This window comes from Aphelocoma coerulescens, chromosome 2, assembly GCF_041296385.1.
Source record: "Aphelocoma coerulescens isolate FSJ_1873_10779 chromosome 2, UR_Acoe_1.0, whole genome shotgun sequence".
NCBI lineage: Eukaryota > Metazoa > Chordata > Aves > Passeriformes > Corvidae > Aphelocoma > Aphelocoma coerulescens.
Genome location: NC_091015.1, coordinates 155,616,168 through 155,688,256, shown reverse-complemented (window position 1 = coordinate 155,688,256; position 72,089 = coordinate 155,616,168). Strand labels below are relative to the sequence as shown.

The window sequence follows — 72,089 nt, the reverse complement described above, 5'->3', positions numbered from 1 at the left end:
TAGGAGACAAATATATTGTCTACTTATACCATTTTTGGGGGGTTATTTGGTTTTTGTTCTTTTTTCTCAGGGCTCTTCCGTTACTGGATGTCTCCTGTCCAGTTCCCATTCCTGTTTTGGGAATCTCCCAGAAGGACAAAAAGAGATGCTGGTATATTCAAAAAGACTGCAGCCATTCCAGGTGGAGCAATAAGTGCAGGAAGGTGAAGTCTCTTTTCCAAGGACAAAACAGAATTCAGGTCTCGTCTGTTGTATGGTTGTGATCACCAAAGATATTTCACCCATCAAGAAAAAATGAGATGTACTTGACAGATAGATGTGGATCACTGATAAAATCCTTAAAATTTTATGTATATGGATAATCTAACATAAATCAAATAAATTCCTTACAACATGTAGCAACATAAATAAGGGCTTTTCCTTTCCTTAAAGCCAACTATTTTTTTCTTCCAAGATATGATACTGATGCTGCTGTTATGAACAATTAACATGAGAGATTTTGTCAACAAAGATTTATAAAAATGAGGTAGAAGTGGGAAACCTAAAACCTCTTGCAGTCCAAGTGATTTGATGTCTGAGTAGTGAATATATATTTATAGTGCTAGAGGATTATCGAGGGAAAATAGCCCTGCTTGTTAACACCTGATCAGAGGGATTCACATCAGACTGATAAAATAAAAAGGGGGAGTTTGTTAAAGTGCTGGAAGTTGATGGAGTGTTTTGTTACTGATAGTCTCTCTCTCAGCAAGGCTAACAGTGTGTGTAAAATATAATTATAGGGGAAATTGGATACAAAACGTTATCATATCTTTAAATGGCGGACTCAGGACGAGTTAGTGGAAGTTTTAACAGGCTGGGCAGGAAAATGGTGATTAGTAGCACTCACGTGACTTGGAGTGTTTGAGTTCTTATATTTAGGAAATAAAAACTTCAGTTTAACAAAGGTGTGGGGCTCACTGGAGCCATTATTGCTCCCTTTTCTTATATAAAATGCTTAGAAAGAGCACTGAGTGAGAATGGGCAGAGGAAGTGGCACGAGCAGACCCAGGGAGCAGCCCAAAGCACTGGCAGCTCTGGTTCCCACCCAGACCTTGGAGAAGACACCTTGCACCTGCTTGCCTCACTCCTGGAGCCTCACTGGGACCCCAGGCACTGTCCTGGATGTCAGAGTTGGAAAGCTCAGTGGCGACAGTGATCACTCCCACAGCGAACCCCCAGCTAAAGAATAGCAGCTGCAGAAAGCCAGACCTTTGGTGATACCTCAGCCATCCAGGCAGTTCAAGGAGACATGTTTTAGGTGACACTTCACTCACAGGAAGGGAAAACCAGACAAATGGCTACCAGCTCAGACTCCAAGTGGTACAGCTTCATTTACAGCACTGTGGCCTCCCTGGGGGCTTCTGTGTCCCATCCAGCTGGTTAGATCCACCTGGGACACACTGAGCACTTGCACAGTGCATCTTGGTTGGGGTGTGGGAGCTGGGAGTAGGACAGAGTGCCATGTTGATGCCAGGGAGAGCCCTCCTTGGAGGGAGAGCTGCCTGCATGCTGCCCAGCCCTGACCTCGTCACGGGCTTTATAGATTTCCCACAGCCAAGCAGAGGAATCCTTGTCATCTGGGAGGGCAGAAATTTGGGAGGTGTGAGGAAGAACAGAAGATCCGGTGCTGGGCTTGGAAGGTAACTTTGGGGGCTCCACATCTTCCCGGAAAATGTTGCCTGTGCACCGGAGAGGGGCAGGGCTGTCTCCTCTGGTCTCTGGTGGCATGGTGTGGTTCATGTCCTCCATAGAGCTGGACCCACCCCATGAGTCCCAGAGAGCATCATCCAGCCAGGGGGAAACATTTCAATGTTCCAGTGCAGCAGACCTCTAGGTCTGGAAAGTCTGCTTGACATGTGGATCTATAGCAATGGGACTCAGCATCTTTCACTGGGCAAACTCTCCTCTGGGTGTGTTTAATCAGCCCCTCAGTCATCCTGGAGCAGCACTGATAATGTCATTGTTGACCAACCACAGGAACAGAGATTGCTGTGTCAATCTAAGACTTTGCAGATGAGATCAAGATACTATGATATTAAAATCACTTGAGGTTGTGGAAGGATATATATATATATATATATATATATATATATATATATATATATATATATATAGACGTGTGTTGATTTCAAAGATCATCTAAGTCAGTGGGGAGTTTCCTATTTATCACCATTAGCTTTAGCTTAAATCCTGTGGGACTGACATTTAAAGGAGCAAGCAACTGGGCAGGGACTCCAGAGACAAGTTTACACAACGTTTTTTTCCATTTGCTTCTTAATGACCTCAGACACCTCTCCCTATGACTCAGTTTCCCCATCTGCAAAGGGGGTAAGCCTGACCTTCCTTGAAAAAGGAGGAAAATGTACAGACAGAAAAGGTGAGATGAGCTGGCTATTTTTATTTTGCACAGAGTAATAAGAGAAGAAATTAAAAATAATAGATGAGAAATGTAATTCACTTGAGTAAATATGTTTCCTTCTGGTGGGGAAGATGATCTTTCAGAAGAATTTGTTAGCTATTACCAGAAAATTTCTCAGCAGCAGCTGCAGAGATTAGTAATCTGCAGCTACCCAGAACTCAAATCTATACTGTCTGTATTCAGTGTGCCATTATCAAATTCCTGTTAATCACTCTGTTAGTGCACTGGTGGTAGCTAAGGCTGATTCCCAGCCTCAGAGCCTGCCCTTGGTGAACATAAAAAGCACAACTCTCCTTGCCACTCCTTCAGGAAGCAGCCTGAGACAGGGCACAGCTAGAAATCAAGCTGGAAAAAGAAGTCTGGGCTCTAATCTAATCAATGGAAACTCTCCTCACCTTTACAAAGCCAGGGTTTAGCCCTGTATCCAAAAATAAATATCAAGGATTTTCCAGTGCATATCTGTGACTTTTTAAGAACGAGCCTGGATGGGTTTCCTGCAAGCAGCCGCAGCCAGCAGCACCCTCGGCAGCGGCGCTTCTGAGCCTTGTATGAAATGTGCTCTGCAAGGCTCGCAGCTATTGCACTCCTTCAGCTGTATCACAGCACTGCTGACCTCAGAAGCGAATTTTAGAACATTTTTTAGCTATGGCCAAGCTAAGGGTTGCTTGGCTGGAGGGCGTTTTGGAAGATAGTGAAGCCACATGCTTTGAATAACTGAATCAAGTGAATCTCACATGTTCAATTATACTTCCATTGGTTTCTACAGCTACTGGGACAGTGCAGCACAGGACATGAGCTCCAGTCACATAGCTGGAAATGTGGACAAAGATGCAGAATTCAGTAATACCTCAGCTCTGCACAATCCAGTAACAGGAGTCCTTTGGCACATGAATCTTCCATTAAGCACATTTTTGGAACCAGGCTGAAGATCAGGGAGGGGTTTGTGTTTGCTTGATAGATTTACAACAGGATTTCATTGGCCTTCTGCTCTGTGTTTATCTGGCTCTTGCTTCTAGTTAAGCATTCAAAGCAATACCCTTGAGCTTTGACTGCATGAGAACCAAACCTGCTGAACTGAAATGGCTAAAATTTGAACATCTTTCCTAGGAGTCCATGAATCCTTGGAGATAAGTAAGGAATTCTTGTCACTGAGACAGTATGGACACTCACGCTTGCCAAAGCATCAAAGCGAGTCTCCACACGCTGCCACTAAATGCTGGAATTTGGGGTGATTTTTTCTGTCATGGAGAGATGCAAAACACAGCTGTTTGTGTAAATCAGGATGCACCTTAAAATACCCACAGCCCTCTGTTACCAGCACAGACAAGGTCCAGTGAAGGACACATATCACTAAAGGTCAGTGAGCAGAAAAATGCAAATGGAAATTAAAAGCATCAGAAGAAAGGTGACAGTAGGGTTCAGGGAATCTGAGAGGAAGGGTGGGCATCCAAGATGCAAGTCACCAAGGCTGACCTCAGACCATGAAAGGAAAGATCACCACAGATGCCAGTAATGAAAGCAGATGGGGATGTGACATAACATTGGCTTCCCAATACATCATTGACTAATTAAATGACCAATACCATGAAGATGATTTTTACCACAAAAATCTACAAGTGTCTAAAGATTTCAATGACAGTAAATTCATTTTGTAGATGACAAATATTAATGAATAACTCAATTAAGACCCCCATAACCCTCCACTCAAATTTAAAGGTGCTTGCCCCAAGTTACACAATAAATTGCCATGGTGTTTTGTGAAACTTACTCCTTACTTCAATCAGGAGATATTTTCCTCTCCAGTTACTGTAGTAATAATCATGGCTTTGTTTTCTTTATGGTGGTGTTAATCACAAACAGTGGAGTACAAAGGAAACCCAACATATGTCAGCAAAAATAATAGTAAGATTTAGCCATTTTGTATTTGTTCTTGAAACAAATAAACACAATTGTAAAGATAAGTGGTTCGGGGTCATTTTTTTGTAAATGGCTTTTACACTGCTTTGTATCTTAAAAATGAAAAGCAATGACTTTAAAAAAAAAAAAAATTAGTTTTTCCTGCCTTCTAGCCACATATGTAAGCCACATTACACACTATAAAACTGACTAATGTTGATGCAATTTCTGATCCCAGATGTGTTGGTCATTTTAAGGAACCAGACCCACAACTTTGATTTGGAGTCACTGAATCCACCAATTCTAAACACAAATTCAGCCTTTGTCACATTATGCTCAGGAAGCCACCTCAATAACCCTGCCTATTCACTCATTTGGCTTTTTTGAATGAAAATCAGAGACCTGGGGTATGGGTTATCGTGGGGTGGTTTGGCTGTGGTTTGGTTTTATTCTGAACAGAATACTGCTTTTTCTACTGTGGGTGTTTATGTGATTTTATAGAACCTGAGTTAGTTCAGATTAGGTCAGGGCATCCTGAATTCATCTGTAAACTGACCAACATAAAATTACAGAGAGATTCAAGAACCACACTTTGGTATCCTTCCATGTGTATTTTGTGCAGATAAACATCACCTAAGAGAAGGACAACCAGCTTCCACAGAACTGCAATATATTTTACTAAATACAGAAGCTGTGATTCTAACAGTCTCGCTTAATTTACAGAAAATTATGAATTTCCATGTTATTGTTCATTTATTTCCCTGTTGTCAAGCATTTTATTTTTTTATTGTTGACATCTGAAATTGAAGCCACAGCTGTTTAGCAAAAGACAGCCACTTTCTTTCAAACTGTCTGTTTATGAGAGTTTCACCCCATTGTGCATGTTATGGTGTATTTCACAAAAAAAGATAAGCTTTATCTGTTTGTTGGAAAAAAGAGCTATTCAGCTATATGAAGGGGTTTATCTAAAAAAATACAAATATGAATCCCTAACTAGACTGCTGCAAAATCTGCTTTCCTTCACATCATCTCCTTGTGTATTTGAATACACATTTACAGAGGGAGGCATCTTTCAGGTGATCTTCTCTTCCCTTCTTGTTGCTCTAACTCAAAACCAGACAGTGTTCAGCCTGGCCATTTTCACGTGGGAAGGAGGAAACAAAGCAGAGATTTATCAGCTGTGCCCCACTGGCATTTGGGAATATCAGATGTTTTATATAATAATTATGCAGCATTTTAGCTAAACTGGTTCAATTCTTAATGAAGCAGATTTGGTTGCTGTGAAAGTCAAGGCTGAGGGTATGAAGCATAAGCTCTTTCTCATCTAGCTGCCTAAGAATTAGGCACTTTAAAAATGATCCCTCAAGATTCCTCATGAAGCAGTCATCCAAACAACCTCAGGAAGGGACGAACAGCCATTGTCAGTGCCTATGTTTCTTTGTTGAAAAGTGAGAGAATTTGAGTGACCATCTTGGGCTCAATATCTAATACTTAGATATACAAAGTTAGCAGAGATGAACTCAAGAATGAGAAGTATATGCAAAAACTGCTTAGCAGCTTTTAAAGTGATAATTATATAAGCAGCACAAAAGAGATTTGACCAGACATAGATTAAAAGAAACTATCACTCTGCTGTAAATCTGTATCTAAAAATTGTTAGAACCAAAAATCTAAGACAAGATGTTTAAAATAAGTGTGACAGGTGTATATTTAGATATCTAAAGAACTGGTAAGGATTTTTTTTAAAGTGTGTCTACTGAGCAGAGCCATATGGGCTCAAGGGGAGCTACTAGCATTTGGTGTTTTTGAAATGAAGCTATGTGTTGAAAGCTTTAAACTGACAGAGAAATCTACTTTATGTCATTACTTTTCTTATTATTGATTTTTTCCTGAAGTTTTTTTATTGTCCACAACAAAATGATCTTTTTTTTTTTTACCTTTTTTATATTAGAATCAAAGGGCAGCATTCGGATGTCCTGAAATCTTGCCTCAGGCAAGACAAACAGCCCAGGTGTTTGTGCTTACGATTGGACAGGCAATTCCTCAGCATCATTACACTGCTAAGGAGCCAAAATTCACCATGCAATCACTTGCATGTGCTCAGACACACCCCAGCCTGCAATGACCGCATCTTAATTTTGCCTTTATTTCTTTATTCTTGCAGACTCTGAACTCTGCAAGAATCTGCAGGAGCACCTTGAACAAGCATTTGTGCCCTGAACAGACCTAATAAATTCTGACAGCAAGGGTGGACAGTACCTGGAGGGCAGTTGGTAGAAGTGGGAATAGGCCCTATCTCACCGATCCCTTGAGTAATACTGGAGCTTTCACTTGAAAATCTCAGAAATCATAATGGATAATTTTTATCTGCTTCGAGTCACTGAAGCAGAGCAGCCCTCTCAAGGAAGAACACAAAGCATGTTAAATCTCAGAGAATCAGAGAATCAGAGAATCATATAATGAATAACCTTGTAAAGGAAAAGACCACTAAGATCATCGTGTCCTACTTTCTGTGTGTGGGCATATACCTGTGTGTCAGTGGCAGCACTTACAGTCTGTGTGGAAAAGGACTGATGTTTAGAGATGTTTTGCTGGGCTTCTCCAGAGTAAACAGGGCAAGAAGAGGATAAAGAAACACATTCAGTGCTCTTTAGTGGCCAAGTGATTAAAAATGGTAGATCTATTCCAGCAGATGGTAGATGCCTGTCCCAAGAAGCACCACTTATATCAAAGCTGCTTCTGATAGCATGAATCTGGAAACACCTTGAAAGATGGAGACTCCTGGAGAGCCTTTCGGTCATATCATGCATACAGAGAATTGTCTGTAATTACAGAGAAGAATATTTTTCTGCTCTTGAGACTGCTAAAGGCTTAGATCTCTTAAACCATAGCCAGTGAGAGAAATCAGCCTAACTTGGGTGATAAAATCCTGCACTATAAGAAAAATGCCAAAACAACAAGCACCACATTCTTAAGACTAAAAATTAAAAGTAAAATATAAAAGGGTAGACAGGGAGAGATATTTGCCACTTCCTAAGAAGATTTTTAAATCAAAGGGGGACACCGTGATTAGATTATGGCCCCAGAATGACAACAACTCAACTTTCTCTTTAAACTCGGAGAGGCTCCCGGGATGAAGTGGTGTTCAAAGACAATTCCTTTGCATGAATAATATGGGGGAGGGTTTAATTACCACCTCCTCTCATTCTTCATCTTCTCTAGCTAGAAAGCTCAGGTTTCAGCAGTTTTGTTTCTCACTGACACTGTGGCAGACTGGGGGAAGGGAGAGGAGGGTGGAAATACTACAAGGCTGGGAAAAAAGGGAAGCAGCCAGTGAGCTGTAGCAAAAAGAACAGAAAAGAAAAGAAAAGAAAAGGGCACTGCTTCATTCATATATAAACGAGTTTAAAAAAAAAAAGAAAAGAAAAGAAAGAAAGCACTATCCCACTGATATTATAAATCTCTGGAAAGGATAGTGTCAGAAATCACAGCTCTAGTGTGAAACAATCCTGTGCCTCAAAACTCATCTCACTCAAAAGTGTTATATTTTAGCTGTAAGGGAACCACGGTGCATCTGAGCAGAGCTGTTTCAAACCTGGTTTCACTCTGGTTGTCAGCTTAAGTAGGGCTACAACAAATGCAGACCAAGAATGAGTAAATCCTAGTGTTCGCCTGTGTGAACAAAGACTGAATTCATGTTGCCTTTATATTTATGTTGTCACTTATCCCCTCTTTAATGGATACAATTATGGCACTGCTAATGTTGTTGGCCAGTAACACCAAACAAGGAGAGAAGTGTGAGTCTGTTTTTAGCAAATTTCGAATATATTCAAATACAGTTGATTTGAGCTCATACAATGTTTACAGCTTAGATCAAAGGTAAGAAAACCTCTTAGTTAATATTAGTATTAGTTTACAATCAGCCACGCTATCACTTGCCTCTGCAGATCTCTTAAAATATCTGCAATAAGAGTGCCCTCTCTGGACAGAGGAGTAAGCCCCCCCACACACAATGCAGAGAAAGGGACCTGCTGTGTTTCCTTACTCGGAACAGTAAGGATCTGGCTCTGTCTCCTTACTCAAAGGAGAATCACCCCTTGCTGCTCTCTGCCCAGCTCCTTTGCCAGCTGAGGACCTCTACAATGCCGTGTCCCCGACGCAGCAGCCGCACGCCCTTCCTGACGTGAAACTCTGCTGTGAGTCAGTTGGAACCAATTACTGTGTTGTGCAAAGCTCACGTTAGGCAATAGCAGCTGTGTGAGTGAGCAGATTCCTCCCAGGTTGCTCCGTTTCCAGTGGTTTCTGACTAACTCTCCCTGTCCATGCCAGGTCTCGCTAGGACACCCCACCACGAGGGAAAGGCTTCATTTTCTCTCCTCCAGCCTCTGTCTTTGGTGGAGGTGAAAGTGAGCAGAGCAGGCAGAGAGCACTTGACTGGATCCACCCAACCCAAGGGCACCCAAGGACACCTGGGACCAGGAGGAAAGGATCATCCCATGCCTAATGTCTGAATTAGCAAATATATTCACCCTAGAGTGTGAACACCACTCTCAGGACCTTGGTCTGAGCTCAGGTTTTCACATTCCATCTTCTGAGCTAAACAGCAATGGGCTTTCCTAGAAAAGTGCTCCAGCAGCTCTGCCTGCTCAGCAGAGGTCATGTGAAGACTCAGCATATGGACATAGAAGGTTTTGGCCAGGCATAAAGTACTGGCCCATCTACCCTGTAGAGATGGCCTGTGAGCCCCTTTTGCGGCGTGTGCAATAAGACAAGCCTAACCCTGCACCACACAAGGTGCTGCTCGGGTGATTATCCCCATCAAGAGGGTGAGAGGGAAGTGAGGAATATTCAGTGGGGCTCCTGGTTTCTGTAGGAACAGAGGAAGACAGAAAGTAAGAAAAAATATTTTAAAAAATCCTTTTAGATTTTGCTTAAATGAATGATTCCCCTCTGTTTCCGAGAAAGAACCAGAGATGTTACCAAGTGTAACACGTCACCATGAACTAGCTCTACACATCTCCACACCTTGGGGAATTTGGCTCCTGACTTCATTTACCGAAACAATACCCAGTTGCTGTGGGGTTTGATCAGCCACCCAGACGACAAAACAACTTACACCAGAGGAGATGGGGGTTCCCAGTAGCAGGCACATGATAAGGATTCAGAGCACTGTGCAGCCCTGCCCTCCCTGCTGCAGCCAGCTCGAGCAGCCCACACAACAGCTGAGCTACTTTGGGGAAGACCAGCTCCTGGAAAAGAAAAGATAAAGAAAGAGACATGGACAGATCATCCAAGATTAACGATGGAAAAAAGTGAAAATACTTGTAAGAGGAAGTTTTCACTATGCCAGAATCATTATTAATCGCCTGCAACTCCCTGTGACTAAGAGTTGCTAAACTTCATTGGCATTTAAAAATGTAGATATTCCATTACACAGGCAAAAAACAGCTAAGATATTGGGATATGAAAGGGGAATTAACTGCAATGGGCACTTTTAATTAATTTTTAAGAGTATTTTTTCAAAAGTGTTTTTTACCTTGTCTGTTAAACTTCTGGCAAGTTGTTTTTACCTCCTCTATTTTAACCTTTTTTTTTCTAATTTGTCAGTGTTTTTTATCTCCCATGCCAGTTTCTATGAAATTAATAGAGTGATAGAGAAATTTCCAGAATATTAAGGTATGTCTAGCACTGGCTGAAACAGTGTCCAAAAGATGACTAAAATCAATTTCCTAACTGAGATCAGCATAGCCACAACCCTTAGTAGAAATCACAGAAGCAAAACTTGACAGAAAGCAAGTCTTGATGGTCACAGCATCACTTGCTTTGATAAGAAATTGTATTTACAGAATTATCTTTTTCACTTTTTGTAACCTTTTCTCTTCAGGGTCTTCTTCACAAGTAAATCTAATGTAGCATCTTTGTCTTTCATTGCTTTGCACAGCACACCATTTTTGAACAACATGAGACTGAAATATTTGTGCAAAGAAAGTCTAGCATTCAGGTTTCCCATCTGTTCAGCTATAAAGGGAGACTATGGAGACAAGTATTTTGCCTAACACGGATGATATACACCCCATATTCCAAACTCTGTCAGGCATTCCTGACAGATCTCTGCTGAAAGACCACACTGCTTTTGAGGGCAGAGCTGGCACTGGAACTGTGACAAAGCTGACAAAGCACCAGCACATGGAAAACCATTGGCAACCCTTTGTTGGGTTGGCAATGGACAAAAAACTCAGAGGGGTGAAGGGCTGAAACCTCCCTCTGAGGCCACAGACACCACACGAGTTACCATCACTCTGAGCCTCCTCAATTCTCATGTGCACCTGTAAACTCTCTTTGAATGGGCAGGTGGGGGTTTCTGACATCTTTGCTCTGATAGGGAACATGTGATTGTGCCTCCTGAATCTTTCAGCTTGCCTTAAGCTTGCGCTGTTTGTCTGAAATGGAGTAAAGGGGCATAAATTCACCTCACACAAGGCCAACAGTGACAGTTCATTGAAACACATGGCCCTTTACTTCCTCTGTAAGAGAAGGGCTAGAGCAGCTAAGCAAACTCAAAGGCAGGATGCAAGATAAAGGCAGCTTTGAGAAGAAGGATTTGAGGTTTTGGTTTTCCATTGCTCCATTCTAAAAATAACAATCAAACCTCAGGAAGGGGTAAGGTGGCACCCTGTTTTTATGGACTGTAAGTGTTGGTGCACAGATGCTATGGAAGTATCCCTAGCTGAGGCCTGGGCTTGAGCTCAAGTCCCTCGGGAATGGCTTTGTAGTTCTGAGGAAGCAGTAAAAATGTTACAGGTCTCTTCAATGACTGGTGTTTGCCTGCCTTCACAAATCATCTCAATATTTTCACCCACATTTCTTGAATAAAAGAAACAACTAACATGCCTATTTTTTCCTCTGTTATGAGGAACTGTAACTAAAGGATGGACACAAATTCCTGCTGTCCTGGGTACCAGAAGAGAGAAAGTCTTGGTACGTCCATCAGCTGGGGACACCAGAGGGTGAATCTAGGGAAAAGCCACCAACTGCTGTTCCAGAGCACTAGGAGGAGGCGGGCTGTAGGTTCAAAGGACCCAGCAGATGTGTCTGGAAGGGAAGTGGGGAAAGAAGTGTCTGTTAGCTGTCACCGCCCTTGGACGAGAATGCAAAGGGCATTGGCAAAATTTTCTCTTGTTCTTTCAAGACCAAAGATTTATGAGAAGGTGTTCCCTAATTTAATTCTGCTTTTCCCATGATTTCTCTGTCCCACTCAGGATGGGTCTCCTTCCATCAAGGAGTACAACTCACAAAAATGGAGGAAACCCCTGATCTTCAAAGGGCTGCAGCACACTGCCATAATGCCGTCATAGCAAGGACACAGCCCCATCTATACAGGCAAGATCAAACAGCATCCTGCAGAGTCAGGATGCTATTGCATTACAACATGATTCTTCCCCATGACAGATTTGGCCAAAAGCCAGGCAATGAAATGGGTCTGCTCAGACTGAATGGACTTGGGGTCTTAGACAGCAGTTGGAGATTTATGCTGCTGCTCTTACAGAAATCAAATCAAGACGCTGTTCCCCAGCATTACAGGCTTACCCACCCATCTGCAGACCAATGGTGTGAAATTTGTGCCTTGTGTGTCATCACTGTAGCTAAACATCTTGTGTTTTTCTTTCAAAAAATGTGTTCATTGAGTTCATCATTAATAATAATTGATATCAGTTAATACTAATATTCAGAAAATGTGGGAAGGAAAATCCTTTGAGAATATCCATAGGTGAGCACATCAAGGGATCATGCTATGCTCTCATTTTCTAATGTAACTGCCCACTTGATAGCTTGATAGGAAGTGGCATAGATCTTTTTAGTAGCACTTTGCTGCCAAGGTGTTTTAATGAAAGGCAATCAGCAGAACATAGCAACCTGAAGTACTGAGCAATGCCACAAAATCCAGAGATTTTGTGAAGAGATTTTATCTGTCCTTAATACACCTGTAACCCTGATTTTCATCTTGAAGTCATGGATATACTTAATATTCCTTGCAATATGCAAGGAATATTGCAAAATTATGAATCCATCAATACTGTGGATTAGAGAGCAGAGAATGAGAGAAATTAGCCTGTTAGGGCTTGGTGACTCTTGCAGGGCTTGCAGAAGGACTGAAACCCTTAATACATCTACATTAAAGGGTCTTGTGTCTGCTGTAATCCGGAAATTGCCAAATGTTTGCTTCATGCATGTAAGATAGTACATGCTGGAATTTATGGGCATACTCATCTGAGATGAGTCACAGACTACGATAAGCTCAAACCCATTGCAAAAAACCAAACCAAACCAAAATTGCTGCAGTATTTGCACAAAAATATAGATTAGCATGGGCAGAATGAGTGTGTTTGATTGGGACAAGTGATAGTTTGCAAGATCTTAAGCTGCTGTAACGTAATTCCCAGCAATCATATGCCTAATATGTTATCATGTCTGTGTTTATTCTAGCAAATGAAATTAACTAGAGTCTATCCACTGGTTCTGAAGGGTTATGTTATCGTTTGGGTTCTCATTACCGGACTGGAGCCTGCAGCTCATCCTGCCTGGTTTGGGATAGTAGGAACCACCTGACCTGCTGTCAGATGAGCATATTCAAAAAGAAAAAAAAATTCTTTCTTGACCACAGCGAGCTAAAACCTCTGCAGGTGACATTGAATGTCATGGGAGGACACAGGCCTCTCTGGAAGCTACTTTCGGACAAAGGACTTTTTAAGTGTCAAGTCCAGAAGGACCTAGAGTTTCAGAGAGAGAGCTGATAGAGGATAGCATGTTTTACCACTGGTCACAGAACACGAGCGTTTGCAACATCACTGTTTAAATAATCGTTTAATGATGGACTTGGCAGTGCTGGGTTAACAGTTGGGCTTAGAGATCTTTTCCAACCTAAATCATTCTATTTATTTATTATGCTAAATTGTGTGTTTGCCTGCACAGTCCATTGTGTAATAAAATCAGTAGTGTAAGCTATGTTTAACATCTAGAAACAGGCACATGACAGGAGCACCAAAGTTACTTTAATAGTCAGATTAGTTTGTGTCCTCCAGCCAGAGTGAGGAAAATCCTCTCACTGAAACACAGGAAGATGCAACAGGGGAACATCTCTTTAGCCAGGATACTCCTTTAAGCGTCAGTCCACATCACAACACAACAGCTCTTAATTACTTTAGGAAGATGCTGACTTTCTGGAAAGGTCTTGGAAAAATCATCCAGCTTTTGCACCACTCCCCTCCTGCCTCGGGGTGCTGTTCCCTGTGTGGGGGGTCAGAGGCACAGTGGCTGCCTGTAGCCCCCAGTGGGGAAAGGGGGTAGCAAGGCTCACAGCTCTCCCTGATAGATGTACATGGAAGTTCACATTTCTTCTCTTGGCATTGCTTCCATGTTGGTATCTACCTGGACAATTTCCACTTCCCAGCAGCAGAAAGGCTTTCCCCCACAAAGGCCAGAGAGTGGATGTCACTTCAGAGCACAGCGAGCAGCAGCAGGAAAAGCTGAACTCTACATCAGGGCACATTGATGCTGCCAGATCTCTGTCAATTCACTGGTAGCTCTGATGTGTCGCCTGCTCCTGTGGCTTTGGTCAGGAAAAGACCTCATCATCAAGGCTTCAGTCTGACAACAGGCATGAAAGAGCTGGGTCTTTGAAATCTGCCCTCGTAACGTGAACAGAAAACAGCATTTTCAGTGAAAGATCAGAAAAGCCAGTGGAATCAGCAGGCTCTGCAGATTGTCACTGCTGAAATGTTTGCTTTGTTATCAGCATATACATTCAAATGTACATTTGTCAAAGGGCTGTGGCACAGTTGCCTGTGAAAATCAAATCGTAGCAGAAAGCAAGAAAACTGTTTGCCTGTGATGAGATCTCACCTGCTTTGTGTGCAAGCTGCTGGAGATCATTAGTACTCTCTGATACTTGTTATTTGTAAGCAGCCCTGCTCTCTTCAGGGTCATTGGGGGCTCCACAATGCAACACTGCCAGACATTTTCACACATTCTGGATGCATTGTGTAACATGGGGGAAAAATCTTCAGCTACTGACTGCCTGACCATCTAATGACCCTTACAGCTCAGCTGCTGTATGTTGCAACCCAGGATTCAACCCAGACCACATGCAAGAAAATCCATGAAGGACAGAGAGCTCCACAAAATGGAACCTGCACCCTTCCCAAAGCCTAAGACAGGCAAGAAAGAATTTGGACTGGAAAAAAATCCAGACTCCTAAGGCAGGAATTGGTTGCTAGTGTTGTCACAAAAGGTGCTGGGTCCCACCTTGAGATGCACTCTTCCTTGGTAAACTGTGTATGCCACAGCCATATTTCCACATAGCCACACTGCTCAGCAGCCAGCTATGAGGTACACAGCACCACACAAGTGTTAGTTTCACTCCTGATTTTTAGCTACTTTTGATGAAAAATGTGTCATTAACTGAGAGCTGATGCTCTGATGTGGGATTTCCAGAGAAAGGAATAAGAGATCTGATTTCTGATGAATTTTCATACAGCATGGGCAGAAAACGGGCCTTTGACTTGTGTGAATGCAGCTGCATCCCTTGAGGTCTCCTGGGGTAGTTGTACTCAAATGCCTGCAGGACGGTGACCCATCCCTCATGGAGCTGGTGGTGGTAAGGAGGGCCTATCAGTTTAGTAGTGTTCACTTTCCTAACACTGATCTGCAACACGTGTTCTTGGTAAGTAAGCAAGAGACCATGTCATTATTTAGGTAAAGTGGCAACTTTGATTGAACTGTTTGGTAAGTACCAGCAACAGACAAGAGCATCCTAAAAATGAATAAAAGGGGTGTCCTGTGCCCCTGCCTAAATCTCATACACTCTAGGAAAGCCTCACTCGCTATTTTTTTATTTCAGTTAATGAAAATTTCATTCCAAAGGAAATTTAAATTAAATGAAAATTTGTGTTTAATTTCAATTATTTTTAAATTATTATTATTATAATCATCATTATTATTGTTATATTTTTAGATTATATTATATATATTATTATATATTATCATTATTATTATGAATAAGCATCTTAGAGGTCCCCGTGTCTTTGTTCCCACACGGTGGCCAAGAACTGTACTGCCTCTATTGCCATCACTATTGGGAGGACAACTGCAACCACGAGGCTGTCAGAGGCCAGGGTAATGCTGCAAGCAGGCTGTGACTGGCTGCACCACTTCAGTGCCCTGCTCAGGAAGAAAGGAGATTAATAAAGGCAACTACCTCCAGCTAGTTGTGGAGGCTTCTAAAAGCCACTATGCTGGCATGTGTAAAACCCATTATTCATTCCAGTTTCCCTATCTGAAGGTGTCTGGGAATGCACAGGAATATTTCCCCATCCTGTTAGCAGCCTACTGGAGATGAGAGCCCAGGCATTCTTCCAGGGGGGTTCTGGTCCCCTTCAGGGATAGTCAGACTCTCCAGACTGGTCAAGGTCAGCCCTGCCAGGAGCTCGGCAGCACTGAAATAGTGCGGATGAACATGTGCCAACCTTGAGCTGCCTGGCTCTGGTCAGTCTAGTCCACTAGCAGAGTCATTGTGCATAGATCTACCTTTAATTGCATGTGCACTTTGTTTCGTGTGGTGTTATCTGTGGATCCTACAGAAAATAATGCTTCTACTTTAAATTAACATTGAGACATTCTAAACTGGAGTCTCACTACTGTCACATTAGACTATAGGCATGTGATTAAGTAATTTCTCTTAAATTAGACTTCACAAAAGAAACCTCTAACTGACCTCCTTTTCCTTCTGCTCCATGCTGGTTGCACATTAAAACTCATTACTCCAAACCATCCTGACAGGCATTTTTGCTGACAGTCACAGTCCATTCTAGCCAAGAGTTCTGGACACATCCAAATGTGCATGACTTGTTTCTAGTCTGAACCTGCCTGTTATTAACTTCTAACTTGCTTCGAGTCATGGCTTCCTCTGTTATATTAAAAAGAAATTGTTGGAAAGTGTCAATTTTGCAAGAGTGATTTAAAGACCAGTAGTTTTCTCTGGACTCTGTAGATCTTTGCATATAAATAACCTTGGATTTAAATTCCCAGAACACTGAAAGCTGCTAAAATGGCTCTATACATGGTGAAAACAACCACGGAGTGTTAGGTCTGTCTGCACCCAGTCTTCATAAGCCATAAACTGCCCATGATACTTATATTAAAATCTGCAAGTGGATTCTCAGTTACCATAAAATCATAATTTAGGACATGATTCTGCTGTCACACCTATATTGGTTTCTGTAACTCTCCCACTTCCAGCAGAATTTGCTACATGTGAAAATAGGTGTAGAACACACCTGACATGTCAGTCTGGTTGTCGATAGCTTCGTGGAGCTTAGAGGTGGAAGGAACTGCTAGATCACTTTGTCTGACCTGCCTGTTATGGAAATCCATTCACTTGTTCTTGTACTAGGCCCAATAAATTTCACTGAACTAAAATGTAGCTTCCAAAGAGGCATCCAGAGGATTTCAAAACATAGGAATCCACCACTCCCCTTCATTGTTCAGACAGCTGTTTAAAGAAAGCTTGCTATTAAATGTGCCTTCTGTCTAGCATGAATACATCTACCTTCCAGTTTTAGTTTTTCACTGTTACATGACAAAGATCCTTATTTTCTCTCATTTTCTTACTGTGAAGACAACTATGCATTGCAAAGAGTCTGCTTCTTGCTTTTCTTTTTGATAAGCCCTACACAATAGCCGATCTGCAGTAAAAAGGTGTGTGTAAATCCTTCTCTTAGAGACAACGCAAGATAAAGAGCCTCCAGAGCCAGTGGGCTCAGCCACCTCAGCGTCACTGGGGGACCAGCTCTGTTCCTGTCTTCTGGGCAGCAATGCTCCTGAAGAGGCTGTTTAGGGCAGTCCTGCTGTCTGCTAGCACTGGCTGCTCGTTTCCACTCAGCCAGCCCCGTTCCCTTCAGCCTGCGCAGCCAGTTCACACATGCACGTAGGAAATGGCTGTCTGCAGCTGCCTTCAGCACAGGTCACTGAAGGGATCAGTGAAGCACTGTAAACTCTGCTGGTCCAAGCATGTGTGTATGCTGGGGGTGAGTGTTCACATAGTTAAGGGTGATCGGAAAGAAGGGAGAGGAAAAATGCACATGGAGCCTCAGGGTACCCACATTCCCTCAGGGTAAAACTGGGTACTCAGTTGCTGAAGAGTGGCTTACATGACATCAATTCATACACTAATTTACTCTGCAGTAACCATTTTATTTAACCATAGCCTATGTTAATCTCCCCCAAAAATATATTTTGTCTGACCTCTCTCAAACAATCCCATTGCCTCATTAGAAAATTAAGTCAGGTTAGTTCATTAAGATTATTCTCCTATGGCTGGTGATAATCTATGCCTGTGGACCGTGACAGCCAAGAACTCCCTTTTCCTCGCTACTTGTGATTATAAATCACAATTAGGAGGCAGGATTGTTTGATAATGGTAACCATGTCGACGTAACATAACATATAAATGTAGATGTGATATACTTCTAATGAAACACATCTACATCTGGTTTCTATAGCATTGCGTGGATTGGCATTAATCACGTCCTCCTACTCTTAATTCCTTCCTGGTAGGCAAACCTAACTTCCCAACCTACGTTATCCCACTTGCCCTGGCAGTGTGATTGCACAACATGAGCTATGGCTGAGAAGGAAATAGCTACGGGCATGAGAGGCTCACCATTCCCATTATGTCATTTTCTAAAGCAAAGTTTTGGTGTGATTTAAGTGCTGCTATTGCTGCACAAAGATTTGTGCCTCACCTACTGTCTCCTGATCCCTGTTCAAACCTAAGGACCATGGGATTAAGCCAATGGGATACTGTGTATTTCCAGAATAATATGCATTCATCAGTAGAGGTGAGACGCAGTCTTCAAATGTAAATATTAAAAGGTGGAATACAAAAAAACAAAAAACAAAAAACAAAACGCTATTTCATTTATAACCAGTGCTCACTTGAAAAAATTCATCTGTAACATTTAGTTGTTAACCAAACCAAACAAACCCAACTTCCCCCTGAAATCTCATTTCAGAAATTATCCTAGATGTCAAGTCCCCTGTGCAGAACATATATATCCCTGAATCAAGACAAGGCCACCAAGTGCCCAAGGGACACAAACGAGGCTGGCAGCAACAGCTCCCCAAGGCACAGTGCTGAGAGCAGCCGTGGGTGGATGGATTAGGACACCTGTGTTACAACTGAATCCTCTCTTGCGTCTGACAGTGCCAGAGAAAGTCTGATGCCAGGAGATCACACCTTAGGACTCACACAGACATCAAGGACTTGGTTATGTGTACAACAGTAGGAGAGCTTCCTGAGGTAGCCCCTTGCCTGGCTAGATGACAAACATTCATCAGGAACTGGAATGATAGGACAAGGAATAATGGGTACAAAATGAAAGAGGGGAAATTTAGGTTACATATTAGGAAGAAATTTTTCACTGTGAGAGTGGTGAGGCACTGGAACAGGTTGCCCATGGAGACTGTGGATGCCACAACCCTGTCAATGTTCAAAGCCAGGCTGGATGGGGCTCTGGTCTAGTGCAAGGTGTCCCAGCCCATGGCAGGGCAGGGTGGGACTGGATGGTCTTTAAGGTCCTGAACATTCTGTGATCATGTCATAAGCTGGCTTACACCAGATACTTGGCTAGTAGGATGGCTCCTGTGGAGAGGGGAATCAAGTAGCTCTCTTGACACCCTTCTGCCCTCTGCCCGTTTGCAGCAGACACTGCCATATGTCCCCTTGCCTGATGAGAGAGATGTGCAGGGCTCTGAAACTAAAGGTTTTGTGACACACATTGGGAGGTGTGTGGGAATGGAGCTGCCTAGGGAGGACGGTCTGAGAAAGAGGAATACCTGAAAGCCCAGATGGACTCTATGCTTGCTAAGTCAGGCTGGACTTTCAAGGACATTCTAAACCACCAAAAGCCAGATTGGTGCCACAGCAGTTGTTTTGCCTTCAACCAGCCCAAGATCTTTCTTACGTTATTGCTGCTCCCTCTCCCTGAACAACTGATTTCTAACCTACGACAGTTCTCCTGACATAGGAAAAGGGAGAGAGAGGAGGAGGGTGAAACAGTTGCTTTCCCTGGCAATGCCCACAAAACTCTGGCTTAAACTGCCATCAGATTTGTTATTTGAGACATTGATCGTTCAAGGAGCTCGGCTTCAATGCTCATCCTAAAGCCACTCTCCCCATGGCAGGGACTGAACACACCTGTAAATGTAGCCACTTCCCCAAGGTAGGTACTCAAAAAATCTCCAGCCTAGGTAACCACCGACTTTAAACCATTTATTGCACACGAGAAGCCCCCAGCGTGCTCTGGAGTTTTCGCACACCAGAAGGTAACAACGGGCGATAACTCGGCGAAGAGTCATCTCCGGATTTCCCAACGGTGTCTGGATACGGTTCCCTTTGTGGGCTCGGCGCTCCAAAGAGGCGACCTCTGCAAACAGCACGGGGGAAGGGGAAGCAGATCCCCGCCATCCTCCCCCGCGGGTCCCCGCCAGGGCACGGCGGACGCGGCCGCGCCAGCCCGGCCCCGCTCCGGCCCCGCTCCGGCCCCGCTCCGGCCCCGCTCCGGCCCCGAGCCCCGCGTGCTCCGCTGCCTCAACAGTGCCACCCAGTGCCTCTTTTATGTCATTTGCAGTGGAAACGGGGACTCGAACGTGGGGAAGCCCGCCTTGGAGGCAGAGCGGAGTCACAAGAAGCGAGTGAAAGCTGCCGGCAAGCGGCAAAGGGGTGTGCTGCGAGCTGCTGGAGCCCCTGGCTAACCGGGAACCATCGACAGAATTAACACTTCTGATTTATAACGAAACAAAACCAAAAAAACACCCTCAAAACAACCAAAACCAAACCAATCCAAAACACCAACACAAAACCCACACGACAGTTTTCCAGTTTTTAAACGGCCTAACGTGTTTCCCGGCTTGTTTTATCACGAGAGGCATGGGTAGGAATGTCAGTGGGAGCTTCCTCGGGTATATACTACAACAAATCTTCCCGAGAGTGAATGGGTAAAGCAGGATTGAGAACTGCAAAGTTCATCCATTCATAGAGGCAATTCCCTTATTAATAAAAACCAGCAGCAGCAAAAACCGTCCCAGCCGAATAGTGGCTGTGGGAGGGACGAATCCCACACCCCAAGCCCAAGGATGCAGGGAGTGAGGAAAGTGGGGGGTTCCCCCAACTGCGGGGCATGAAGAGGAAACCAGTTGGTGGTAACATATGTGTATTGTATTTCTCTGAAAAAACTTGCAACTTGGCTAATTAAATTCCTGGCGCTGAGCTGGTCCTTGGCTGAGATCATGGCAATTGGGAGGGTTGGGTTTTTTTTCCTCCTTACAGGAGTTCCCTCCTTCTTCCCATCCTCCGCCTATTAAAACAAGTCAAGTCTCCCTTGTTAAAAGACCCCATAACGTGGAAGAGGCAGAAAAGCAGCAGCAGCAGCAGGAAAGAAAAAGACGTCTGGAAAATATTACCCGTTTGCTGCTGCTGCTGCTGAGAAACCTCATTGAAACAGTTACTCGGGCAGCAAGGTATCACCAAAGAGACTTTATCTGATGCTGATCTCTCAAACTTTCAGACGCTGCCTCGCAACTTCTCCAGGCTCCTGGCTAGCCGGGTTTGAAATAAGATCTTCAGCTTCGACCACGAGAAACTAACTCCTAATTTATTATTTCTAAGTTTTTTTTAATTATTATTATTATTATTATTATTATTATTATTATTATTATTATTATTACTATTATTTGGAAAAAAAAATCCCACAACTTTGAGCTAGAAACTGAAGCAGAGAAAGACAAATACATGGTAATTGTGAAAACACGTGGGAGAAAATGAGTAGGACTGAATAGCCTTACACGATTTTTTTATTATTTTCAGTTTTAATTATTTTTTATTTCTAAGCGTCTCAATAAGCCCCTGAAAAGTGCGATTTGTTCTTTTACCTCAAACTTGGAAAGTATTCAGCGGGAGCAACGGTACGTGAGACCACACAGTTGGCTGGAGCCCCTCTATGACCAAAGGACAGAAGGACAAACAAGGTAGGTGATTTATGATTATGCTTCTGTCAGCTCAAGAGCAGAAGACCCCCTCCTCCCATCCTCACGATTCAAGGGAGAAAAGGTGGAACAGATCCCCAAAATACGAGTGGGGCTGGGGGAGGATCTTACCGGCTCCTACGCTACACCTATTTCAGCAATGAATAGGACCGTCGTGAGGATGAATGAGGTTTTCAGCTTCAACCCCTCCTCCGTGTAATCCGTTTAAGACATTGCTGAGCTTCAAGATCTGGGGGGGGGGGGGGGGGGGGGGGGGGAAACAAACCCAAAAAACTGGCCCAACCGCCCCACACACCCCCGAAATTAAAATAAAATCGAGCACAGGCTGGGCAGCAGCTCCGCTCATGGCAGCGGAGAAGGCGAGACCTGCTCAAAGCCCAGTCCGGATTCTCTCCGGCCGCCCCTCGCCTTCGCATCCAGGGCCGGGCGGGGACGCGACAGGAGCGGAGGGAGGGCTGGGACTGAGGGAAGGCAGGCGAGGCGGCGGCGGGCGTGGGGCTGACGTCCCGCCTCGGACAGCGCTGCCGAGCCGCCCGGGCGCCGCGCAGCGCGGGGAGGAGAGGGGCGGCGGCTTTCCGAGGGAGGGCCGGGAGCGCGGCGGCGCGGGGCGGGGGTGCCCGGAGCTCCCCGCGCCGCACGCCCGAGCCGGGCCCGCCCCGGCCGAGGAGGGGCCGCCCCGGGGACCGCGGCCGCGGGGGGCGATGGCAGCGCCGGCACGGCCGGGCCCGGGTCGCTCCCGCGGGCGGGGCCGCCGTGACGTGGCCGCGCGGGGATCCCCCGCTCCCCGCCCGCTGACGCCGCCGCTCCGCCCCTTGGCCGCGGCGCCGGGCCGGGGTTCCCCCGCGCCGTGCGCAGCCCGCGGCGAGTGCGGGGCCCCGGAGCATCCCGCCCGGCTGCAGAGCCCTCTGTCCCCAGCAGCGCTGCCCGGCATCTCTTGGAGCCTCGGTTCGTGTCTCTGGGACACGGCCGAGAGCCGGCTTGTCAGAGCCTCGCCAGACTCTATGGCAACGCTGGCAGAAGTGGGCATTGGCCCTTGGGAGAGAATTAACCCCAATTCGCTGCCCCGAGAGGACCCCACTGTAGTACAGCACTCCTGATGGGTGTTGTCTTAGTCTAGAGAAGATGGAGAGGGGATTTCATTAATGCATATAAATATCTCAGAGGTGGGTGCCAAGAGGATGGTGCTAGACTCTTTTCAGTGGTGTGCAGCGACAGGACGAGGAGCATTGGCCTTAAACTAAAACACAAAAAGTTTCACCTCATAGCAGGAAGAACTTCTTTATGTTGAGGGTGGCAGAGCACCAAACAGGCTGTCCAGGGAGGTCAGGGAGTCTCTCTCTCTAGAGGCATTCCAAACCCACCTGGTCATGTTCTTGTGTCACCTGCTCTAGGTGACCATGCCTGGGCAGGGGGTTGGACTCCACAATCTCAGAGGTCCCTTCGAACTCTAAGGGTTCTGTGATTCTTGCAGGGCTGCAGTGACCCCACGTCTTAGGGCACAACTGCTCCTCCGTGTTTCACTCAGCTTCGTAGTTTTCTTCCTTTGGGCACCCATGCACTTTTTTGAAAGCATACATTGTGTGTAACATGGATGCCTTGGGCATTCTTCTGAGGACTGGATAAGGGTGATAAATCTTTCTTATCCTGCATGCAAGCATAGAAATACCTGGGTAAAGGTTTTCCTAGTAGGAAGAGCAGCTCTACTGGATTTAATGGAGTTTTCCCGGCAAGTTCACTAGCAAAAACTCAAGTCTTCATATTTGTAGCATGAAAGCACATTGGCTTCATTTTGTTGCTATTCAAGATTAGTGTATAGAGCAGCAAAGTATTCCTTCATTCCATGTAGTGGAACTTAGTCAAACAAGGTATGACCTATCCTTTATAAACAAATTACAAGATAATAAGCTGTGAACACCAAATAAATATTTATTTGATGGATTAAGGCATGAAATAGTCAGGTTTGTGCCAAAAGCATCCATGGACTTCATAACCAGCAACCAGAAAACATTTCTAAACTAGATTTTTGTTTAACCACAATCCAAAATATCTGAGTACAAATGTGATTTACTTCTGGTTTTGTTTCTTGGAGCATTTGTCTGGGGATTATTTTGGTTGGTTTTTTTGTTTTGTTTTTTGGGGGTTTTTTTTGGTTAATTCAGCAACTAGTGTATTATGGTGTACATTAGGGTCAAATCCAACCAGCAGCCTTAAAATTAATTCCACGTTGGCTATTCAAACCTGTAAGAGATTAAATTTGGGCAGTTTAGTGGGAAACACACATTGAACAAATAGGAGATTCTTGATTTGTTGATCAAAGTCTGTGCATACAGATAGAGTTTGACATCATCAGTAATCCTGTTCTTTAAATTTAACCTCAGAGTTAACTTTAGTCTCATGTGAGTCCTTTCCAGAAGATCAATAGCATAACAAAATCTGGAAGTTATAAATAGCAAAAGTTCCAGATAGAGTAATTGTGCTGTAGTAAAGGTGTACAGATGGAGCATAACCTTTCAGTTTCCTTTCTGCAGGCTGTAGAATGGGAGTCTGGACAGCTATCTTATGCTTGTAATTAATGCGTACCTAGAATCATTCATACTCCAAGGATATATGATTTAATTTGCCACCAAAATAAGGCTAATAATGAATTTAAATATTGTCTGAGCAATTGTAAGCCTCAAACACCATGTACTCACAGAGAGTGTGTGTGTAGGGCCAGGCACAGTGTGTGCAGGCACACAGGCACTCACATGTGCACTCAGACGCACTTGTGTCATCGAAGCAGCTGCTCTGGGGCAGCCAGTGCTATTATTCTCATAGGCAAGGAGGTGGGTATTAAGGCTTATAAAGATTACATTCTTCCTTTGGTTGTGTGTAAAACAGCCCTTGGTGGCTGTATGCACTTAGAGCTGTGTGTGCTGGCTTTTACGGTGCCCACCTCACTGATCTCAGGCATCCTGCTGAGTTGGAGTTGCATGTTTGTTACAGACAAATCCCCACAGACTCTACCCTCAGGTGGATATAGGCAAGGAAAATAGCAAGGGGTGTGTTGGTTTTTGTTGGAGTTTTTTGACTAAAAGCAGTTATATGGAACTAGAGAACAGGTGGATATCATATCACTCAAAAAGAGTAACCTAAGCCTTATGAAGGGTTTTATAGACGTCCAAAAATTTCTTGCATGATCATGATTCCCATTTTACAGGTGAGGAAGCTGAGACAGAGAGAGGTGAATTCACTTATCTAAGATCACCCAACAGGTGAATGACAACACTAGGAAGCAAATGCAAATTGTCTAGGCCCTGATCCACTCTTAGATTACCTAATGTAAGAAATGCAGTGGTTAAGCATTAACCCATCTGTTATAAGGGAGGTTAATCTCTACAATAAATTTGTCCAACATATACATGCATTTTAATCTCAAGTGTCCCAGAAATAGCAGCTTTTCAGAGAAAGATTTTTTTACACCTTTACTACAGAACTGCAAGATAAATTATCCACTGATTTCCCTCTTCAGCAAAATACCTAAGTGCACACTTACCTTTAATGACACACTTACATGCTTTGCTGCATTCAAAGCCTCAGCACTAAGGTTCAATAGATATTCAAGAATTCAGCTTCGATACAGGCATATAAAAATGAGATGTTTTCAAAGGTTTTCTGTGCTCAGCACTTCTGGTTTCCACAAAGGTTTCAGACAAATCTGATCTGCAGATCTCATATGTGAGGTTGATTTGTGTTATCAATTTATTTTCAATACAGAGTGTGCTGCTGAAGCTGCAGCTACCAGTGTCCCCCCTTCAACCAAATTGCTTGAGCTTCTATTGCTGAGCAATAACTGGACACTCAAATTGGATTCCTCTTGAATGAAACTAATGGCAAGATGTACCTCTGGAGGATGCTTTTCAGGTTTTTAGTCCGTTGGGTCCGACTATACTTAGTTCAAACAAAACAAAGCGTATGGAGGGTGCAGTCAGGCCCTCAGCATCAGGTGTTCCTCTTTGCAGACCTGTTCGTGTTGTATTGCACTATTTGCTGATGTGGCCACAGCCCTCGATGTCTAGAGAGAGGCACAGCTTTTTGTAACCTTTACAAATGAAGGGGACTGTGGTGGGTTGACCCTGGCTGGCTGCATGGTACCGTCCCAGCTGCTCTATCACTCCCCTCCTTAGCAGGATGTAGATGCAGAAAATAAGATGGAAAAGCACCTGGTAGGTTGAGAGAAAGGCAACTCAATAAAGCAAAGGCTGTGCATTGAAGCAAAGGAAAACAAAAGATTTATCCTCTACCTCTCATCAGCAGGCGATGTTCAGCCACTTCCCAGGAAGTAGGGCTTCAGTACACCAGCAGTTGCTCTGAAAAACAAATATACATCATAATAAATGCTTCCCCCTCCTCCTCTGTTGAGCTTTTGTATCTGAGTAGATGTCATATGGTATGGAATATCCCTTTGGTCAGTTTGGGTCAGCTGTCCTGGTTATGTCACCTCCCAGGACTTTGCCCACCCGTAGCATACTGGGAGAAAATGAGAGACATCCTGGACACTGTGGGAGCACTGCTCAGCAGTAGCCAAAATACTGCTGTGTTCTCAACACCTTCCCAGCTACCAATACAAAGTACACCACTTGAAGGGCTATGGGAAAAAGTAATTCTATCTCAGCCAGGCCCAATACAGGGACAAAATAAGCACATTTGTGACCGAACCTTTATTGCTGGTTCCTGGATAAATACTGGCTTTTGTGGCTTATGGTTAGTGTTTTTTTTAAATGTCTTCAGATGTTTGGAATTAGTAAGTGCTAATTCTTTCAAACAACCTTCCAAATCATTACATTATGTACAAACTTTCTGTGTCTCCCCCTCTTGCTTTTTAATCTTCTGGGGAAAAGCTACCCAGAATTACTATGTGGCAATGTTTGTGTGTTGCATGAGAGGGGATTTCTGAAAGAGATGATGTAGTGAGATGCATCCCATGTGTTACAAGTAAACCTGACTTCAGTTTGACCCCCATCAGTCACTGGTTCCATGTCCTGTATCAATTGACGCCAGGCACCACCTGATTGCTTCCTTTGTCCTCATGGCAGCTACACAATAGAGGGTGCAGAATTGAACAGGCTGCAGATAATATTGATATCTGCTGGCACCAGTGCACGTTGGTTTTCTGGATATCTATTTGCCCCTATTCTGTATTAGTAACAAAATAAGCTTTTTCTTTCTCTTTGCCTCCTGACTTCATAAAGGGATGAACTATCTTCAGGTCCTGTTACTCTTGGAGATGCATGAAAGCTGATTAATAGCCATGTGGATGAACTCTGCCACAGGATTTTGGAGGAGGGAAAATTGGTACTTTACCATGGAGGTCACCAGTATTCTTTGCTGAGTAAAGACCCAATTCAAAACAGGACATAAAAACCTGCTGAATTTCAGTCAAGTGTCTAGATCTTATAAAAATTAGATCTATGTACCATAGCTACAGTAAATGCTAGCCTAAATATTTTTCAGAATAGAGAAAACTGAAGCATATTTTGCTATATTCGTCTAATTTGAGATCTAAGGCGTTATTCAGTCTGAGAAAGGAGTGTGATCTCTAGTGCTACAGTTAATACCCAAATCATTAGATGTACCATGTAGGTATCAGTCATTTGTTAACCTGATTTTTTTCATGAAAGCATTGTTAGAATACTACAACTTTTAGTTGCGCCAGTTGTTAATAGTAATGTAGACTAAATTCACCTTCATCAGAAAGGAGAAATACTCTTTTTGTATTTGGCTTTATCAGGATGCCAAGAGACACAATGCCAAACAGTTCACCAGGTGGACTCTGATGTCAAGTACATGCCAGGGTTCATTTCTTGGCCATGCTTTCCCATAGGAGCCTCCAAAGAAAGGCACTCCTTGCCTCCTACTGTACAGTCACTACAAGGCACTGCTTGGTGAATCAAAACGTGTGACTGAATCAGCAACAGCCTACACAGCATTAGGATTTAGCATATGGCTTTCACATTTCAGTTCTACTAGATGGGCTGGTGAGCACTGCTCAGCTCCATCCCTGAAAAGAAAGAGCTGCTCAGTAGTAGACTTTGAAGACTCTTTACATACACTCACCTTGGCCATGCAAACCTTGGATCTGCTTGCTGGAAACTGCATAAAACTCATACTAGGTTCAGCACCACGGGGTTAGGTGAAGGTGCCTGTAAGGGATTTAGGTGCCTATAAGGGATTTAGGTGCACAAATTGCAGGATAGAATTGTTGTATTTCGCTGTGTCAGGCCAGGCTAGATGCTCATAACAGCACTGTCTGCTCTTAAAGTCTCTGATGCAGCTGCTGCCTAGCCTCAGTGCTAGTATTTGACTCAGAAGTTCATTTTTGGTCCCAGACTTGGACAAGCATCATTTCCTTTTAACTTCTTGGCTTAATTATTGGAGATGGGTGGAGAATTTTTGGCTTCTTTGCCATTGTTTGGGCATGTTGAATTTGATAAAGATAATTTCTGCTGGGCAAGCTATCAATACCTCGTGTTAAATCTTGAGAATATTGAGCAACTTTTCCAGTTCCCCTGAGATTCAGCCAATTAAAAGACAATACATAAAACCCTCAGTTGCACATACAAAGGGGAAAATTTCTTTGATGAAAGCCAGGAATTTAGATCAAAACACTGTTTATTTTCCTAAGGTTGACAGTGAAAGGAAAAAAAAAGTTATTTTATTAACACCAGAAATTAATTTCTTTATCTTAAAAGACTGAAATTTTGCAATGGAGAGGATCTGTGCTGTAATGACAAAGTCAGAGAATTTGGGTTGGTTTTTCTTTTCCTTTTGTGCAGAAGTGCTTCATAGGTAGAGCAAAACAATAGCAAATTAATGTAAAAGATGCCTGCTACAGGATATAGTCATTCAAATGTAGCCACTCCAGATCATAATGTAAATCCTATTTATTTCAGCCATATAATTCTTAATGTAAGCAGACTGTAGGACCCCAAATGGGAAAGCAGAGTACAAGTGCACCATTAATGGGACATTTTTCTTGATATTTGTGTGACATTTTGCATTCTTGAGGGATTAGTAAACACACAGGCTATTTTACTTCGAGGGAATCAAGAGGGGATCCATTACTTAATCTGTTTTCTAAAGCAAGTCTATTTTGGGCACTGAGTTTCAGTTCACCTATAGTGGTGGTAAGCATAAGCTGTCTTTTATTAGGCATCTTTATGACCCCCTGCTGTTAAAGATTTTCAGACAGGCCAGAGCAGGGAGGGTCTCTTTTGCTGGTGGATGACTACAGCACCTGTCAGATCCCAGCCTTAAGAATTCAAGGAAGTCCTAGAGATAGGGTCCGATTTCTTTAACAGTGCCTCCAAATATACATTTAAGAGGCTTCCCTCCTGTCTTGAAATTTAAGACCCTAAATAGCCAGTGGAAAAAAACAAAGTCTTTGTAACCTCAAACTTCATGCTTGCCTAGTTTATTTTTATGTTGTAAGTGATTCTGTGTTGGCTTTTTTGTTCCAAGCCTGTAACTTTTCAGACATATATATAGTTGATGACAGCTATGCTGCTGCATCTTGGTAGTAATTTTTCAAGGAAGAGTTAAAAACATATATGATGTAAGGAAGTCCTGTTCCAGCTTCAGCTTTGGCCAACAGATGGTGAAACAAACATGAGCAGCAGATGAGTGAGATGATAACAGTAGGGAAAATATGAATAATAGCAAGAAAACACAAATATTAAGTCCATTATTCTGAGAGGACCTAATTCAGCAAAATATTCAAGCATTGCAACACACTTGCTGGGTTAGCCTTAAACAGACATCATCTGGTTTATGTCTTTCACATAAAATGCTTCTATTGACAGAAAATGTTGTCATTAACCTCCTGTAATTCTGAGAAAGCTGTTGCATAAAATGGTTAATGTGATTGTCAAAAAAAGCAGTTAGGTACCAATATATTCCACCTGCCTGCCTGCCTGTACTGTTTGTTTGTTTCAAGAATGCCAGAGCACCCTCCATGCCAGCCAGTTCCTCCATAGCCCAAAGTTTAGGTTAGAAGATTTTACAGCCAGGTAACTTAAATATGTAGAAGTGGTCAGAATCAGCTGATGTCATAGTGAATTTCGGAGTCCAGGGTGGAGTGTTGGCTTTGTTAAATTTATGCATATTTTTGCCACAGACTTAATCTCAGTCAAGCTTTAGCTCCTATGCACACATGCTCACATGTGCATATATCTATGTACACAAATGTATGAATAATACATTTTTGCAATGGTAATGAGAATACCTTTTAAAGCAGATGTCTGATTATATAAATATAAATTATAAATATAGTCAGACATCTGTTTTAAAAATTATAAATACATTCAGGCATCTGTTTTAAGAATGTCTTTCCAATATTTTTGCAAACATAACTAAGCGACAGAAACAATTCAGGGTGGGATGCAGTCATGACATGGATGGGGGATGAGGAGGGGCTGCCCAGACATTCAGCTGTTCTGCTCTCCTGTGACCGTATGAAGCGAGTGGTGGCCCAAAAGCCCCTTCTCCAACCTCCTCAGGATAATATGACAGAGTGTCTTATCCAACCAGCCCAGGCTGCCAAAATAAGATCCTGACACAGATAGCACCTTCTGTGAGGACATTACAAATAGCAGAAAACATCTCTGCTACATTAAGTCTGTTTAGGTCGTACTTTACATGGAGGAAGTACTGCAAAGAGAGGTTAAGTTGAGCAAGGGGATACAGTGACTCCATGAGCCTGAAGCTCAGCGTGTATCTGTTGATGCTGAGATCTGTGTTGCAGCCGCATGCACCCCTTATGATGCCTTATATCAGCAAGTGGTGGTTCTGCTAATGGTTTCCCTCCTTCTTTGCAGATGTATTGTGAGAGGTTTATATGTATCCTGAGAATACTTGGAACCACACTCTTTGGGGTGTCCCTCCTGCTAGGAATCACCGCTGCTTACATTGTGGGCTACCAGTTCATCCAAACAGACAACTACTACTTCTCCTTTGGACTCTATGGTGCTATCCTGGCATCACATCTCATTATCCAAAGCCTGTTTGCCTACCTAGAGCACAGGAAAATGAAAAGGTCGCTAGAGACTCCAATCAAACTGAACAAAACAGTTGCCCTTTGTATTGCTGCCTATCAAGAAGATCCTGACTACTTAAGAAAATGTTTACTTTCTGTAAAAAGATTGACCTACCCTGGAATTAAAGTTGTTATGGTCATTGATGGGAACTCAGAAGATGACGTTTACATGATGGACATTTTCACTGAAATCATGGGTAGGGACAGTTGTGCCACTTATATCTGGAGTAATAACTTCCACGACAAAGGTCCGGGTGAGACAGAGGAGTCTCACAGAGAGAGCATGCAACACGTATCTCAGCTGGTCCTGTCCAACAAAAGTGTTTGCATCATGCAGAAATGGGGTGGAAAAAGAGAAGTAATGTACACAGCATTCAAAGCACTGGGGAGAAGTGTGGATTATGTACAGGTAGGTATTAGAGCACCAGGTCAGTGCCAATTCAAACACACTTTGAAAGAAAGCAGCTTTTGTATATTTTGTGCAGCATGTTAGAGGCCATCCTAGTCCCTGATGAACACAGTGCTCCTTTCAGTCTGTTTGGAAACAGCTTGACCGTTAAAAGGGTATTTTGCTACCTTTTAAAATGCCCAGTCTATCTTTGACTGTTTTAAATCTGTGAACCAGCTACTGGAGAAATCTGAAATCCTTCCCCCACCTTCAGTACTTTCTCCTCATCCAAATGGTTTTGCTTCAGGCAAAGCCAGTGACCTCCTGAAAGCCCCAACTCTGCTCCTGTAGGTGAGGGTCTGGGGTGAGGCTTTATTTTGTGTTTGTTAGTGGCTCCATATGCAAGCCCATAAGACAGGTATTTGTTCTCACTAGGGAATATCTTGGAGAAGTGGTGAAGTCTGTAAAAAAGATGGGGATCTATTTTAAAGGCTTTGAAGGCCATGTGGAGTATTCAATAAAAGGGTCAATGTGCAGATTTGAAAGAAAATTTCTTCAGCTAAAGCTTGAAGGAGCTTTTGCTTCATTACTTACAGCTGCATTACCTCACTCTCTGCAACTTGGCCTTTAAGGCCCTTATGACACACTACTCACTTAAAAATGAATTAGGCTGGGTCCTCTCTCCCTGTTTCCAAAGCAGCAGAGACACATTTCTTTCCAGCTGCCTTGGATCCCCTGAAAGATTGTCTGTGTTTTTTACATGGAAGCACTCTTCGCTCCTGCAAACAGCCCTGCTGACTGTGGGAAGGGGAAGAGGTCATGTGTGGAGGAAGGCAGGTGGGTTCAGATACTCTGGCTGGACACTGAGGACCCTTCCTTAGCAATCCAGGCCAACAAGGCTCATTTGACTAATCCCACTGAATAGGAGATGATTTTCCTAATGAACCACCTTCAGTTCTTCCTAGCTTCTCCCACACTCAGAGCAACCAGCAGTCTCCTGCTGTGGAGCAGCAGCTCCCTGAGAGGTGCTCTCTGCTGGCTCAGGGCAGCTGCATGGCTGAGCCACATGTGTTTCTGGGGCCTGTGCCCAGCCTTGTGTGGGTGTGTGTGCACACTCTGCACAGCACAGCATCCACGTGCAGTGTCCAAGGATCTGGAGAGGCTGCCAGTAGCTGGGCTGAGAGCAGCGAGTCTTTCATGCACAGGAGGGGCATAAACTGATGACTGCCAGGAACCACTCTGTTATTGGAGCTGGAAGAGTAAGGCCAAGATTTAAAACCCATCCTCTACCAGTTCCCAAACTGAAACTGATTTATTATTTGAAAACAATGGGCTTAAGCTCTCCATTGTCTGTTCTTTGGTTTTGTGCTGTGAGGAACTATGATGGGATAAAAATGCTGATTTTCTTTATTAGCATGGGTTTATAATCACTTCACACAGACATACCAGATTGCAGAGAAAGAAGGCAGAGAAGAAGCAGATTCATTACAAGTTTCCTCCCTCAGTTCAGGTCTTGTATTTTTCAGGGAACCTGGAAAAAGTGTTTCTATTTCAACAGTCATAGCATAAACTCAGAATATAGAAGAGGTATTTCTGTTCAGTTAACAGTCCTGACCTGGTTCAGAAGTTCTAATGAATTTGCCAGAGACTGTAATGCTGCTGGGAGCACAGTCTGCAGTAGTGACTGATGCCACAGTTACATCTACAGTCACATCTTTAGTAGAAATGCAGCCCCTTGGTGGCCCTGGCTACTACAGAGTCATAAAAAAATGCAGCTAAAACGTGTCTCTGTTTTATGAACGAATAAAGGTTGAGATATTTCAAATGTTTTTTTGGAGTGACCCAGGGTAAATTACTTTAAACAAGCCCAATATTTCAAGGGCTAAGTAATCTGCAGCAATGATTATGCACTTAAAAAAGTGGCCAGTCCAGCACCACTGCCCAGCCCCCCAAATTGTAGGCCTTATAGTTCTTAAAAGACACCCTGGAATTATTAACAAGCAACCATAAACTGTCAGACCAGTGCAGATAATGAGCTGTAAGTCATTAGTGGTGTCTCATTAAGTACTCAAAACTGCTGTGAAGGCTTATTTCCATCCTAGAGGAGTTGAGGAGTGTGCAAGTAATCAGGTGGAGGAGTTAAACTGGCAGGTATCATCAGTGCAGAGTTGTGAGGTAACCAGGATGCAATTCATCTTGGCTTGATGGAGGTGCCTGTGTGGACAGTCCAGTGCAGTCTGAACTCAGAGCAACTTGGATAAACTGTCACTGCCTACAGCAAGGAACTGAACAGTTCCCTTAAGGTCAATTGTCCCTTTCATGTAACCCAATTCTGTGACCCAAGGAAGTGATGTTTGGGTCACTCGGCCCTTAAATGGAAGGATGACAAATTGTCTCCTGGGCTGTCCCGGGCACCCCCTGGCTAGGCAGGTGTCAGTGTGTTTTATTTGGGCTCCTAAGCCAAGTAAGTCTGTGTTTCTCTGGATGTATCCTCTGTTCACCTGCAAAAACCTCATCCAGATGGAAAATGATGGCTTGTTAGATTTGTCCCAGAAACCCAGACATATCCACTATGCTGGCATGCCCAGGACGTGTGATGTTATTTGGTAAAAAAAACAGTGTTTTCAGGATTCCTCATCTCTAATATATTAGTGATGTGGCTCTGGGCAGGCCTTTCTGCCATAGGTAGATGCATCTGATGGGGTGGGAGCTGCTCAAGTGCCAGGTGCTGGAGGGAAAGCAGAGGAGCTGGGAGGCAGCTGATCCCAACCCACTGCTCATGGTCACAATAAATGGCATGCCTGTCACTGCCTGAGCACCCTCGGAATTCAGCAAACCCCAAATTCCCTGTGCAAAACACTCAGCAACAGGTTTGTCCAGGAAGACCCAGGTAAAAATACAAGCATTGCTTCCCCTCTTCAGTAGAATTGTTTTGCTCTGTTTCTATCACTCAGTGCTGCCACTGATGACAGCTTTCCACTAAAGCTGGAGTCACGCCTTGGCCAGGTTACAAAGACTCTGTGGGATGAGGCCTTTGAGGAGAGGAGATGGATGCATCAAGTTAGTGGGAGCTGGACATGCTTGTGGCTTTTCTCCTGATGGGGATATTGTTTTCATCACCTTTCTCCCCTTGGCCCCCTCTGAGTGAGCATGGAGGGGGAGCATGCTGGCAGACTCCCAGCTGCATCCCAAGATATGCAGTCCAGCTATCCTGGGTAACCTCTCCTCTTGAGTCTGGTCCAGAGCAGCATCCCAGTGCTCTCCTCCCCCTTCATAGAGCAGACATAAAGGTTACCTGTCCCCTGGAGTGAGAGGGCTTAGGTTGAATTGAAAGTTTGCATGAAAGGACACCAAAATTAGGATACACATTGCAAAGCCTCAGCAGAATCTGTCTTAATATGCTGTTTATGCAGAGCTACTGACTTGCTCCTACTGACCCCATCTGAAGTCACAGGAATGCAATGTGGGGACAAACTGGAAGCAGTATGAGAATTTGTAGGGCGGAATTCAGCTGGTCAGAGGGGTGTTTCTGGGACAGTCTCTGCTCCAGTTCCTGGGTGTCTGTGAAATGAGTTCACACACCATGTGTCCAGTTCTTCAGCTACAACAACTGCAACAAGGAGACACCCTCTTGTTTTAAACAGGCTGCAGCCCAAGTCATTCTCCTCAGAGCAAACGAAAGCAATGCCAGCTGCCTCACAGACCAGCCAGCCTGTCTGAGCCCTCCTCCTACTCTCCAGGGGAAAGCCAATTTCCTAATGTACACAGTGCTTAGTTGACTAGGAGTGTTTGTATAGCTGAAATGCCTTGTACGTCATCTACTTCTGCCTTGGTCTTGTGGAGTACTGAACTTCAGGACTCACACATTCTGGCCTTACCTATTTTTTTATAAGAATGCCAGAGAAAAATAGCAAATAATTTCTCTAAGTCAAATGTCAAATCCCTGCACTACTAATAACACATCATGCATCTAAAATTAAAAATTAGTTTCTTCTGAAATACAAGATACATATTTTACGTGAATTGTTAAAGCCTTCCATCAGTGAAAGAGCTATTAGGTTTCTTCCCAGACTCCTACTCGACTTTTTTTTTCTTTTTTATAACAAGTGCCTGGGATTTAACTCCTCACTCTTTCCCTCATATGGCAGTGGGAAACATTTGATGAGGGTGCTCTAACTGTGCAGCTGATGCAGGGAAACCCTGTGTCAGAGCACAACAGGAATCTGCTGCACACCCACAAACACCTTCTTACTCTGCAGTGCCCCATATCTTATTCGAAGTAGCCAGCCCAGTGTGCCAGTAAAACAAATGGAGCTGATACAGAGGAGAGGATTGTTTGTGTGCACAGCCTTAATAAGCTCTGTGTTTTGTGCAGCACTATGCCTTGCTGCCTGGTACAAGTGACCTTTAACAGAAATATCAGTGCAGACTTCAAAGTCAGATTTAATTGCATTCAGGAGAATATGCATTTAGAGTCATTATAACCACTTGCATGATTTTTATTTTCTTCTCTAGTGTGCTCCTTAACCCATTTTTTTCTTGTTTTTTTTCTTACTTATAGGTCTGTGATTCAGATACAATGCTTGATCCAGCCTCATCAGTTGAGATGGTAAAAGTTTTAGAAGAAGATCCAATGGTTGGAGGAGTTGGAGGTGATGTGCAGGTGAGTACAACAATTTTCTGATTAACAGAGGTGTTTCAGCAGCTATTTGCATTGCAACAGATTTCTCTGTCTGGAATAGCATTAAATATAATTTATGTGTCTATACTATATATTTTATATATATATATATAAAATATGTGATACCGTTATAGATGCTTTTATCATACCTTAGCCTTTTTTTCCATTGAATGGAAACTCTTTTTCTTGGATGTGAGCACTGTATGGTTTTAACACCCATAGCAAGCAAACAAATAATATTCTGCCCCCTATATGTGAAAAGGCGGGCACTGGCATTGTCAGGACTGTTGTGGCATCTTTGAGTCTCTGGGTATAGCTGCTTGCTCAAGGTACCGTAGAAAAGCTAGAGAGGAGCAGGAAATTGAGAACAGGTCTCCCAGAGCCATGTCCAGCACCTCAAGATCTTCAATTATATTACTACTGGCAGCCAAGACTGTTAGAAATAAAAGTAATTTTGAAATGCTGTGCACTGTGCACTCTGTTTGTTGCTGGGTCTCCCATCTCTGTCAGGCAGGACAATAGAAAACTCCCAAGTCAGACCAGCTCCACAAGTGTTAGGATTTCCAGCATTACCAAGTTTGTCTGACTACTACAGCAAAAGGCTGTTGATTCCTTTTGACACAACTCCTTCTGCTGCAATTTATAGAGAGAAATGTGTATGAATATTTCAGTTGGCCTTAGGATCAGTCCCCAATACTCAGCTGAGCTTTTTATGTGAGACAGTAGAAAGAGCAATGTAAAAGAGCAAGAACTTACTAATGAACGCCCAAGTAGTCAGAAGTATTTCAGGCATGTGGCTCATAACTCCAGAAATTAGGATTCCCACAGAAACCTGAATAACTTTGGAGCTCTAGACTGACCATAAACCGGGTGTACACAGCCTATGCATGTGAAATTCCAGGCATATGTGAGTACAAGTGAAGGGAGGAAGTACAGGTTCAGCTGTGACAGTGAAGATTCATAAGCATCTGCAATGGGAAGGATGGGTGTCCTCTGTGAGGCAAGGTGAGAGAATGAAGGCTCTGGGCTTTTTTTTCCCCCCCAGCTCATTTTCCAGCATATATCAAATACATTTGAGCCAGGCTTGAGCCTATCCCCAAGCTTCTAATATGTTCTGGAATTAAACCTGACAGATATTAGGGCTGTCAGAGCAAAAGACTATTTTTTTCTAGTTGCAGAGTAATGCTTTATAGTTGTAGAAGGCCAAAGACCCACACACTTCCTTGCCACATCCTCTGGCACAAGGTGTGTGTTGAGAACCTGGGTGTGAAGCCAAGGACCTGTGCATCTGCATGCATTCATACATCCACTGAGTGTTTCAGACTCTTAGAATATGTCTATGTTAAGTGTAGGTCTGAGCTTTGGGTAAGCTTTGCATTGTGCAGAAGAGAAAGACTGAGACATTTATGTGGGCCTGAGGAAGACTCTGCTGGAGTATCACCATATGTCTTGGGACAAGGTAACAGGCTGGTACTGCAGAGACAGAACAGGTTGTTCCTCAGAGGACCTAATGCTGGATATGGGGACACAGTTCAGGGTTAAACCTCTAGGGCCAGCCTTATTATACCAAAAATGTAGGGCAAAGACCATGTGCTCAGCTTTTCTCATGCTCCAGCATCGTTTTGGGAGGGATGGAAGGAGTCCTGTGAGGTCCAAAGATGTGCATGTGCAGAAAGGCAGCAGAAGACCATGAACTCACCAGCTCCTCTTGGGAAAGTCTAAATCCAGCAGGTCTTTAACTGGGGACAAAAGGGAAGGAAGAATGAGACAGAAAATAAGGAAATTTCTTGGTGGAGAATAGGAAAGCTTGCAAGGAAAAAAAACCATCTTGGTGAAGCAAACATTTGAAGGTTTCATCTCATCCTTCCTGTCAATGTCCTGGCAGAGCTGTTTGAGTAGCTCCTGGGTTTGCCATGGGTGAGACACAGGAGTGAGGTTCCCACCACATTTCATCTAATGGTGCTCTAGTCTCTGCAAAATCCTTATCGCTCCAATGTGCATATTTTCTGTTTCAAGAGCTCATCTAAAAGGAAAACTTTTTTTTTTATTTTGCAGATTTTGAACAAATACGATTCCTGGATCTCCTTTCTGAGCAGCGTGAGATACTGGATGGCATTTAACATCGAAAGAGCCTGTCAGTCCTACTTTGGCTGTGTACAGTGCATCAGTGGACCTCTGGGAATGTACAGAAACTCTTTACTCCATGAATTTGTGGAAGATTGGTACAATCAAGAATTTATGGGCTCCCAGTGCAGCTTTGGAGATGACAGGCATCTAACTAACAGAGTGCTAAGTCTGGGCTATGCAACAAAATACACAGCTAGATCCAAGTGCCTTACGGAAACACCGATAGAGTATCTCAGGTGGCTGAATCAGCAGACCCGCTGGAGTAAATCCTACTTTAGAGAGTGGCTTTATAATGCAATGTGGTTCCACAAGCACCACTTGTGGATGACCTATGAAGCTGTAATCACTGGATTCTTTCCTTTCTTCCTTATTGCCACAGTAATTCAGCTCTTCTACAGGGGAAAAATCTGGAACATCCTCCTCTTCCTGTTGACAGTTCAGTTAGTTGGCCTGATAAAGTCTTCCTTTGCCAGCTTCCTTAGGGGCAACATTGTCATGGTTTTCATGTCACTCTACTCAGTGTTGTACATGTCAAGTTTACTGCCAGCAAAGATGTTTGCAATTGCCACGATAAACAAAGCAGGGTGGGGCACGTCAGGAAGGAAAACCATTGTAGTTAATTTTATAGGACTCATTCCAGTCTCCATTTGGTTTACAATCCTCCTAGGTGGCGTAATTTTCACTATTTACAAGGAATCAAAAAAGCCATTTTCTGAGTCAAAACAGACAGTTCTCATCATTGGCACAATACTCTATGCATGTTACTGGGTTTTGCTTTTGACTTTGTACATGGTTCTTATCAACAAATGTGGCAGGCGGAAGAAAGAGCAACAACACTACGACATGGTGCTAGACGTATGATGTTTCCGTGGGAAGTTACCCAGAGTTGTAAAGCAACCCAACGACCTTGTAGTATCTGTGGCATCAGACATATGTTGCCAAGGGAAATGGATCACTGCTGCTGGGAATAGGACACTTATATTCCTCTGGGTTCATTTTCATCCTGCCAAAGTAAGGAGAAAAAAAAAAAAAGAAAAGAAAAAAAAAAAAAATATTTTTTTGTTTCCAAGGGGGGAAGGACGCTAACCACACAGTTACGACCTGTTCACAAGAAAAGGGGAGAACGTCTATGTTTATGCACTTTTTTATTGTGCATATGCCTGACAGTGTTACATTCTATATACCTCACTGGTCATGCTTATGTGTGTGGACAGAAAGAAAGGGAGTTTGGAGAATCAAGAAAAGGACTGTACAACCCCTTGCAACCTAATTTATGAACTTCTCTTTTTTTATAGTTCTGTTTATAGGAAGGGTCTTTTGTTTTAGGCTGCCAAATGTAATGCCAAAGGTAAATTTTAAGAGGCCATTGGCTGAGCTGTATTTTTATATTATTGTATTATTTGTGTGTGTGTATTTTTAAGCCAACTTTTTTTTAAATCACATATTTTATATTTTACTATCTGCCAAAAAAAGATGCCTCCCCAACATTTTGTTCTTTAGCCTTTTAAAATATATTTGGGGACAAAAAAATCACATTCTCCCCCCAAATTTCTGCTGAAATGATATTGTTCACAACAGAAAGAATAAAAAGTGTCTCTGCATTTTTGCAACTAATGAATGGTTATTTCTGTGAAAAGGCATTTAAATGTGCTCTTTTAAGACATTTATTAAGTAAGGCCCAAAATTGTCAGGTTTTGCATACAAGCATATTTGTGCATAAAAAAAAAGGCCAAAGGGGTAGATATGTGCAATTTGGGGTTTTTGTTTTGATAACATTGTAAATGGGAAATCTGTTTCTCTGTTGAGAGCTTAATATCCCTAGCATGCACAATAAACCATAAGGCAAGGCAGGCCTCCATGCCACTGGAAAAGACATTGCTATGGAAAGCCTCCCACTGATTTTATATGGTACCTGAGCAGTCAAAAACTTCTAATCTGGAAAAATATTGGGCACCTGAAACTGCTATTGAATTCACTGATGGTCATAGGTGTTCATAATCTGCTAGCACCAAGCAAATAGTTCAGATTTTTTATTAAAAAAAATCATGGAAGGGAAAACTTATCAACACTTTCAAAATGTGTATGTTGTACTATAAAACTTCAGCAGAGCCGTTCATACAGTTTACAAAAAATAAAAACATCACCTTCTCAGACATCCAGTGTAATACAGACCCCAGTACTGAGCCCAATGATTTGTTTTTGACTACAGCATATCTACCAGAAAAGAAGCCAATTTTTTTATCAGAAAACATCAAGCCTTAGCAAATGCATCACTTCCTTGGTGCCTAATAATCAGTCTCGGACATTTAGTTTGGACCATGGTTTTGAGAAATAATATTCAGGACTAAATTCTGCAGTCCTTCACCAGCCAAAGGAATGTGGCATTGAGCTCTAATATACTTTATAAAGAGCAACAGAAAGACCAGCTGCCTTTTTTAGATTCTGGTATTAAAAGCACTGTGGTAAAGCAGAAATCGGCATATGATGCTTAAAGAACTTGGAAGCATTTTCAGCTTCTCTTTTTTATGCAGACATGAATAGATTCTGCTGTAGTATGAACTGCACACACACTACCTTATTGTCTGATTATCTTGAGGTACATGATTGCTTGAAAGTCATACTAATATTATGTTAATGATTGGAGAGTTGATTCATGTTGATTACAAAATAGAACAGTATTAAAAAAAGCAAGAGAAACGGTAAAAATAAAAAAAACTTGACTATGCCTTTTAACTATTTATGATGTAAGTTAAAGCTTGGGTTAACATTCAAATGTCAAATAAATCTTCTCATTCTATAAAAAGATTGAATTAATTGCCTGTATTTATTCTAGCAATTATTCAATGTATTTCCAATATAGGTTGTATAGTATAATTGTTACTTTCATAAATAAAATATTTTTGATAAGATTATGACTAATTCATGGTATTTCTCACCAGCACTTGTACTTTGAAGCCACAAATCTGCACAGTTTGAAGGCTGTTGTTCTCATGTCACCAGCCTGATTTCCAAGTGGGAATTTGCCATGGAGCAGCCATGGAGTGCAGTGCGTGCCTGAGGCGGCTGGAGCTGGTCCCTGCTCTGAGAGGCAGTGCAGTGCATAGGCAGCACTCAGAGTCTCTGCCAGCAGCTGCTAGATCAATTCAGTCAAAACACTTCCTTCCCTTTTTCCTTGGCTTCCTGACTTACAAAACAGGAATAGCAATCCAACTTCCTTTTGGGAAGCACTTTGAAGTTTATGGCCAAAGTACTTTACATGGGAGCTGAGGGGACAAACATGGAGGGTTTCCAGCCCTCCTGTCCACTGGAAATTACCACCATTAGCATGAGAAGCAGAGGAGGACAGGTCCACGGCCTTCTCCTGCTCCTCACTGCTGCTGTTTGTCAAGCCCCTTTGCCCTGGCACAGCTGAAATGTAGCTGTGTATTTTCTGTCACTGAGGGTTAGGGACAGCAGCCACTACTGCAGGGACACAGTGGGTAAAGTGAAATCTCACACAGGCCTGCCACAGGTCAGGTACTTAGGAGACAGCTTCTCAGCCCTTAGTACTTGTTACCCTATGTCTGCATACCATGACCAGTATTGAGTTCCCCAGTACAAGGACATCATTGACAAACTGCAGCAAGTTCAGCTCAGGGGCAGCGCGTTGGTTTGGGCTGGAGTGGAGGGTCTGAGACCCCTGGGCTGGTTGGGCTGGATGGGCTGGACAAGGGATAGCTTTGGCAGGAGGACCCTAAGGTCATATCCAATACCTTTAGGGAGGTTTTCAAGAAAATGGTTGCAGGCCCTTAACAGTGTTTCTTGGTGTGACAACGAAAGACTCCAAGATGAAAGGGGAGAGGTTCAAGGTTCGGGGTTCAGCCTGGTTATGAATAGTGACTTCTTCCCCATGAAGACATCTAAGCAGGTGCCAGGACAGTGCAGTCTCCCTCCATCCTGAGAGAGTTTCAAGACTAAACTAGGTATAGTACTGAGATGCCTGGTCTGACCTCAGAGCTGCCCCTCCTTTAAGCAAGAGGTTGGGGTAGAGACATGAACTCTGCTGTCATCCTTTCTGAAGCAGGTGCTGACAGCTCCCACCGGCGCACGGAAGCTCATTCCATCTCTGTTCCAAACACATCCATCCTGACCCCAGGCACAAATAGCTCAGCAGCAGCTGGTACTAAGTACCCAAAAACTCAGAGCCCTTCCTGTTACTGGATCACTCTCCTCACCGTGTTTGCGGCTGTTTAGAAAAAGGTTTCAGCAGAAAAATAGACTATGAAACAGTTCTTATTAAAAGTGTTCTCAAACAAATTAAGATTTTTAATAATATATCCTCGTTTTCATTAATAGCAAATATATTTTTGAGATCTCCATCAAAAGAAGAAAACATGCTAAAAGAAATATTCATGTTTTGTTTTGAACTTTTTAAAAAACGCAGATTTTTTTTAGTCACCTCTGATAGACAGATGGTGCTGAAAGAACTCCCACAAATTATGAATTCTACATAAAAGTTTAAAAACAACCTTTCAAAAAAATGCCATGAATTGGCAATATCTCAAGTTATAACTCATTTCCAAAGTAGACAAATTTGAGTTTGAGAGCATCTGTTTGCAGATACCAGGTGTGACGCAAAACCTACAATAATCAGAGGTGCAGCAGGGAGGAAGGACCCCTCCTCTTCTGTCTGCTAATAAGCTTCATTTTGGCCAAGAATCAGGTTTCTTTCAATGGCAAATGCATGAATATTTAGCAGAACCTTTCTAGGAGGCAGAAAAATTCCTGTCAGACACGTACTGCCAAACATAGCCTGATGCACAAGCTGTTGTGAATCTGTTAAAAAATTTGGTCTGAATTTTTTTCTTAGCAAGAGTTAAGATGATAAAAAGGAGACGAAACCACTGAAAGCTGTTGATGAGGTTTGGTATTACTGAGGCTTTGATGCAAATGCCACTTTTCTCTGGAGTTAACACAATTATTTTATATATAGTACATTTTTTTCCCCAACTTTTATTTAGCCTAAATTTGCTGCTTCAGCTTTGTCTTGGACGGATGGATGGATGGATGCCACAAATTGTTCCTGCTTCTTCCAGCTATGGAAGAAGAATTTTATACTTTTTATAATAAATATTATACTTTCTATAGTATTTGTCTCGGCCAAATAAATCCAGTTTATTCTCCTAAAATAACACTAAGATTTCTGTAAGTTACCAGACTGCCTAGAGGAAAATAACCTTATAGTTACATTTTCACTAAATAAATGAGAAATCCAGGCCATGTTTCTGAGCTTTGGTACATGATAATACTCTTGTTCAAGTGCAGTCTGTGGCATGTTGTTGCCATAGGCCAGAGAGTCCTGCCCCAGAAAATGCTGGACACAGGTGGGATTGGTACATGGAGCAGCAACCAGCCTGGTCTGGGAGATTGTAGAGCTTAGGTGTGATCCCTGCCATCAGCTGTCTCAAGATTGAAAAGAGTCCCTGGCTTTTTTTTTTTACTAGATTAAATACAAGCTATCACTACCCCCTGAGTAGCAAAAGGCAGGTCAATTCACTCCTTTACTGGACATCATGTGGGATCTTATTCTCTCAATAGATCCTTAGATGTCTTATAGTTCTGCAGTTTTCACACTTTTTTTCCTTTCAATGAAGAAACTCCACACATTTTCTAAGTTCTTTGTAGGAAGCAAGAAAAAACACTAACCAGGGTCTAGGACCCATTGCATTGATACTTCCATTGCTTCTTTTACAGCATTCCTGCTGGGCTGACTTTCTTCTAGTACTTCAATTTGCTCCAGTTGGACACACTCTGTAGAAATGGCATGGTTATGACAGGACCTTCTTTTGGCTGCTTCTCACAAATATCAGTGAGAACAGAAAGCATTAAGAGCTTGCCCATGATCAGTGCTGCTTTATATAACCCAAGGGAGTGAAGTCTGGAATCTGACATTATCAGTCACATTATTAGAAATCACAAAACCCACAGAAAGAGCATGTGAAAGTGTGACAGCTAGCAAGTGAATCACAGGAAATTAGATTTTGTAAGTCCCTCTGCCCATATAATTATTTATTTCATAGTCTTTATGAGTAGAAGTAGCACTTCTTTCTATGTCTTGACCCTACAGCACTTTGGGGACATAGTGCTACATAGAACACTGTAGTCATGAAGAACTGAGATGAATGTGGCTAAAAATAGATCAAATGGGCAGCTTATTCTAAATTAATTACAAGACTGTGGCCTGTATCTGCTCCCCAAAACTGTTTTTAAGTTTTCCATACTGATTCTTTTTAATGAATGTATCTTAAAGGCTGAACCCATCCAGCTGATGGTGCAGATATCAGTGAATTCTGTCTGCCCTCATCCTTCAGGCAGGACAGAAGGAAACATTTGATAACAGAGGTATAAAAGCAGCATTGCACAGTACACAAAGTGCTTATTTCATGCTTATACTGTAGAGAAATAGACCTTGCTCCCTTCAAGTGCCTGTTGCCGTTCACTGCCTATGGAGGGAGGCTCCATGGCCAGATTCAGATCATGGCTCATAGTTTAATTCAGGTTGGAGGGGTCTCAGGAGATCATCTAGTCCAACATTTTGCTCAAAGCAGGGACAGCTCTGAAATGAAAACAACCCAGCAGAAGAGTTGATTCCACAGTTTAGCACAGCCTTTCCCTGAATGCTGACTTTTGTAGATGCTCAGATTTGGTCAAATATGTAAAAACCTGTGCACTCTGGAAGCCTTATCTACACAAGAGAGTGTGATGCAACCAAAATCTTTGTGATTTTACTTATTGTCGTCTAAGTGTTATTATATTTGGTTTGGTTTGATTTGTGTTTCTTGGGAAATTATGCCCACAACGGTAAAATTGAAACTTCTATTCACTAGCTTGTACAAAGAAAACTTTACTTAAATTGTGGTAATAAACTGATTTAATCAAACTTGCAGAGAAACATGACACTTTTATGTCAACCTATGCCAGATCAGTCTCATATGATTTACCTTAAGATAAGCCACGATGTGAATTTACAGCACTTCTTTTCCATGAGGATTGCCCTGGGCAGTCCTTGCTCAGCAGTAAGCATGAGGTAGCTTAAGCCTGCAGTGTCAGAGTCATTAGTTATATTGCATTGGCCACAGGGCATGAGAGGAAATATGGACAGATAATGTATGGATAATTAAGGCAGTGTAAACTCATGCCCTAGGCCATTCAAAGCTTTTAGATGTATGTGTACCTTAAACTGCTCAGGACTGCCTTCTAGGTAAGCCAGGGGCCTGTGCTATGTGCACACAAAGACACCAGGGACTTGTGAATTACCAAAATTTCAGCCTGGTTATTTAAACTGTTGGAAGAATCCTTTAAGAATGTGTTTTCAGAATAAGGGCAGTTCTGATTTGATTTAGTAACACCTCCTCTTCTCTGTATTTTGTTTAGGTAGGACTTTAAGACAGTTTACCTCTTGCACACTAGAAGTGTGACCAAGATGTGCTCACATGATCCCAAGTGTGGGATATGGAATTGCCCTCCTGCAGGCACTGGAGAAGATGCTGAAGATACCACCTACTGCAAAACAAATTAAGCTAAGGTAGTTGCAGGTGTGCCTGCACTGTCTCTGCACTAGACTTTGCACAGGCCAGAACCAAAATACCTCCTCCCAATGCCAGCAACCACTTTCCTCAGGCTGAACAAGAAGCAGGCTGTTGGCTGAACGACTGCATATGCCCCTCTGAGGCACCTCCAGCATGACAGATGCATAGGCTGCATGTATGTTGTACCCAAGTGGTAGAACAGAACATGCTGTACATGCAGCAATCCCGTATTTGGCCAGGAACCACAGAAGTCGGGTGTGCAAGTAAGACATCTGGTCCTGGCAGCAGAGGAGGGAGAAGAGGGATTTAATCACTGAAAGAAGCATAAATAAGCTGTAAATAAGCTAACTCGTTGCATGGCACAACCCTTTGTGGCCAGATGAGCATTACTGGGGCTGCTCTGCCTGCTGGCATTGGCACATCAGCACGTTACCATAGGGGGAAAAGAGTGTGAACCTATGGTGCCTTATGCTGGGTGCAGCTGTCACGGTGCATGCTCTTCCCTCTTGGCCCACTGGAAGCAGTTTACTCTTTTCCTGACAGACCAACTGCTTTATACATAGTGCAACATGACAGCACGATCACAGGCAGCTGCCAGATCCATTAATTTCAATTTATATAATTATTAGTCTTTAATTCCAGTAATTAATTATTTAATGGTCATTTGGCTTAACGCAGTTCCAGTTCTAAAACACATGCTGTAATCAGTTGGATTCATCCCATGGAGAATGAATCACCTGCCCACTCCCAGCAGAGTGTGCTCCCTGGACAGCCTGACAGATCTCACGTGGGTATCTTTACCTGTTGGGGAGCCCGTGTTGTCCTCAGCTGCCAGCTCAGTCACTCTCTTGCTTTGTCACTGCTCTGATTGCTCCTTATGTTCTTAATTAAATTAAAGGAGTGTGAGGTTCTGGCCAAATTAATCATGGCTGGGAATCAACGTTCGTATTTCTCTTGCAGCTTTGAAGTCTGTCTAATCTCCCCTGTTATCACTATAATATCTGAGATGTGATGAGGGCTTTGTAAGTACACAGATTAGACAGATTGCAAAGTTAATGGGGACATATGGGTGTTTTTTCTCTGCCATTATTCTCTCTGTAATTGTGGTGGAAAGAATCTGTCAGCAGAAATACACTCCTCAATAATACATTGCTGTAAGCATGTTGGTAAATGTTGGGGAGAGTGCTGGTCTCTGCTAGTGTGTTCTGCACACATGATAGATCACTCCATACCCTTTGTTTGTTTTGGTTTTTTTAAACAACTAACCAGTGAAGAAGTCATTTGGAAATATATCTGGCATTGACTTCAGTTTGCCAAGAACTGTGGGAAGTTTTCTGATCAACCTGGTGTTGAAATAAAACAAAAAGCTTATTATCCTTGTGGTTTTCTTCCTGTGAATTTTGGGTGATACCCTATGTGCTAACAAGCAAAGACCCGAGAAACTCAGCATCATTGCACGGGACACCTGTATCCTTTTGTTTTCCAGCCACTTCCTCAAATCTAATTTGTTACTTCTCTATTTAAATCAGCAGAGCCAGGCAGGTATAAAACTAAAGTCTTAACCACCCATAGCAATTACACATGCTTCATAAGATTAGGCAGGAAACACTTCATAAATTCCAGTAGTTAACACTTGTTTTAATTGAATTGCTCCTGAAGCTTGAATGGAACTGGTATTTCTCTGCTCTGAAGGTTGCTTTTCCCAAAACACAGCTGCATAACAACAAACAGATGTTCTCCAAGGGAGACAAGGCCACATTTCCAGTATTGGTAAAGCGATGCCTCTGTTTTGTACATTTACCATGTACTTCCACATCTAAAATAGATGGAAAAAAACTTTGTTTTGATTCAACTACATTGAATCCCTTGGCATTTACAGAAGTTTAAAAAGATCTTGCAATTATCTCAAGTTTAATTCATATTATATAAATTGATCTTGATTTGTCTTCTTGACCACAGGCAGAACAAGTAATCAAGATGCAGAAACACATGTTTTTCTACGAAAAGCAGAAAAGGAGTGAATGGATCATTCCTTAGATCCGTTTAGGCTGCCAAGCATGCTATGCTCTAGGACTGTATCCTAGCAGAGCAGCTTTTATCTGTTTGTATGAGGTAAACTACTAAAATAGCTTGCCCAGGACAATATTGTGCTTTAGAAGACTTGTATTTAGACTGATGATAAATAGTTCATATTGATTTAGAAATAGGTGAGGCATACAAGATGCTCCCACCTTTATACCTGCTGCCATAGAGGTTTTATGCTTTGCATCCTCACCTGCTTCAGCACCAGTTCAGCCAGGTTAAAGCAAACCGTGCTCATCCATGCTTATTCAGGTAAAATATTTGAATAGCATTATCCAGGCATTATCCATTCTCAGTCCCTTTTATGACCCCAGCTGTGAAGGCAACAGCACCAGTCAACAGCCCGGGTTATTTACTTCTTCGAGAGTTACAGCTCCATCAGAAAGCACTGTCTGTCTTTGCCCTGATACAAGTAGACTGTAATCCAGCTGGCATCATTCTGTGTTGCTGCTGCCAAACTCCTGAAAGGGAGGGGCTGCATATTTTAAAAACTTTGTCTGCACATGTCAGTTTATTTAGTATATGTTAAGTCATTTATTTTAATCAAATAGATCAATGAAACTCTTGAGAGTTTATTCAGGCACACCTGTTTTGTTTTTTCTTTTAAGCCTACGTTATTTGGAATCAAAGCCAAAAAAGCCATTCTTACACCACAGTAAGTCTGTTCAAGAGTCGAAGAGGCCTCCTCCATGGATTGTCCTATTATTATTATATTCATGCAGTAAAATTCAGACAATAAAATTCAGACAAGCCACAACTCACTGCAAACAGGAACATACAAATGCTAAAATGCTAGAAGGAGCAGTCTTACATTACTTACATGGGAGCAGAATACTTTGGAAAAGCAGGTTCCAACCCACAATTCTGAGAGTCCTCAAAAACTGGTTGTTTTCAGAGGAGATGAGTTAAAAGAAGAGACCAGCAGCAGAGCCGAGATTGTAACTTCTGCAGTTTTTTTGTAACTTCCACCCATGAGCTAATTGGAGACTGAAGAGAACTGAAGACGGTTTTTTCCCAACTCCAATGGCTATAAGGTCACTGTTGAATTTCTTCTTGTCAAATACAACACTAATTATGCTTTAGTCATTAGCAGAAAGGTAAGAAATTCTCCATTTAAGAATCTCGGAAGCCCAGTGAAATGCATTCCCATTTAACATACCTCTGTTAAAAATAGAGTCCTCCAAAACTGTTTTCCACTTAAAGCTCCGAGTATGTTTGTTAATTCTGTACAGATTCTGTACATATAAATGCTCAATGAAACCAGATTTCCTCCAATGGAATTCTAAGATTTCAAGAACATTTTATAAAACTGTGTGAAATGTATCAAGGATGTGTCAGCTAGCATCATTCAATGCTGAATAACAGTTAGGTAGCTTAGGTTGTGGCACCATTACCATGTCCTAGAGCTTGAATAAAATTTCAACCAGCATTTGACTGATCCCCAAATACCACAGCTATAAAATGGATTCCAGGCAGATCTTGACTGTATCCCTGCTGAGATATCCTCTTTAAAATGCAACCTCTTTTTCAATCAGCTGTCATGTAAATGTTGTCTATATATTTTCACCAACCATGTAACTTAGAATGGTTCCTTATCACAGGTCCTTACTTCGCTCAAGACATTGTCCTGTGAAATGTCTTGAAAGCCTCATCAAAATGAGAAATTGATGTCTACAGCTTCCCTCTCTTCTGCTCTCTCTGCTGTTGAGCAGTTTGACTGTATTTTTTGTATTTGTCTCAGAAAAGACATGTTAGCTAACTTTATCACTTACTGTTTTTTCTCCTCCTTGCTTTTCTCCTGCCTTTCTTTTCATGATGCCAGCCTCCAATCTGCTGGAGGTTCCTATGTCCCAGAGAGTCCCTGCTGGTCCATAAAAGGTTTCATGTTAACTCAGCGAATGCTCAAGGTCATGCTAACCTGCATAAATACTTTTTCAGCAGTCTTTCCTTTTGGGCCAGACTGTAAATATTGGGTAGGAGTCAACAGAAGGCAGGTGAGGCTCCATTCTTATCAACTGTGCTCTCTGCTCCTTGCCCTGAGGTAGTTCCCAAACTATAACCTAGAGCCACCCTCAATATTCAGGCAAACATAAGCACCACAACCATGTCAAAAAATATGGAGGTGAATAAAGAGTTTGAGGCTTTCTCGATCTGTTCTCTCAAACCCCAGCCAAACTTAATCTTTCCTCCTACATTTATTGTGGCACTCAAATCTTTCATTTCACCTCTTCTCTCTGACAAGTCTATCTTACTTCACTTGTTTGAGCTACCAGAACTGAAAGCAGGTGGTTGCTACAACATGTTTTGGAGTGGTTCAGAGCACTTTACATCCTCTGTCTAAATGTACTGTGCAACAATGAAAATTTAGTTTGTGCTGTTCATAAACCTTGAATCAGTTCTATCCGTAAGCTAGAAGAGAAGATTCCCTTCATTTTCTTTCCTAGACCAACACAGCACTTAATGAATTCAAGATGTGTATATTCTAAGTCAGCAGGGACACTAGGATAATGGGAATGACATAATTGACACATACCACCACCCACACACTTCATAAAATCCAGTCTCAAATTTACTAGTATTCCATTCAGAAGTAAGCTTTTCCCAGTGTAGCTCCATGTAAAACTGCTACACATTTCTGGTCCAGTGTTGCATAGCTCTGGGTCTAGTCTTGTGAGGTACTAGGCCCATACATAGAGTGGAGGAGGCAGTGAACTCTGCCTGCATCTACAGGTCTAAATTCAATGTGCATTTTGCCTGAGGAAAGACTATTATTTATTATTTTACTTGTCTTAATAAAAACTCTTTGAAGTGCTAATTATCCTTCTGCTGCCACTTGTTGGTATTTGCAGCATGTACTGTTTTGTGATATTTCTATCTTATCTGTTTACTATTTTCTAGTGAGTGGCTTACTATGAGCAATTCATTCCTTCATTTGCTCTTTTACCTCCTTATAACAACATTTGAGTTCAGGGTGGAAACTTCCACTTCTCTGCTGGAAGAGATCAGACAGTTAACAGAATTTTTGCCAAGGTATACAGAATTTCTACAGGGGCTTTTTCTACCTTCTTGGCTATTTGTAGCCTACTTGGTCCTCTTATACTTTTGGTCAAGATACGATCGGTACTGTCAGAAAGGTTGCTTTTTTTTTAGATTTGCTGTTGAGACCAGGTTTCAAAAACCCCCACAAATTCTCTTAACTGAGCTACATGCCAGAGTGCAGCATATTTTAGCAACTGTCTTTTATGCACTTCATTAAGTGTAAATGTAACAAGCATCTCAGTGTTCTCCATAATGAAAGGATTCTTTGAGTGTTAAATACTCCTTTGGTTGTTTTTAATCAAGCTTAATATGTGTGAAATTTGTGGGAATGACAGTCCCATAGACTAACAGCAACAACAGGTACAGCCAGAAATCCTGACTTGCATAACATATCCATAACATACTGCCACTTTCCTTATCCTTTGGCCTACTCAGAAGACCTTGTTGATCAATTTTGCTCTGGACATTCAATTGGAGTACTCCCTGTTGTCTTTCAGCAAGGATATCCACAGGTGGCTTTTTGACATAGCAACTTAAGGAGAAGGTGTAAATACCACTTGGTTTCCTTTATGCAGTTTAACTCACTGTGGAACCCTGTCTGTGCTTTCACAGCTGGCAAAATGGGCAAGACCTTTTCACAGCTGGACAGTGCCATGTCAGCCATCTGCAAGTATTCTGGGCGGCTAACTTGTCAGTTAGATAATCACATTTTAGCAAAATTCTCCCAGCTAGGGTTATCTTGATGCAAAGACAGAGCAAGTGGGACAGGTTTATAGGTTTTCGTTTCAACTTCACTTAAAACAATAGACTTGAGTTGTTATTTGCCTGTTCATTTCAAAGGGTTGTTAGCTAGATGGCCAGTGCTGATAAATGTCATCACACTATGTCCTTTTTACAGTATGTTCCAGATCAAAAACCTGGACTGAGCACATGTACCCTTCTTGTGTTGCCTGCTTACAGAGCAATTATGTCCTGGGCACATTTTCGCCACTGCAGAGCCAGACAAACCCATCTTAAGTTGCCCGTCCCAGGGGAACTTGATTCAGGTTGACTTGGGAGCACTCAAAAAGCATGGTGAAGGTGAAGAAAAGGAGAGATGGGGAATCCTAGGAAACTCCAGCAAAGAGGAATACAGGCAGGAACATCCAGCAGTCTTTTCCAGTGATGTGACCCAGGCTAAGTGTTCGTCTCTCAAATGGCTGCACTCAGCTGTACAGTAGAAAGAATATTATACAATAAAGCAAGCCTTATTTACAGCCTATTTAACACTATATCTGGTCTTATAAAACTGCCTGCAGACATAATGCTGACAAATGTATTCCAAAGACCATACAACAACATAGCTTAAAATGAATCATGACTGTCATGTAAATCAAATACAAAATCCATTTTAGTGCTCTGAACTGTATTTCCCCTGTTTTTTTTTTTAATTATTATTATTCTTTCCCATTTCATCTTCACTTTTTACTCTTCTCACGCCTTGCTAGAGCAGTCTCCCAGACACAGGGACATCTTTGGTAGTTTACTCACTCAGTAAAAGTGAAACATTTTCATATAACTCCTTCTCTGGTGATGTGTATATATATATAGTATAGAGTTTGTATATACATTTGAATGTAAAAGGAAGAATAGGTATCACTTTTCCAGCCATAATTCAATAAGAAACTGAACGTCAGCAGCTTTTAAAACTTGAAATGAACTAAAATCTGCAAATTTCTTTTTTTCTGGTCAGGCCCTATCTCATCCATACCAGTGATCTCCACTCTTTCCCATCTGTGTTCTCTCCCCTGACAGCTCCAGACCTTTCCATTCCCTCTCTCACCACACAGATACTTCAGTAAAACTCGTGGTTTTTTCACACACCTGGCAAACTTTTGCTCAGGTTTTAAAAACAGAAGGCAAAAAAAAAAAAAAAAAAAAAAAAGTTCAGTAAATTGTTTTTGCTCCCAAATTCCCTGAATGCAAGGAGTGGGAAAGATACATGTTCTTAGAAAAAACCACACATCCTGAGGGACAAGGCCTGGACCCCTGGAACAGCTTTTTGTGCTCAGCAAGATGAAGCTACTCTTCCTTGTCTACTGCACTGTGAAAGAGAAGTTGAAGTGAGTTGCACTGTGCCAGTGCAAAAGCAAAGTGAAGCAGCAAGGCCCCACGTATTCTTTCCCTCTGATTTCCAACCCATTTGAGCAAAATCTACATCGAGCCTCACTAAGTCGGAGCCCTTCTCTTTTGTTGCTCAGCTCCAGCTTGAATGAGCCCAGATTTTCCCCAGGTCTTCAAACACATCCCCTGACACTCCCTAGCCTTCACAGAAAAAGGAAAGCTGGCAACTTCAAGAGCAGCGGCCGCTCCTCCCCGCTGCACATCCCGGCTTTGATGTGCCTGAACTCCCCAGAACTGGAGAAGGCTGCTGCTTCTCAGCTCGCATTTCCCCCGAGGCCATGAATTATCCTGACAACTGACTCCTGACAGCCGACACCTCCCCGAAGGGCTCTGTCCTGCTGTGGGAACCGGCACTTCAGGGGGAAGCTTGAATGGACAGCCCAGGCTGGAAGTGGGGCACTTGGTGCTTAATGAATGTTTCTATTTTGCTGAGAGACAACCGTAGGCCAGAGGGCCTGAGCTGGAATCTGAAAGATTGAAAGTGCTTCGATGTGAGGACTCAGCTGGTCTTGTGACAAAACAGAAGCCAATTGTGAAATCTGAAAACATTTCCAAATTTCCCCAATTTCTAAATGGGCATTAAGATCAGTTCAATGTGTAACTTCAGCAGGAAGCCTCCATGGGTCATTGGTTTGTGACTCCCTTTACTTCCTCTTTTGAGTCATCTTTCCCATGCATATATCATTCACCATCCACTTTAAAGAAATAAGAATTTATGAAATTATTTTTCTTCTTTACTGGACTCTGTCCAGAAAAAAATTGCAGAAATTAGAAAGTGTTGTAAACAAACAGTGGTCATAGTTATTTATAAAATAACTTTTTTTAATACCTATACTTTTGTCCTGGGGAATAAAAAAATCAAACTGTGTAATGAAAATTGGAAATGTTAATTTTTTTAAAAAATTGACATGCTAAATCCACTCACATTCTACCCCAGCTGCAAGCTTACACATGGACAACACAGTAACACATTCAAAAGATAATTCACAATGTGTGATTTAGGGTTGGGCCATTCTGTGAACTAGGGTTTTAGGTAAAGAGCCTTTTATTTTTTTTTCTGGTATATTATACTAGGAAACATGCAACTGAACAAACCCACTTGGATAATTAATTCCAGCCCATAATCATAAGTAAGTCTATGTATAGTGCAGGTGACTTGACAGATTAATCAATCCACCCTAGCCATAAAATAGTTCCTCTAGAAAGAAAAGGAAAATAAAAAGGCATCACCAGTGTCCTGTATTAGTTTGGTCAAAAGCACAAGATGTTCTTTAAAAGCTGAGCAACAATACATAAAACCAAAATATCTCCTTATCTGCCAACATGGGCTGCGACATGCTCTTTCTAGCCCCGGATTTCGTACCCAGTCTTATCTCGAGCAGGTGAAGTAGAGCAAAAGACCTGAGAGTGGAAATATTTTGGAGCACCTTTGGGAGCAGCCTATCTATCAGGTGTACTGGGACTAATTCACCAACCTCAGACTTTTTTTATCAAGGAGTATAAAGAAGCATTAAATCGAACATATCAAAATCTACTTCCTCAATTTGAATAAATCAGCCTTATTCTGATTTATGCTGACTTACACCAGCTAAACTCGTAATGAGTTTTAGATTGCATTCTACACAGTACTCACACAAATAAGGATATTTTACTATATTTTTACTAATATTTTTTTTCAGCAAACCGAAATGGGCTTGAGCTGTCTTTTAAAACAATATAAATACTTCTGCATATCTCAACTTTGAGAATGTCCGCTTCTTCACTGTCACTGGTGGGTAGCAAGTGATTGCAGCTGATAGTATCTGCTAGCCAGGGGATATGAATGTGCTAATCTTACTTCCAATATAAACAACAGTTGGGGCAACTTTTTGCAATGTAAATGGTTTGTTGGGTGCATTTTATGACACAGATTGTGTCATCACAAGCACTGGTCATTGTTTGCTTTTCTTTAAAATTAAGTCAAAGTATTTCACAGCATTGTTTGGCACCAAAATAAATTAGGTCCATTTGTGTATGGTCTAGGTGCAAGTGCGCACGTAGGCATTTGTGCTCAGTTTTTAAAAGGGATACAGTTTTCAAGAATTCAAAAGACCTGAACTGTATGTGAGGACTTACAAGGTTTTCTCAACAATGAAGATGATTAAATACACAGAAAAAAATATGTAGGGCTTATGTTTTTGCTCCCCATTTGCTGAGACATGCACTAACATTGTATTTTCAGGCAATTGTTTGTGTCAAGAAAAGATGGACATTTACCCTGGTTGGTTACTGTTTGCTTAAAAATTGCACTTCATTTTTTTTCATATGAATTTGAGACCTATGAAGCTGCCTAAAACAACCCCAAAAACCTACAAGTCATAAAAATTGGATTTGAGCCTTTCTGTTTGTTAATCCATAGTAATTTTAAAAGACATTTTAAAACTGCTGTTAACTGAAGTGAACTTCACATTTCCAGTCACTGAGCTCACTGGGAGATGAAAGGATCCTCCTGGCCATTACTCAGCACTTTCCTTTAGCACTGCCCTGTCCCACCATGGAGGTTATTAACTTTTTACAAGCACTGCTCACATCCTCTCTTTGATGGATGGTGCTAAGCTTGTACTTAGATTACAGGATTTCTTAGCAAGGCCATTTTATTATTGAGGGGGAGGAAATTTTAACAAAAGGTGATTTTTCATATCAACCTCTCCATTCTCCCCATAAGAATTTGCATGGGGAAACTGTTTCAAGGAGTTTCACACCACATCAACCTGAGGCCTTAATGGATGGTCATGGGTGTCCCAAGCACAGGGTGCAGAGGTAGGTTTTGGACTAGTCCTCCCCTGCTTTTCATGTCCAACTGCAAGTTACAAAGGGGGCTTTGCCCTGGGGCTTTCAGTGCTGCTCTCTTGCAGTTCCCACTGGGACACAGGAAACCTGGGGTGCCCCGTGGGAAGGCTGAATGAGAATAGAGAGGAAAGGGGGCAGAGAAAGGGAAAAGAAAGCACCCTTTTTCCTCTTTGAAACCGTTGTCCTTTTTCAAAGTGAAAAAGAAAAAAAAACAAACGAGAGAAGGTGGGGAGGGAGGCCAGAGGGGAAGACATTTTCCTGCTACCTCATTACTCTCCACTCACTGTAAACTCCCAGCTGTGGCCAGCCTAACTCCCGCCCTTCTCGCCCCTCTGGCCTCTGCACCTAAATTTCTCACAACCTTCTTCCCAGGTGGAAATGTAAATCAAGACACATTCAGAATTAAAAAAAAAAAAAAAAAAAAAAACAACAAAAAAAAAAAAAAAAAAAAAAAAAAAAAACAAAAAAAAAAAAAAAAACAAAAACCAAACAAACATGAGTAAGAATGCCCAATTTTCCTTTATGGGTTATGTAAAAACAAATATATCTGGTCTTCACTGTCTCTAATTTTCTGTGATTTCCAGCTAAAGTTTCATGACTCATGAACTTACTTTTCTCTCTAAAAACCTTACTGGCTTTATTTTTTTTACTTAGTGGAAAAAAAGCTGACACCAGATGTTTCTTTAGACCCTTCCCTGTCCTGAGTGAGTAAACACCAGAGACAAACAGGCTGTTCTGTCATCTTGCTCCTCTCCAGAACAGCAACAGTTTTATCACTTAGTTAAGAAAAAGAAATTTAAACTGCTACCAACTCCATTTCCAGCTAAAGAAATGAAAGTCTTCACTCTTAAAATTAAATAAAAGTTTTTGCTCGTGAATAATCCAACTGTTTATGAGCAGTGTGGTATGATGCACAGATACAATAAAGCTCTTGTGCTGTCCGAGCCCTTGGCTCAAATGAGTGTGTCTCCTGGCCCAGGAAAGCAACAGCCCTTTCTAACAGCCGCCTGTCAGTATTTTTAAACCTTCTCTCCTAAAATAACATGTCAATGTTTGCCTACCTGAACTTACAGGAAGACTGAATGAAAATTTGTGGGCACACCACTGTAAATGGATTTTGTCACGGTTTTTATGATGTCATCGATTCTTTATCCTGCTGTGCTGAGAAACTGAGAATTGCATTTCCCCCTGCAGCCCCCTCATCTCTGAAGGCATTTTTGAACTTTTTTTTTTTTTTTTTTTTAACACCTCTGAAAGTAAGGGGTTGAAATTGTGGAGAGCAAACTACCCCTCCCGAGGTGAGGGTGAATGTGTTGGAACCGTTCTGCCAGCTGGCATTCAAGCGTACCATGTTGCTTACAAATATATCCCAAAGTGAACCTCAAAAAAACCACCACACAGACGATTTTAATTCCTTTTCTGTCAGTAATACCACTACATTTGTTTAGCAGCTAGGCATGGGACTGTGGCACTAGCTGGTATTTTATCTTCTGGTAAAAATCTACTTATTTTATATCAAGACATTTGAGAGAGATGAAAGAAGCTCTCAGGTCCCAAGATGTTTTTGTACTGAGACCACTACATCTGCAAATTACAGGTATTTTAAACTTCTTTTCAATTACACACACATAAAATATTAGATCACTGCATGGTTAGCTAATATTATTTTAATATCACCTTTCATGTAGAAAAATGTTACTTCTACCTCAGTCTTTGCTTAGCAGGTAATTCAAAGAACAAATCTTGGGTGTAGGTGTCTTCTCAGCTTACCAAAATTATTTAAATTAAGTTTCATTCTATCTTCGTTCAGTAGACAGAAGATAGAGTTATGTATCTTCTGGGATCTACTGATCCATTAAAAAATAGATGCCTACTTTCACATGGACACAGGTAGGATTTTCTTGCCACTAGAATCCTGGTGTGCCCCAGGGCAAGACCTAATCGTGTAAGCCATTGTTTTCACTATAGGCAGTAAAACACATTTATGCATATGCGCATTTTGCAGCACTAATTGTACCCGGACATTTGCATCACAGTTCCCGGAGCAGCTCTTCTGCACAACCTCAGGGGTTTGGGTTGCAGCACTGGGATGGGTGGAATGTGTTTGTGGATGGTGTGGAGAGATTTCAGACTGCAAAAGCCGTCTGATACAGGTCTGGGGGACATCTGGGAGTGAGGAAAGTACTGGCTCCTACTGTCAGCAGACCCTGGAGCAAACCCTCTGTAGCCGGGTTATATCTCAAGGAAAGACAGTTGCTTCATGCTGGGAAAGATCCTGAGTGAGAATTAATGTACAAAATCTGTGGGTGATGTGGGGAGGGGAAGCTGGAACAAGGGAGGGAGCAGGGTCACTAAAATGACCAGGAAGTCTGTCTGGAAATTGCTGTTTCAGTAGTGCCAAGATCTTCAGCTTAATCTAAAATCTGATTTCTCCTTTGGTTCCCAACAGTCTGTGCAATGCAGCCTTTCCTGTGGAAACCATGTCCCTGAGTGTGTACTTAAATAACTTGCAGAACTGAGGGGCAGCCACGGGGAGAAGGACACCTTGGACAATGATATTTGCAAAACATTAAGATATTACATGATAATTTTGGGGGCTGCATCAGAGCTGGGGTTTTGTGGAAGGGTGTCAAAAGCTGTTCCTTGTATTGTTTTGGTTTCCTCTGAGCTTGCCCACTTCCTTCAGTATTTCAAGCCATCCAGATGGATCAGGGTGATAAATGGTGAGAAATTGCTTTGCAATTTAGCTACATATGGAAAACATGCTTTGAAAAATTTATTCAGTTGTCTTTTTAAAGGTGAATGTGGAGATTTTCCAATCTTAGATGTATTTTTGGGTCTTTAGTTCAGTTTCCCAGTATAGATCTATGTCTTGATTCCACCAGAATTGAATTTAAAATTATATTAGTTTTGCAGTCAGGAAAACAATGCTTTACCCTTGCTTGTTTCACATTTCAGCACCATCAATTCATGGTAAGATAAATTTTTAAGATATAAGGTAATTTTTTTGCTGTCCTCTTCCAGGTCGGATTTTATAACAATGGGAGATTGAGACGTGAAGACAAATTCCTGTCCACTTAGAAAGAATGAGCCCCATCTATGCTTCAACATACACATCCAGACCACATTGCTGCAGTTGGCACTGAATTACCTTTTGCTTCTACTTTTCTGCTGAAGGAACCAGGGTCAGACAGACTGGAAAACTCCACAGTCTGAAATGGTCTTTTAACTTTTGAAGGATGACAGCATTTATGTGGATGATGTAGAGCTTACAGCTCCGATAATATGGTTAATTCTCTAAATAGAGAGCTGTTAAACACTAGCTTAACTTTGGATAGAGATGCAAGTTCTTTGAACATTAGTTTCTTCAGTATTTAGAAAGAGCATATTAGCACTTAACAGCATCATTTGATGTAAAAATGTGTGGCAACCTAGTTCATAGGCAACATGAATAAGGATAAATGAACAAGGAGAGACTTTTGTGCGAATCACCAAAACACTGTGAGTCAGATGCAACACATTCACTTTCTCCACTATCCAACAAAATGCCCATGCAGTGAGCAATTTCACACAATATGAGGAACCTGCTGCTGCTTTATTGTATCACTGCATACTAGTAAAAAAAAATGTGACAAAATGTTGATTTCTTTATTAATCCAAATTCTGGGATGAGTTTCAGAGCACCAGAGAAATGTCAATACTCTCTCAAGAAGTGTTAACAAGGTGGAAGTGTTGTCCAGGCATAGTTACTCTGGAAATTTATGCTGTTGCTTCACTCTTTGTAATTTCAGGGGATGTTGGTTCTTACTATGTGAGGAGAGGAAGTTTTTTTCTTGTTGAAGGCTGCATGGTCTTTTTGAGCACTCTTGGATGTCCACCCTAGCATGCAGGACAATGTCACATGCAATCAGTGCATCCATGCAAAACATGGCCACAGGCCACAAAGAAGTGATGGGGATACCCATCCATGGGCTGTAGGAACCCTATTTTGCATGTGCAAACCTTATGATCTGAGCATAGTCTAGGGTATTTTGTGGGATCTTCTATACTGAAACAGGGTGTCTCAGGAAGTGAATACACTGAAGAGCATTCAGGACAAAATTACTTATCTCTGGCATTATCATTCTTAATGTTGGTAGTTTCTAGAGAAGATTACTTTAAATATACAAAATAAGATACTATAAATCAGCTTTATGATATTTGTTTTCCTTGTGAGATTAATAAAGTCTGTTTCTTGCTTCATCTTGTCTTCTCTCAGTCACCCTTAATTTTCCAGATGCAGTTGACACACAGTTAATTCAAACACTTCAGATTCCTGTTACAAAGACATAACCTTACAGAATTTCTAACTGCAGAGCTGGCAGTATTTAACTAATTTCAAGGTTTGAGATTTTGGGGGTTATGAGAAGTATGGTGCACACATGCAATATCTTCCTTCAGGATGTCTGAGGTTACGTTAATTAATCAAGCATCCAGGAGAGGAAACGTTAATCATTTGTCTCTGTACATTGCTGGGATTATTCCAAAACCTCCTTCCTTTTCTCTGTCAATATAAATAAAATAAAGAGAGAAGAGGAAAGTTTAACATATGGTCAGAGATAGAGAGCATGTCCTTTTCTCCAGAAGCATACATCAAAAGATTTGCAGAGATTGGGCTGATTCATCAGCAACGCTCTTAGGCCAATATAGGGCCAAGGATGTGAGTCAGTCACAAGCAATGTGACTTTAGGCTTCCATAAACAATTTTTATAGATGATACAATAAATTTATATTTTCTTTGCTTTCTCCCTCATTCAACAGTCTGCTATACTCCCTTTATAGCATTTCCTTTTGCGCTTATCTCCAAGTCAGTAGAAAGAGCCATGGGTGTAAAAACCTGAAAATCTCCATTCTTGAGCAGAATACAGGAATCAAACTCAAAAAACCATATCATGAACCAGGATGCAAGCAAATGTTTTGTCAAATCAGTGTCTTTAGGGTTGACATTCATGGTGTTGATAACATGAGGGAACTGATAATGTTATGATGTTCTTGAGGCACATTGTCTGTTCATGTCAGACACAGATGAAGTTTTCCAGAAGAAACACAGCTAGGTAAGAATAAGATTGGCAGTTCCTTGAAAGATCAAGCTGAATGCCATCTGCATAGAGAATTTTTCATCTAAAACTAACAGTCATATTCTGTTCTCAGCTACATGAGAGAAACCCAGGTTACTACAGCTAAACCAGTGGAGCTGCTCAAAATTGTTGGTGGTGTTGATGTACTTGATTTCCAGGAAAGTGCTGGGAACCTTTTATTCATTCCCTTTTATTCTCTTGATATGCTCATTTTCCAACTAATTCTTCTTTGTTCACCTTTTCAAACTATAGGCAGTAATCCAGGTTTTCCATGCTTTAGGGAATTTACAATACCACAAGAATCTAATCCATCTGATCTTCTTTTCTTAAATCTGAGTAACACCATCCATGTGAGTTTGTTTTCTACTGCACTGTTTGGAAGAGCTAAGATATCCTGAATTTATCTTGGTGTCTAGAATTGCATGGTCTAAGTTAGTCATAGGCCAAAAAGATCAGTCAAAGTCACAGTGGAGGCATGTAGTGTATCACAGTTCTACAGCTTTCTTACATTAAGCTTCTTTCCCAGAAATGCAAAGAAAGGAGAGTAACAGAAACCTGGGGACAGAGAATTTTCTCCTGCTCTCTGTGAAACTACAGTGAATTAGAAGAATAAATATTAAATAATTAAAAGGAACAACAGGCTTTGAAGGAACAATGTCCTCATGATCAAAAGGCTGCATCATACCCTAAGCTAAAGAATTTTTCTATTTATACTGTTTAAGTTTAGCCACTGGGATTTGCTTTTGTAAAAAAAATGCTCTATGTCCCTGAAGGATAAAACCATGTGGGAAAAGAGCCTGAGATTTTTGTTCAACTCTGGAATTGCTGTACCCTTGTACAAGAGAGTGAACCTTTCCTCAAATGTGTTCCATAATCACTGGGCCATTCTCTTGGTTTCAGTGGTTCCCTGAGGCATTCAGTCCACATCAGCAGTCAGTGTGCTTTTGCAAAGGAATAAAGGTGATTCCACTAGTCAAGACCCCAAATCCACACTGAAGCAGCAGCATGCCAAAGTGCACAGATGCTAGAAAATGTAAGAATAATTTCAGTATTGTTTCAGAAGAATGCAGTGTAACTCATAACCTTTCCTTCACAAAGAGAAAATGCATTGAAAAATAGAAAACAAACACATGGCTTTAAATGGAACTGCTGATTTTGGTGTTACTTATAAGGAAGAAGTCAGATCACACTGGAAACAACATGGATTTCTCCTCATTTGATTCACAAATCTAGAGGAGAAAGGAAGGGTTTATCACCTCCCATAAGAAATTTGGAGCTTTCAAAATAAAATACATAAAAATATACACAATATACATAAAAATACATCAATAAATAAAATAAATTTTTTTGTGTTAGTGAATTCTTGTCAGTAGGACATACAGATAGAAAGGACTTTTTAGTTAGTATTGTTTTGGAACAAAAAATTAGCCATATTTTAGTAAGCAATTTTGGAAATAACCCCACTTTTGCATAAATCTCTGTCCTGCCTCATCCTGTTTTACAGAGTTCCCTTTCTGTGCAGATTCTGGCAGAAGTCAGCTTGCTAATTCCCAATGACTTGAATTAGCCACATGATGGTTTTTATAGAGCTGCTAAAACATTTAACTCCATTAATTGGCCAACAATATGTTTACATTTACAAATGGCTCGCTTAGAAAATTCCCAAGGAATAACCTACGCATTGAAATAATTTTTGCAATAGGTCCAGCCTCCTTTGCTTCGGTTTTGGGAAGCTTCATGTGAAGGCAGTGCCTGCATGCATGTGCCTGCATGCTTAGAGATGGGGAACCACACCAACAGATGCTTTCAGGGGGCAGGAGGCAGAATTGAGATGTCTAAGTCTAAAAGTACAATCCACAAAAACTTGCCTAGCCCATTAGGAGATAAAAAGAGCCACAACCAGTGATCATTTCCCTCTTGAAGTTCACTAGGTGCTTCCAGTGTTTGTCAGCCTGGTTTGCTGCTATCCCTCCAGAGCTGAACATTTTGGTACCTTTCTTATGACTGCAGTCCTTTGAGACTTGCAAACTGGACAGTCCTACACTCATGTCCCCAGAGGTCCAGTCTAGCCAGTGTTTCCTGGAAAAGCTGGATGTGTTGTGACAGCACTCACTTCTGCACAAAGCACAGCTGGCCTTGGATGAATCCTGCATCTGGAAGGGAAGCAGAACTGTTACTTTTACCTAACAATTTAGAGGTTTAACGCATTTACCCAGGAAGCTGAAGCTCAAGGCTTTGCACCTCCTCAGCCAAAGGCAGTTCCAGCTCTGATCTGCAAGCTCCCACGGGAGCACTGTGAGGAAACATCCTCCTCTCAGTATGTCAGAACTGGTGTGGCTGAAAAAGACAGAGTCAAAGAGGCAGGAATAGAGTAAGCCAGAAATGGGTGATGTTGTCTTTGTGTATGGGAAGCACAGACTTCAGGCTGCACAGTGCAGTAACCTAGAACCACAGTGAGGGAAGTTACCCCCAACACCTAACGACTGTCTTTCTGCTGTCTCAGCTGCTGATCAACACCATTCATTTTAGACAGAAGACTTCAGGTAAGCACTTCTCAGTCTGCAGGACACTTGTTAGAATTTCAGTTAGCAAATTAAAAACAAATTCTTGGAAATAAATTTTCTCATGAGCTCTAAAAACAAAAGCAAAATAACAGACCCATGTAACCTAACATTTTCTCATCTTTAAAGCAGAACCATGTAATGTACATTTTCTTGTCTTTAAACTCAGATGTGTATCAATTCTTTCCTTTCCTTATTTATTCTAAATTTATTAAAACAAGGGGTACCCTGGAACATCTTAAAGAGTGCAGTGACTTAATTCCATTCTTCCATATGAAGGACAGAAATTAATTATTTTTATTTACAAGAGAAAGCAAAAATGTCTATCCACAAATTGTTTTTCATCATAAGGACTTCAGTGATGTCTTCTAAGTCACTAATTGCACTTGCAAATGAATTTCATCCCACTACAGTGGAAAGAGATTAGTTATTAGAATTTGGCATGTTAATATAAATTATGTCTGTGGTGCTTTCTAAAGTAAATTGAATATACTTTTGATGTTGTATGTAGAGTTGGAAGAGTGTTTTAACCTGCCCATTTCTCTGATAGACTGAGAAAAACATTAAAATATCTGTACAGTCATGAAGCTAAGGGCACAGTGACAGGCACTAGGGAAGATTCTATAAAAACTGAGGTTTCTGATCTACATCTCTTTTTAATCAATGGAAGAATTATGTAAAAGCCAATCAGACCTTTAAAATTAACCAAACTGAATTTGTATGAGGACTTTCAAGAGTTTTTGTCAGCTCAGCTCGTTTTGAAACTTAATTTTGTAAAATCATAGAATTGTTTAAATTGGAAAAGTCCCTTAATATTGTCAAGTCCAACCCTTAACCCAGCACTGACTAATCCAGCACTAAACCATGTCCCTAAGTGCCACACCTACACATCTTTTAAATACCTCCAAGGGTGGTGACTCCACCACTTCCCTGGGCAGCCTGTTCCAAAGCTTGACAGCCCTTGCCATGAGCAATCTTTTCCTAAGATCCAATCTAAACCTCCTGTGGTGCAACTTGAGGCTGTTCCTTCCTGTCTTATCACTGTGACCTGGCAGAAGAACCAGACCCCCACTCTACTACAACTTCCTTTCAGAGAGTTGTAGAGAGTGGTAAGATGCTCCTGGAGCCTCCTTTTCTCCAGGCTGAGCTCGCCCAGCTCCCTCAGCTGCTCCTCACAGGACTTGTGCTTCAGACCCTCCACCAGCTCCATTGCTCTCCTTTGTGGATACCGTTGCAATTTCAGAAATCTTTTTCTATTTTCTACCCATCTGTTTCAGTTAAATAGGTAACTTCACTAGAAGAAGTATCTTTTCTATGAGATCTCATTCTGTATCCAGAAGCAGTTAGAGCAGTGCTTTTTCTCACAAAACAATATATTTTTACTTCACAGGGAAATAACTTTGGGCTAATGACCTTTATGAGGTAAAATATTTCTCCAAAATACCTAAGGACCTTACTACATGTTGGAATTCTTTGAAAGAGGAAGTTCATAAATCATTCTCCCATATTATATATCTATAATACATCTATACGTGTGGATTTAAGTAGAAATAATGTAAAACTTACATTGAGTACTGTAGTACTTAGTCCTACAATACTCAGCCTGAAAAGCAATTTTTAAATTTAATACTTAAAAAGCGTACAATCCGTATTTCCATCTCTAAAGTATAATTTATACATGGAAGTCACGGGTAATCTGTGAAAAAATTAGCAATATTCAGAAACTGAGTAATGTTGTAGCAGATCCAATTTCGAATTAAACTTTTCCTTGAAACTAGAAGATGTTAACTATGCATTTAATAAAAACTTAAATCATATTTTCCAGAGAGGGAAACAGAGGGAACAGAAGTATATGGAGGTCAGTCTGGGTGTGACGTCCATTACCACATAGATCTAATTCCCATTAGTCATTTCAGTGTATATTTTTTTTTACTTCCACCAGGTTGATGCTTTGAGTGCTTGTGTACATTGTGGGAAAGGAAAGGGAAAAGAAAAAGGAAGAGGAAAAGGATGAAGGAAGGCAAGAGGAAAGAGAAGAGGAAAGGGAAGGAAAGGGGAGAGGAGGGGAGGGACGGCAGGAATACACACTGTCTCTGGGAAGATGGCAAGATGGACAAACAGGATACAGGATGCAAATAAACTTCTTCCAGTTCCCAGGCCCTCAGAGGCACAGTTCTTAACTGGGCAAGTGTACTGACTCCTTGTTAGTTGCTGTCAGGGATCCTGAGCTTACACAGCGTTGTTGGGTACTTTTGAAATGAGATCTTTACACTGCTAATGTGATAACTAGATGATGGCCATCTCTTATTCCCAGTTTTCCTCCATTTTCCTAGCAGAAAGGTGGACCCCATTCCCAATGTGGGCAGAGAAACAATGCCTTCACTGAAAGATTTTAGAAGTATCCATGAAGAGAAGGTATCTACTTTGCAGGACAGCTGAGATATTGCTCAAGGGACAAGAAAAATGGCAGAAAGCACAGTGATGTCGCAGTGGTTTGCTGTCACTGAAATGGTGATGAATGGGAAAAATCAGACTCAGTGAAATCGTCTGCAGGGGTGTACAAACTGGGACGAAAAGAACTGTGGGAGGATTTAAATAACCTTGTCAAGGTGCATGTGTGCACCCCTGCCTTCTCCTCTAGATCTGTCAAGAAAAACTAAAAATAGCTTTAAACCATGTTCCACAGAAATATCAAAAGTCTTTAGGGTGCTGCAGACAGACTGAACTTTGTCACCCCAGTGTGAGAGTCCTGGGCCTGGTCAGCACATCCAGAGATGAACTGGGGGAGGCCTGAAAAGAAAGTTCTGCAATTCCTCCTGCTTTGGTCCAATTCATGGGCAGGAGGACACAGCCATGGAATTGATTTAGTACTGGCCCAAGAACCTACTTGTTCCCCACTTCAGTTTCAAATGAGAGAGTGCATTTTACAAATGGAGACTGATCACAACACTGATCTGAAATAATGCTTTTGACTTTAACCTTGCCTCTCCTGAATTTGCTTTACCAGTTGTTGATCTACAACAAGAACCTTTAGTAGCAGGACACCACCTTCTTCCTGGACCCTTGTGCAACACCAAGCAACTTTAATATTCATAATATCAGATTTTGGGTGGCCTGAGCACTCTTTTGGTTTTCATGAAAGGGGTAATTAAGCAACTTCTGTAGAGTCAAAACTTGGAAACAACTAAAGTCACTGCCCAAGGCAAGTGGGCCAGTCGTGCCAAAGCTGGAGTATGAACTGTGTGTTAACTCTGCTTCCCTACAGGAAAGCAGCAGAGTATGAGTATGGCTGTTCAGGGATCACAGAGCCATGAGAAGCAGCTGCAGGAGGTAATCTGGCCAAAAGGATAGGCAGAGATTTGCTTCTGCCTTCTCACTGGAAGTAAACTAGATGACAGCAAAGATGATCCCTTGTGCATGATACCAAAGTTTCCTCCTAAAGAGGAAAAAAAAAAACCAAAATAGACCTGAAAGTTCCGGTAACATGTTCATGACACAAGGGGTGGAAAGACTCTGAAGGGGTCTGTAGGACTTAATGGATTAATTTTTAAACGATTTGAGATCTTGCCCTAATGCTCAGAGGGAAGCTCAGAACACTTGCTCTGCATGTATTTGCAACTCCCTAAATAAAGACCACAGTTCCAGGTCTTGAATTTCACACATTAATCCACAGGGACCTCCAACCCAGACAGATGGCTCTGAGGCAGCAAGGAAAATAGTTCTTTGCTATTTTTCAGCTCTATCTGATTAGGTGGATTGCCACAGTATGAGCAACCTTACAGTGAAAGAACAGTCACTTCTTTGGAAAACAACTACAAGCAAAACTTAGATACACTCTGTCAGAGAAAAAGGTAGTGTCTGTCTGCGACCACCAGTAGGACTAAATCTGGCCTGATTTGGGTTCTGTTTCCCACAGTGAAAGAGTGGGAAAATTATTTTCCCTTGCTCTTGGGATAGAAATGGTATTGGATGAATCAGCCTCTTACAATAACTTTTTGGACAGAATACAGGAAAATCTTCATATGATTTGAATTTGGTTAACTCACAGGCGTTATTGTTTTACATTGTTGGCAAACATAGTATCATTAATAATAGGATCTGCCAAATGCTACTACTTTATGGGATCTATGACAGTTGAATCTATGCCTCAGTAGCTTAGAGACTCACACACCTGTTAACAGGCTTCATCCTGCCCAGCAGCAGAGACCTTGCCCATGGGTGCAAGGTGTCTTCAACTTCTACAGCCAGGCCAGTGTAGGGCTCTCGGCACTTTGCAGGACTGATTTTTATGTTTCTGTCCTTTCCAGCAGACCCCTGGGGTATTGAAAAGAACCCATAAACAAAACAAAACAAAACAAAAGCCAAAAAGCAAAAAAGACCAGCATTTGCTGAAAATGCTGACCAACATTTGAATTGATTCTGTTAATGTGCCCCTGAAATTTCCTTCATGCCCTGCTGTGGAAATGCAAAAAAATAAAAAAAAAAGGCTTTATTTCTCAAAATATTAGGGAATATTTTCTTTGGCTTTACTCTATATGCATCATCATTCCTCACATCCTACATTTCAGAGCACGGTTTAAAAAATACTTGCCTGGGGAATAATCCATTTACTTACTCTGAGATTTGAGTTTTTATCAGACAGAATAATTTAGGTTGGAAAAACCCTCTAAGATCATTGACTCCAACCATTAACATAATAGTGCCTAGATCCTAAGGATCAGGTGAATTTAGCAGGGTGCTTCCATTCTCTCTGTGAACATGGTGTGCAACATTGCTTACTGATCATTATCTGCTGCCAGCATCCTTATTCTTACCTACTGACTCTGCACGAGAGAATCATGTGAAATTGTCTTTCCCAGGCTGTGGCAGGCTTTGGGGTTATAACAGAGTAGCTTGAATTTCAAACTGTGGGTTGAAATCACAGCATCAGGCAGGGCTGAGAGCTTCTGGGCTCAGTAAGCTGTGATCTACCCCAGCTGCAGGCCCTCTCCACCATCAAGGGATTGTATGTACAGATCCCATTTATGGGCAGCAACTGAAGTCATTCCAGCGCTTAACTTGGAAAACCATCTCATTACCATGCATCTTGTGCCATGCATGCTGCTGCTGTCATAAGCCTTATTTTAAATTTGTCATTCTTGGCTATCAGCAAAAGAACAGAAGTGCAGCACACAGAGCAGAATAAACTCTGTACTCCAAGTTCTGGGCAAAGCTGCTACAGAATGTATGAAAAAATGTAAGAAGTACCATAGCCAGTCAAATCAAAAGCCTGTCTAGCCAAGTATCCTGTCTCTGTCAGTGATTATTAACAGATACTGAAAAAAAAAGTATGAGAATTAGGGTATATAGAGCTCTTTTACTGCCTTCCAGTCTCTAAAAATCAACACTGTAGAGATTTCCTGAGACTGAAATTACATCCAGAGCATAGTATCTAATAGTCAACAAAGCACTCATCCTCCATTAATGTGTCAATCCATTTAGGCATTTATTTATTTTATTTATTTTGCCACAATATAACTACAGGCCACACAAAGTTTTCCTTTTTTGCCTATTTTTAGCTGTGCCTGACAATTTTATTGGGTGCCCCCAAAGATTTTATGTTCTGACAGACTGTGAGCGATCAGTTTGATCAGTCTCTGTTTGTTTTCCCTGCACCAGCCAGGGTTTATGGAACTGTGCTATATTCTGCCTCGATTATAACTTTTCCAAACTGAGAACCCCTATGGTTTAGCAAAACAGAAACATGCCAAAAAGGAAAAGAGACTTGTGGTAGGATCAGTTGTGGAGCAATTTCTGGAGGCAGGACTTGCTCCAGTCATCTTCTCACCCACACTGTAGACCTATGAAGTTGAAGAACAGATACAGTGTCCTGGCAGCAAGGAAGCATCAGGCTCAAGTGTCAGAGTAAGAAAAGCCAAGGACTATTCCTGCTCTGCAACTCTGACATTTCTCCCCAGGGCCACTAAGATATGAAGGTGGATGGCAATTTTCACCTAAGGGTGGCATAAGAACCCATCTGCCACAAGGCAGTAAGAAAAGAAAGGCAATGTCACCATCTTTGATGTATGTGAATGCCTGTGTTGAAGGTCTTAAGGAAGTTGGGCAGCTGAGCGGGTGAGGACAGGGGAGAATTTTCTGTATGATTTCACAGGGAAGTCTTAAAAACCACCTCTCCAGGAATATCAGGTTGATGATGCTTTTTATGAGCAAAGAGGACAATGATCCTAAACACAGTATTTAGTGTCGGGGTGGGGTGAAGATCTGAACTACTGGGCGAGAAAGGAAATAGATCCTAGGTTGTGTGCAAGTTTGGAGAAGGGGCTGTACAAATCAGTTTGACACAATAGGAGTAAAAATTCACCTTGGTCTGATAGTAAGGCACAGAGAAAATAGAGGATGAGTCTCTGAAAAGAGAGAGTTCACAACTCTTAAAAAAATGAGGAGGTAAATAGAAAATACCAAGTCTCAAAAAGAAAGTCCAGAAAACTCTGTGTCTGACACTTTACTGTGCCATAAATCAAATCTCTCCTGATGGGAGAGAATTTGCTGAAAGTCTTTGCAAGGCATTTAAAAGATAAAGCAAGACGTCTTCTGTAGTTTCAATGCTTCTAGATAGTTGTTTATTAAGTCTTATCAGAGGAACTGAGCCACTAGCGTGACCCAGGTACAGCATGGAAGGAGGAAAAGCAGGAGTGAGAGCAAGAGAGAACAATTATCAAGATTTACACAGCCTTTTAAAGACATTTTAACCAATAGTTACTAAAAATGTACATTATTTTCACTTTCTTACCAATTATTCAGTAACACGATTAGGAACTGCGGAATTTTATATCCAATCATTCCAAACTACTTTTACTGCAAAATATGGAGTAGTAGAAGAAGGAGAAGAAGGTTTAGAGAACAACAACAATCCTCCATTTTGATATTTCTTACTGTTATCTATATACTATAAAGAGAAGCCCAAAACCTCTACATTTTTCACCCTGTGGCAATCTTACATAGTAGTGTATAACCTAATTCACACCACTGTATTTTCTAGTTGTTGTCTGACTGTTGGTAATTTTTTCCAAGGTTTAAAGCTATACCAGTGGTGGCCAGGGGGGTAAAAACCCTTAAAAACAGGCAGAGAAATATTCTCGGCACTCTGGGTTCCTACATGAGTCCATGGCTGAAATTTCATGCTGCTACAGCCAGAGCAAAAGACAATGGGGAAAGGAGGGATGTAGAAAGCTCCTGCATGTAAGGTGGGAGTTGTTCCCAGGAACAACAGTAATAATATGAGCACAGCCTGTCCCAAAGTAGAGAAAGGGTAGGAAAGCAAGCAAGAGATGAGCTTTTCTGACCTTTACCTTTACTGACCTTAACAGATTTTATTACAGCTATAGATAAAATTAGGCCTTTATAGGAAAACCTCTTTTCCCTCTTCTCATCTCAGGTCCGGTTCTGAGTAATAAACTCATAAACTTGCAACTTCAGCTTCAGTCCCTTTCACAAAGAGCCATGTTATAATATGGGCCTGTAAGGTCATTAAACCCAAGTGTATGTGGAGGAGATAAACAGCAACGAGCCAGAAATAAAAGCCTGTACAGATACATATAACGTTGTTCTGACTTTGCAGAAAAGTAAGGTGCAAAAGGAAAAGATGTTCAAATGTAATTATTTGACACCTTGTATACAAGATGAGAGATGGGTCTTTTTCACCACAGGGATAGGACGGGCCATGGGAGGGGTGATGACAGTTACATGTGCACATGAAAAGTCCAAGAAAACAAGTAAGCCACAGCCTCAAGTCTGAGGCAGCCACCCTGGTGCCCTGGTGTCAGAGCTGCTTCCAGAATGAGCAGAGCCAGGGCATAATGCCCCAGGTCTGCTGGCTGGGAACAGCCTGTTCTGCAGCGTCACACTAAAAACCCTGCCTGCAAGATAATCCATCATTGAGGATTTTCTGACTGTTCGTGGAAACGACTCCCTCACTCACAGATTTCAAACAAAAACCATCATCAGGCGGCCAGAGAACATGTTTTCATTAATCAAGATGTTAATCATGGAATGACCAAGAGCTCTGCCAGACAAATAAACATACTCAAGACATCCAGGGCTAGTAAAGTTTGCCCTTTGTATGGCTGCTCTTTCCATGATTCTTTGTCTAATTGGGTTCAACAGCAAGCCTCCCTATGATAACTTGCATAATTGTTTTTTTTTTTTTTACTTAGAAAATAGTGCCTAGAGAGCTGCTTGCCTTAACTTTAGAATACTGCCTGTTAAGAATTGAGCGCTTAATTTGAGAAAAAATAATAGATGATACCCTAACCTGGAAATAGTGTTACAAAAGGAACTGCAGCCTCATGACCTGTAGCCCTAAATCCTGTAAGTTTGGGAAGGATGTCTTGTTAACAGACGGACAAGTGAAAGCAGTGAAAGCTGCTTTCTCACTCACAAGTTTTCTCACTGCTCCTCTGCCCTGCTCCTAGCCTGTGAGCTCATCCCTATGAAAAAACTATCTCCTTCCTTCAGTGCCACTCCTTGATCTGCGATTGGAAATGGTTTAACTAAAAGCCCCAGTCTGGGCATTCCTGTTCTCAATGCTACTGCAGGTTGCCTCCCCTCCTCTGCATGAGCAATGTAGATCTGTACAGCAATGATAACAGTTTTGAAATACACTCTGTAGATCAATAAAGTTTGTGAAATACCTATTCTCCCAGTACAAGCAACTTGTGGTCTGTATTCTTGATTTTTTGGAATAAGCTTTTTAGCATCTACCTCAAGGTCATGGTGCCTGAGACCACTGGATGCTGCAAATCAGTTAGCCATTGTATTTACAGAGGTTGTGTTCTCTTTCCTTTAGCCATTTTCTCTGCTAAAACCTATGAAAACCACCTTCCCTACAATTTCTATACCAGAATATTTGACTCCACTTTGCTGTAGACAAAAGATCTGACCTCTTCTCTTATTGTTGCCTTCTCTTTGGTACAGCTACTCACTAAACATCTCTTGGCCTAGAGATTTG

General features: G+C 41.9%; 1 protein-coding gene across 1 annotated transcript; it reads left to right on the top strand.

The window, feature by feature from the left end:
• The first annotated feature begins 21,162 nt into the window (after window positions 1–21,162).
• HAS2 (hyaluronan synthase 2) lies at window positions 21,163–40,550 on the top strand. Its single transcript, XM_069005404.1, has 4 exons — window positions 21,163–21,436; window positions 30,310–30,936; window positions 35,477–35,578; window positions 37,652–40,550. The coding sequence occupies exons 2-4, from the start codon at window positions 30,310–30,312 to the stop codon at window positions 38,582–38,584; spliced, it is 1,662 nt and encodes a 553-aa protein (XP_068861505.1). The 5' UTR covers window positions 21,163–21,436; the 3' UTR covers window positions 38,585–40,550.
• Window positions 40,551–72,089: the final 31,539 nt, after the last annotated feature.

Bases quoted from the DNA above. Each gene is read 5' to 3' on its own strand.
- HAS2 (XM_069005404.1), top strand. From the start codon at position 30,310: ATGTATTGTGAGAGGTTTATATGTATCCTGAGAATACTTGGAACCACA. The intron at 30,937-35,476 runs GTAGGTATTAGA...TCTTACTTATAG, and splicing joins GAAGTGTGGATTATGTACAG to GTCTGTGATTCAGATACAAT. The intron at 35,579-37,651 runs GTGAGTACAACA...TTTATTTTGCAG, and splicing joins GAGTTGGAGGTGATGTGCAG to ATTTTGAACAAATACGATTC.